The sequence below is a fragment of the Scardinius erythrophthalmus genome, assembly GCF_964197995.2.
Source record: "Scardinius erythrophthalmus genome assembly, chromosome: 5".
Classification (NCBI taxonomy): domain Eukaryota; kingdom Metazoa; phylum Chordata; class Actinopteri; order Cypriniformes; family Leuciscidae; genus Scardinius; species Scardinius erythrophthalmus.
In genome coordinates, this window is record NC_138225.1 from 43598528 (window position 1) to 43659475 (window position 60948).

At 38.5% G+C, this 60948-nt stretch overlaps 3 protein-coding genes across 3 annotated transcripts; all 3 read left to right on the forward strand.

Annotated features, from left to right (window-relative positions):
* Positions 1-895: 895 nt before the first annotated feature.
* On the forward strand, positions 896-21269 carry tmc2a (transmembrane channel-like 2a; the record flags this gene model as incomplete). Its single annotated transcript, XM_081365698.1, has 20 exons — positions 896-935; positions 1096-1134; positions 1432-1792; positions 4517-4666; positions 5906-5996; positions 6355-6436; positions 6605-6711; positions 6886-6984; positions 7481-7623; positions 14328-14475; positions 14726-14914; positions 17094-17273; positions 17364-17522; positions 17674-17802; positions 17886-17953; positions 18755-18994; positions 19581-19706; positions 19783-19861; positions 20013-20127; positions 21061-21269. The coding sequence occupies 20 exons, from the start codon at positions 896-898 to the stop codon at positions 21267-21269; spliced, it is 2754 nt and encodes a 917-aa protein (XP_081221824.1).
* A 3564-nt stretch (positions 21270-24833) lies between these two features.
* Positions 24834-37349, forward strand: LOC308690974 (annexin A1-like). Its single transcript, XM_081365779.1, has 13 exons — positions 24834-24861; positions 25000-25081; positions 25214-25325; positions 29605-29699; positions 30482-30595; positions 30851-30941; positions 31024-31103; positions 31195-31251; positions 35375-35468; positions 35569-35664; positions 35962-36020; positions 36776-36898; positions 37157-37349. The coding sequence occupies exons 2-13, from the start codon at positions 25028-25030 to the stop codon at positions 37211-37213; spliced, it is 1032 nt and encodes a 343-aa protein (XP_081221905.1). The 5' UTR covers positions 24834-24861; positions 25000-25027; the 3' UTR covers positions 37214-37349.
* A 357-nt stretch (positions 37350-37706) lies between these two features.
* Positions 37707-41723, forward strand: LOC308690973 (annexin A1-like). Its single transcript, XM_081365778.1, has 14 exons — positions 37707-37927; positions 38037-38067; positions 38279-38342; positions 38446-38560; positions 38986-39080; positions 39344-39457; positions 39577-39667; positions 39744-39823; positions 39923-39979; positions 40087-40180; positions 40280-40375; positions 40663-40721; positions 41264-41386; positions 41514-41723. Exons 1-14 carry the CDS (start codon positions 37765-37767, stop codon positions 41568-41570), a joined length of 1239 nt encoding a protein of 412 aa, XP_081221904.1. The 5' UTR covers positions 37707-37764; the 3' UTR covers positions 41571-41723.
* The last annotated feature ends 19225 nt before the right edge of the window (positions 41724-60948 follow it).

Here is a 60948-nt window from a genome sequence, read left to right on the forward strand (position 1 = left end):
GTATGTTTTTGCAGCTTCACACTAATGAACATGTAATGACTCGCACGTGAAAACTGAGATGCAGTGTCATCTACCAGGTGTCATATGTGCAGACGAGGCAGGAGATCACATATATCTGTTTGTCTGCTTAGAGTTTCACCGTGTGCTTGAGTGTCTGTATATTTAAGTGTGTTTACTATACGTCTACATGCAGTACTAACTGGTCAAGATACCTTCTACTATCAAAATCTTTACAGGCTGAACCTCTCTATACTGTGACAACTGCTGACAGTTAATAATAATAATAATTCTTGTTGCAGATTCTCAAACACAGCAATTTTAAAGAATGTGCATGCTAAAACGAAAGTGCAAAACTTAACATAGTGTGAAATGTGTTTAATTGTCTTTGAAGGAAAACCTAAACCTTCATTAAATCTTTAAGGAAGCTCTTCTTGTGACAGCAGCGTTAGGTGTCATGTGTCCCAATGAGTGAGAGTGCATCAAACAGTTTAAATGGATGTGGCGCACCGTCCTGCGGGTCATCCAGAATACTTTTTGATTGTTCCTTTAAACATTGATGGAATTTAAACGCTTCTGAAAGGCTAGATTTGTTTTACTTCATGTAAGTTCTCAGATCATTTTAAAATTGAGCTGTGTTTGTGCTTTGTATAAATTCCTTTGTCTTAAATATATTTTTTTCTCTCTAAAAGATTTAATCTGAACTCAAATCGACCAGACAACTGTTCCAGCTCATTTAAAATACTAATATCAATCGCACAGGTGAGGTCACATGGCGTTGCTATGGCAATAGGGAGTCAGTTACTCGAGAGCAGCTGCACACCTGTGCGGTAATTTGTTAGACCACAGATGCAAGGGAAGTAATTCAGAGGCTAATAGAGATTAGAAGGGCAGTAAAATGCCAAAGAAAAGTGATACAGCAAGAAAACTGGAAGATGGTGAGTTGTACCTTTTATTTCCAATGTATAATAGTTTAATAGTTACATTAAACCCTAATGACCAATATTTTAGTAATATGTATTATTTTTTAATTTTTTTTAAATCTGTTGACATTCTGCACTTAGGAAGCTACTCATATTTTTTTTTTTTTTTTGGTAGTGGGAATAGATATTGATGGAGAAGTGGAGAGTGCTGAAGGTAAGAAAAAATATTACACTGAATTTTTTTTTCCTTATTTTCGCCTTCCTTTTTCTTTTTTAAGATTGTTGGTGTATAAGGCTAACATAATCAAAATTTCTGTTGCTCATAACCTAGAAACTACTCAGCAACTAGAAATTTCTACAAGTGACTAGTGACAGCAAGTTTTGAAGGGACAAACCTCACTATTTTTCTTTCAGAATTTGCAACAATCTGTGTTTATCTTTTGTTACTCAGCAAGCATGTATTGTTTTTATACATTTTCATGACAATCCAATTGGGTTCTCTTTTTCTCAGAGGACAAAAAAGCAAAAGGCAAAGGTGCTAAAAAAAACACAGCCGGTAAACGGGGCAAAGCAGTCACCGGTGAGGATGGTGAGGATGAAGATGAGGATGATGAACCCCCCAGAGGTCGTCGAGCAGCCAAGAAAAAGAAAGCTGCACAGGCAGATGAGGAAGACAGCGATGATGATATTCCACAGAGGAGATGTGCTGGGAACAGGAGAAGAGGAAAAGTGCGAGAAAGTGGGGGAGATGGGGAAAACAAGAAGTCCGGCAGAAAAAGCAAGAAAGGTGGAAACAAAAAACAGGGGAAAGGAAAAGACAAGGACAATGACAAAGACAGTGACAAAGATGAAAAGAAGAAAAAGAACAGTAGGTATGCTGACACAAGTGGTTACGCGAGAGAACTGGATAATTAAATGATAATTAATTGACTTCATTAACTGCTCACGAGTCACAACACCTACGCCAAGAGATCACTGAATATAAGACAAAACTCTTTAATTCCAGTAATAGATAGGCCAACTTAAACTTTCTCTTTTACAGTCCATTCCCAAAGTTCTAGTGAAATGTTGTTATTTTTAAGGTGTAATTCACATGCCATATTTCCGTATTATTTATAAAAGTGGTAAGTGTTGTTAGAAAACATATGGTCAACTATCCGAGCCTCTCCCTATAACCGCGACAGTATCATTTTAACTATTTAAAGCCATTGCATTTTTAATACTATGTCTCCCCATACACTCTAGACACACACGTGTACTAGTTAGAGCTCATGCCATTAATCTCCATTATCGACTTCTAACCATATACGCCCGATATTTTGGTTTGTCTTTTGGGTGTAGGAACATTTACAAAGTGTGTGTGTGTGTGTGTGTGTGTGTGTGTGTGTGTGTGTGTGTGGTGGGATGGTGGGATGGTGGGGTGGTGGGGGGGAGGGGGTTAGATTTTAACTAATCTAAATTTTTGTCTTGTTTTTTCTAAAAAATATATTTTGCAATTTACTTTTCATATGTCCTTGTTACAGAGTAATTACATGAATAAGTAGTAAAAGATTTCTTTATGGTCACACTTTATTTGAAGGTGCCCTTGTTAGAGTGTAATTATACAGGTAAGTATGCAGTAATATTAATTAACAACATGTACTTACTATACAGTGCGTGCAGAATTATTAGGCACATTGATTTTCTGATCATATTTTTTTTCCAGGCACATTTGACCAATTCCAAACCACATTAATCGTAATAACTACTATTAATTTTGTATTTAATCATTTATAAGTGATATATAATTGTTCATGAAGGCTGGAAATGAAAAACGCCTTATATTCAGGTGTGCATAATTATTAGGCACGTTTTCTTTTACAAATAAAATAAGCCAAAAAAGAGATTTAACTCAGACTTAAAAGTCAAAAATTATTAAATCCCCATGGGAAGGATGCAATACTAATGCAATACTAGAAATTGCAGTTAAGGCATGACCATTGGAAAGTGAAATAGTGGGGGTCATTTTTTAGGATTCTTTACCTAACCTAAGTCTCTGAGATCCTGACACCTTGCACTTCTGGAGACTCCAGGTAGGTTGCCGTTCTGGAAAATGGTGGCGCTGGAGACTTAAGGGTTCCTGATGGTTTCACACTTAATTCTTCACCTTAATTCTTAATTATTTTGCAGTTAACATGTGTCTTTTCTTCTCCACCTGTTTTTGTCTGACCCTGCTGACCCAATGAGTATTTCTATTTCCAATGGTCATGCCTTAACTGCAATTTCTAGTATTTCTAGTACTTCCGATCGGGCGAAAAACCTAGGACTAGTAGGTACTCGCAAAAGTAGGTTTTTAACATGTTCGCGAATATTTAATGAACGGTTTGATTGACAGCAATGGTTCTTGAGGCAAAGTTGTTCAGGATGAGGAGATCTATCAAATGATATGCATATTGTGTGGATGAGTGTAACATCACGTGATTACAGAGCCATAGAACTCGTTAGCGCAACTAGTGGCCGATTTCTTTCAAAATTCTTACAGACCTCTAGGGCCATGAATTGAACATGTCCATCGAGTTTCGTTCCGATCGGCCTCTGTTAACCTTGTCTAATAGGTGTTCAACTTCATTGGCCGATGGCGAGATACGCCAATGTCCTCATAGATATACATGGCACCTTGGACCAAGACACTACATACCAATTTTCAAGTCAATCGGACTAACGGTCAGGTGGTTATAGCCTGTTTTATGTTTTTTTCATGTTATAGCGCCACCATGTGGCCAATCGCCGTGGGTTTTTTACTGTGACCTCAGATTGACCTCATACACATGTGTATCGATAATTATTGATAATCAGACTCCAGAGAACATTTCTGCACTGGTTTAGTTCCGATCAGACGAAAACCCTAGGACTAGTTCGCAAAAGTAGTTTTTTGATTCAAAATGGCAAAATGGCAAATTGAATTAAAAAAAATTCAAAATGACGGAAAATCTATCATGGCGGAAATGAAATCGGAGATATACGTTTTGTTCGTCAGGAGTCCAGCTTTCCATTGATATAAGACACTTGAGTCTACGACATACGGTCTAGGAGTTATGAGCAGTTTCACACTTTTGGTCGTTATAGCGCCACCTATGGGCCAATCGGGGTCATACTCTCTGAACCTCTCCTCGATTTTTTGTACTACCATTTAGCCAAGTTTCAAGACTCCAGCATTTGCGGTTTGGGCTGCACGAAGCGTTTTACAGCAGAAGAAAAATAATAAAAATCCTTACAATTACAATAGGATTTCAGCACTTCGTGCTTGAACCCCTAATTAAGGGTTACCAATCTATACTATCTTTATAATTTACAGGCTGGAATACACTACATAACTTTTAAAAACACTATCATACACTTGCAGATTTTGTAATGGTTATACACTAAACAACTGAGGCATCACACACTACCAGACTTTCAGCACAACAAACGAATCATCCAGACTGAAAATGTGGGCAAAAATCTGTACACAATTCATGTTGTGTATTCCAGCCTTAAACAACAGTTTTGAAGTTCATGCAAGACAAAACTAATTTTTATGAATGAAGCACTTGATCACGTCATGTTCTATGTCTTAGTGGTGATGATTCCAAATCAGATGAAGAAGAGGAGTCCATGTCTGAAGGAGAAATGGCCAAACTGATGGAGGAGGTGGAGGAGAAGAAGAAGCTGATAGCAAACATCAGGAACAAACCCTGGCGAATGAAAAGACGACTTAAAGTCCTCAAGTACTGAGAAATCTTAAATGTAATGCAAAAAAATGTTATAATGAATCAAATAAGCTTCAAGATGTGACTAAATTCTTGATACAGCGAGGCCTTATTGTTTTTATAAAACAATTAATATATTTAGGGGATTTTATGGTACTAACTTATATCAATGGAATAATTATGATCCATTTATTACATGTTAACCACTTTTTGAGCATATATATTTTCCAAAACATGTTTTGCTCTAAAACTATGGGAAAATCAAAGCCATAAATCTAAACAAGTTGTGCTCCAAGAAATGAGCATTCAGTAAGATTTTGTTTGGGAACAGAACCAAACGTTTCCACTAGATTAAATTTGTCTCCCATTCATTTGCAATTTTTAATTTTTGACCCCGAGAAGTACACGTGTGACTTTTTTTCTTCTTTTTTTAGGACCATTTAACCTTTTTGAATAATGTCCATGATTTTTGTCTGGGTCTGTGTGTTCACATAGCAAGAGCCAAAACCTTTACCAAGTTTCATACCATTCCAATAAAGTAAAAAAAATGACCATAGTTAATTGGTTTGTTAAGTTAATTCTTCCACTAAAAGATATAGTTACTGATGTAACTTAAAGGGATACTCACCGAAATGAAAAATAAATAAATAAACAAACTCCAAAGAATTTGCATTTACTAACTCATGTTCCCCAGAAGAAAGAAAGTCACACATTTTTAAAATAACATGAAGGTAAATGATGATGGAATTTTCAATTTGGGGTGGAGTATCCCTTTAAGTTTAGTAGATTAGGTGGGTTTATTTCTTTATTAGGCCATGACATCCACATCATATCTGTCTCTATTGTGTATTTTAGCTTAAATGTAGCTTTAAAAATAGATAGTCCTTGAAGCTTATTGATTAATACAGTGATCCAGTTAAGTGTCAATGTTATGTTATGTTTCATTATGTTTTTGTTAATGTTCCTTTGTTTCCTGTGCAGTATTAGTTTCTGTAGTTACTAAGTTCTCCTTGTTTGTCGCCTTCATTACTGATTTCGTTCACCTGTGTTCCCTTGTTAAGTGTAAGTACTCCCTGTTTTGTTCATTTCATTTCATGTTCATTTCAGTTTATGTGGTTTGCATTTTCTCCTACAAATTCTGAGATTCCTTCATTGTGCGATTTCTGTGAACCACCGTTCTGTTACAGTAAAGTAAAGTTTACTGTTAAAGTTTAATCTCCTCCTTTTAACAATCCCGCATTCTCCTTGTGTTTGTAGGGAGGCTCAGCAGTTTGTGGATAAATTTGAAGGTGCATTGGGCAAAGGAAAAGGCAGGAAGCTGTATGCCTACAAAGTGATGATGATGAAGGTAGGAATATGAACATCTTCACTTTATGCATCACTATGACTGTTGCTGAAAATAAAACATTCCTATTTTAAGAGAGATCAGACCAGAATGTCAGATAGAGATTTTGGAGTGGACTTTTTACTCTAGAGCCAGTAAGAAAACACCTAGCAATGCCCTAGTAATCACCCAGAACTCCCTAGCAACAACAAAGCAATGGGTTAAAACAAAACCAGAATACCTTAGCAACCACATTGCAAAACTCACGGTGGCAACGTGTATTCTGTAGGCAAACGCCAATAACATTTTCTTGAAAAACATAAATATCTAGTTACCTGCAGCCTCCTAACAATCCCTGTTTGCTTTGTGCCTCATCATACAGAAATGGATAAAGTTTCAAAGAGATTTTGAAAATTTTAGGACATCGTGCATCCCATGGGAGCGGAAAATAAAGGAAGTTGAGAGTAAGTACTAATGATTACTGATAATAGAAAATTATTTCTTTGACCGAATTAGAAATTGAGCCATATTCATTTATTTGAATTTTTCTTGCAAGTAAAAAAGAAAAAGAAAAAGGTACTCAACTAAAAGTTCTTTATTCTGAGCCTTGGCGATGTTTCATCCATTTGCAGGTCACTTTGGCTCCTCAGTTGCTTCATACTTTATTTTCCTCCGTTGGATGTACGGTATGAACTTGGTCCTCTTTGGCTTGACTTTTGGCCTGGTTGTGATACCAGAGGTCAGTGTTTTATCAATTATGTTGTGTTTTACCTACATAAGTATACAATGATGCTCTTTTGCTTTAAATTTGGCTTACCGGAGATCAATAAAGTATCTTTCTAATATTTCTATCTACAAAAAAAATGGCTGCTGTCCTTCACAAATGATTTAAACATATGGAATTATCCGCAAGGTTCTCATGGGACTTCCATATGGGTCCATTCCTCGGAAAACTGTGCCGAGACCAGAGCAAGCCACTGCTATGGACTATGCTGTTCTCACGGATTTCAATGTAAGATCATGATACATGTATACAATGGGGTCCGAAAGTTTGAGACCACTAGTGAAAAGGTCTATTTTGCATTTTAAACAAAATTTCCAGAAAACATTTAGAGTGAAAGTTGAAAATAAAAATGAATTTCAGAACGGCTTAGTATTTTATGTCACCCTTTGGATAGCAGCAACAATAACTCCACAAGGTCATGTAAAACCTAATGATCATGTTCTCCAGCATGATTTGAGAATTAATATCTTGTGCTACAACGGAATCTAAAAAATTTCATTAATTTTGCATCATTTAAATTTTTCTGTTTATTTACAGGTTTAAATTAGATTTAAAAACCCCAGATTATTAAAACAGTCTCAGATTTTTGACCCCCCCTGTACATATTTTCTCTGAAAACTGTGTCATGGAATTAGACAGTTACGCAGTGTTTGTCACATTTCTTATTACCATAATATAAATGTATGGTTATCAGTAACACTTTTTGATGCCTTCTCTTTGACAGGGTTACTGCAAGTACTCAGTACTTTTCTATGGCTACTATAATAACCAGAGAACCATTGGCTTCCTGAAGTTTCGTCTCCCTCTGTCCTACCTCTTGGTGGGCATTGGGTCCTTCGGGTATAGTCTCATGGTTGTGATCCGAACGTGAGTCCCTCTTTCATTCATTGCTAGATGTTGTAGCAATGACATGAAATGTTCATGAGAAGTACATGACTGTGAATGTGTATGCCTATACCCCAAAAAAATTCTTTAAAAAGTATTATTGTTCTTTGTAGATGGCAAAAGGTTGTACAGAATCTAGTGAATTGTCTTTTATTGTACATTTAAAATGGTTAAAAAAGATTGTGTTGTCAGATTAGACAGCAAATGCTGAAAAAAAAACCCCTCCAATTTAAAGGTAAAGTGTTTAATTTTAGTACTAGTGGAATTGTAAAAGAAACAGTCTGTTATGCTGCTTGATACTGCAAACGCCTCGGTTACGACTGTAACCTCGGTTCCCTGAAGAGGGAACGAGCGTTGCGTCGAGAATGACGCTATGGGGAACGCTTTGCGTGATGACGTCTTGAAGCACATGTAAAATCAGTCCAATGGTGTGGCGGAACGTCAGAGGCGGGTGACGTCACGTACCAGGAAGCTATAAAAGCCGGCCCGAAACAGAAAACGAAAGCTTCGTAAAAGTCTGAAGTCGAGCTGACAGGCATGAAGGAGATATGGCAAGGCGACGCAACGCTCGTTCCCTCTTCAGGGAACCGAGGTTACAGTCGTAACCGAGGCGTTCCCTTTCAAGGGAACTCCCGTTGCGTCGAGAATGACGCTATGGGGAACGTCTATACCAACGCCTCCATAGCTACGAATGTCTGTCCTGTGTGAAATCTAGAGAGCAGCATTAGGAAGACAAAACATGAGACCCTGGAGCAGAGTCTAGATCCAGAGAGTAAAACCTGACGAAAGTATGCGGTGAGGACCAGCCTGCCGCATCACAGACGTCCTGTAAAGAAACTCCTGAAATAAGGGCCTTAGAGGCCGCCATACTCCTCGTCGAGTGCGACCGGACAGCCAAAGGAGAAGGCTGCCCAGCCGCCTCATAAGCAAGTGAGATAGCCTCGACCACCCACTTGCTCATCCTTTGCTTAGACACTGGACCTCCTTTGTTAGGGGACCCAAAGCACACAAATAATTGATCACTTTTACGCCACAGGGCAGCTCTGTGGACATATGCGTCTAACGCCCGCACAGGGCAAAGCAAATTATTAGCCTCCTGGTCAGCATTTTGAAAGGGAGGAGGACAGAAGGCCTGCAGAACAACAGGTCTGACCACATTAGTGGGGACCTTGGGGATATAACCCGGTCTTGGATGAAGAAACGCTTTAACCATACCCGGAGCAAACTCTAAGCATGACGGAGCAACTGACAATGCTTGAAGATCCCCTATTCTCTTGAGAGAAGAAATAGCAAGGAGAAAAAGAGCTTTCAGAGTTAAAAACTTCTCAGGAACCTCCTCAATGGGCTCAAAGGGGGCCAGGGACAAGCCTTGTAATGCAATGGACAGGTCCCAAGGCGGAACCCTAGAGCGAACTGCAGGCCTCAGCCTCCAAGTGCCACGAAGGAAACGAGATATCAAAGGGTCTTTCCCCACAGACATTCCACCCAAAGGAATGTGGTAAGCACCTATGGCCGCCACATAAACCTTTAAAGTGGACGGGGTCAGACCTGCCGTGAACCGGTCTTGCAGGAACTCCAGCACTGTACCAATTGGGCAGTTAACTGGGTCCAACCGACGGTCACTACACCAAGAAGTGAAGACTCTCCACTTCAGGGCATAAAGTTTCCTCGTGGAGGGAGCTCTGGACTGTAGAATGGTCTCAACAACCTCAGTTGAGAGACCTGACTCTATGAGCTGGGCCCCCTCAGAGGCCAAGCCCACAGGTTCCACAGTTCTGGGCGGGGGTGATATATTGAGCCCCCTGCCTGGGACAGAAGGTCTCTCCTGACGGGTAACTCCAGAGGATGCCCGTCGAGGAGGGAGACCAGATCGGGAAACCATACTCTGCCCGGCCAGCGCGGGGCTATCAGAAGCAGGCAAACCCGGTCCCTGCGAACTCTCTCCAGAACTCCCGGGAGCAGAGCCACTGGGGGAAAGGCGTACAGACGTAGCCTCGGCCACGTCTGAACCATAGCATCCAGTCCCAGAGGAGCTGGATGCGTGAGGGAGAACCAAAGTGGACAGTGAGAAGTCTCTCGAGACGCAAACAGATCCACTTGTGCTTGGCCGAACTCCCTCCATATCAGCTCCACCACCTCGGGGTGGAGCCTCCATTCCCCGGGCCTCGGCCCCTGCCTCGACAGAGTGTCTGCTCCTAAATTCTGGACCCCGGGGATGTAAGCTGCCCTGAGTGACAGTAACTTCCCCTGGGACCACAAGAGGATATGGCGTGCCAAGTTGGATAACGGGCGCGAGCGCAAACCCCCTTGGTGGTTGATATAGGCGACTACCGACGTGTTGTCCGTATGTACTAGCACATGGTGTCCCCTGAGATCTGTGATAAAGCTCCTCAGAGCCCGGAAGACAGCTAACATCTCTAGGCGATTGATATGCCAGGAACGATGATGGTCTTCCCACAGACCTTTAGCTGAGCGACCCTCCAGGATCGCTCCCCAACCCGTGAGGGAAGCATCCGTCGTTAGCAGTTTGCGACGACAAGGAGCTCCCAACACTGGGCCCTGGGACAGGAACCAAGGTTTCTTCCACATAACCAGGGCACGTAAGCATCGCCGCGTGACCCTGATTGTGCGAAATGGGTTGCCCCTCGGGGAAAACCCCCTGGTCCTGAGCCACCACTGCAGGGGCCTCATGTGTAGCAGTCCAAAAGGTATCACGTTGGACGCTGCTGCCATGAGACCCAACAGTCTCTGGAACTGTTTGACAGTGAGTAGCTGGCCTAGCTTTACACTTTTCACAGCTGCAAGGATGGACTCTATACGTGGCGGTGACAGGCGCGCCTGCATCGACACTGAATCCCAAACTACGCCTAAAAAAGTGGTCCTCTGGAGTGGAGAAAGCACACTCTTCTTGGCGTTCAGCCGTAACCCCAACTCTTTCATGTGGGCGAGAACAACATCTCGATGTTGAACCGCCAACTGATGCGACTGAGCTAAAATCAACCAATCATCGATGTAGTTCATGATGCGAATACCTTGGAGGCGCAGCGGCGCCAGAGCTGCATCCATGCATTTGGTGAAAGTGCGGGGTGATAAAGCTAGGCCGAATGGAAGAACACGATATTGGTATGCTTTGCCCCCGAAAGCAAACCTCAGGAACTTCCAATGACACGGACGGATGGAAATATGGAAATATGCGTCCTTGAGGTCTATCGTGACAAACCAGTCCTCGGACCTGATCTGTGGCACGATCTGTCTCAATGTTAACATTTTGAACTTGAGCTGCATGACTGACTCGTTCAGAACTCGAAGATCTAAAATGGGACGCAATCCCCCGTCCTTTTTCGGAACTATGAAATACCGGCTGTAAAATCCGGTTTCCCTGTTGGAGGGAGGTACATATTCTATGGCCCCTTTCTCTAACAGAGTGTTTACTTCCTGTTCCATAACCAGAACCTGCTCGGGGCCCACCACTGTGGGCAGGACCCCCATAAACCGAGGTGGGCGTTTTTTGAATTGTATCTGATACCCTTTTTCCACGGTCTGCAGGACCCAACGAGAAACATTCGACAGTAGCTTCCACGCTGTCAAAGATTCTACTAGAGGTACCAGCCTCTCGAGACTGGTTTCTGGATTTCGTTGTTGTTGAGTAGTCAATTCGTCGCCCTGTAACGGCGCACCGGGAGGGAACGACCGAACAGACTGCTCTAACACCCTCCTCGGAGGGGGCGGGCATCCCGAGGCCACTACGTTTCCGGGTGGTCCTTGAGATATGTGCTCGCCGGAGACCGCTGCGCCCTGTAACACCGGAGGCGGCAGGGTTGGCAGAACGGTCCCCTGAGGGTACCGAAGAGAGACGGGCACCGTAAAAAGAGGTGTTAACCGCTCTGCTTCGGGGGGACTACCCTCATTTGTCCTGAGCCCTCGGACGTCAGGACTTTTTCCCAGCAGCCTTCTTGGCGGTAATGACGGTCCGCAGATCCGTCCTACCCCTCGAAGACTGCTGGGTTTGAGCGCGCCCTCCGTGTCCCCGTGATTTTTGTGGGGGAGCACGGGAGGACACGCTCTGTTTTTGAGTGGCACGATGTTCAGCGCTCTTTTTAGAGGAGTGAGGCTGCTCCCGCTCAGCAGCCTCAAAGAATGAACGGCGGGGGAGAAGTTTTTGAAGCGCAACTGCCTGTTTAGAAGCTTCTTGAGATTTAGCAACCGCACTGTTAACAGCATCGCCAAACAGACCAACAGTGGAGACCGGAGCATCTAAGAGAACATGCTTTTCTTTATCTTTTATGTCACTCAGATTGAGCCACAGATGCCTCTCAGTGGCCACCAGGGCTGCCATAGACCGCCCGATTGATTTAGCGGTCTCCTTGGTGGCCCTGAGAGACAGGTCTGTGGCTCTGCGTAGTTCAGCCACCGTATCTGGACCAATTCCCCCGCCCTCCTCTAAATCACCCAGCAATTCAGCCTGATAGGCCTGCATAATGGACATCGTATGCAGACACGCTGCTGCTTGACCAGCGGCTGCATACGATTTATGAACCAGTGAAGATGTAATTTTCACTGGTTTAGAAGGAAGTGTAGGAGTCTTTAGGGAAGATGCCGTTGCTGGAGAGAGATAGCTCGCAAGCGTCTCTTCCACCTTCGGCATCTCCCCATAACCATGCTCTTTATATTTGTGAATAGAAGAGTAGTGGGATGTGTTTGGTGTAAAAACTCTATATGAAACTGGTTTCCCCCACGATCTCGACACCTCGGTGTGGAGATCGGGGAAAAACGGAAGACTCCTGCGCTGGGGCTGCGCACGAGATGGCAGGAAGCGCTCGTCGAGTTTGCTTTTCGAACGAACGTCCTGCCTATCCTCTGGCCACTCAATAGACAGTCTGTCAACGGCTCTAGTAATCACATCGAGCAGTTCCTCAAACGCGTGAGACTGAGGTGGCGAATCCTCAGACTCAGCTTCAATACTCACAACATCCAACTCCTCAGAGCTGGATAGTTGCAGTACTGGTACCTCTATCGGGGGGGAAGAAACCGCAGCGCGTGCTTCCACACCCTGATGAGAGGCACTGGATCTGTCAGTAAGAGGCTGAGATAAGGCAGAGCCCGTCTCAACATCCACTGACAGATCCATTTGCGAACCCCAGGTCTGAGATCGCCGCCGAGCCTCAGCCGCGGCGGGACCCGAGCCCTGGGGAACGTGGTCGGGATTGAACCGAGCCAAACGGGATCGGAGCGTACGCAATGGAAGCGCACAGCAATGCACACAGTCACCACCCTCGAGTGCTGACTGGGCATGCTCCTCTCCCAAACAAACAACACAAAGAGTGTGTGTGTCACCTCCCGTTAAATAACGCGGGCAGGGATGGACACACACTCGATACTGCTGCTTGCTCGCCATACTGAATAATATATATATATATATATAGACAGACAACACCAAATAACAAGGACAGATTTCAACACAGAGCGCAACTGAAGACTCAGAAAGCTTTCGTTTTCTGTTTCGGGCCGGCTTTTATAGCTTCCTGGTACGTGACGTCACCCGCCTCTGACGTTCCGCCACACCATTGGACTGATTTTACATGTGCTTCAAGACGTCATCACGCAAAGCGTTCCCCATAGCGTCATTCTCGACGCAACGGGAGTTCCCTTGAAAGGGAACTGGTGTTTGTTATCATATTTATTATGGTAATCATAATCACACTGGTTTGAGATAGTTTTACCGTTTACTGCATTTTGTCACTCTTCTAGTTATTTACCTGTTAATGAATCAAAGGTCTTGCAAAGTCACAGAAAATGGCTGCAAAACATTTCAATTTTGATTGAATAATTGTAGTTTCTGAATTTTCTGAATGTTTATCTGTATATCAACAATCTGATTTATATGTGCATTTTACACATGCATTCAAAACAAAATTTCTGCAGATGCAAAGATCGACATTTAGCTTTACTATAACAGGGAGAAGCTTAGTCTTGTCAAAGAAATATACAAGAATGTTTCCCACGTCAGAAACAAAAAATAAGGCAATTGTGAGAGATGCAATTATGAATAGTAGCAATTTTGAGATATAAAGTTGCAATTATGAGAAATAGTCAAAATTGTGTGATATGAATGTTTGAACTATAGTCAGTATTGTTAGCAGTAAAGTCACAATCATGACATATGCTTTGTGAGATGTAAAATAAATACAGATGTAGTTGTGAGAAATAAATTTAGCTGCACAAAGTAATGGCCCAAATATAAGAAAAAAGTTAGGACAAAAAGTTGTAATTGAGGAACTACATTTTTTTTTTTTTTTACATTTCCTCACCCTCATGTCATGTCATGGTTGCTTTCTATGAACTTACTGAAATTAATGCTAATCTTCCTTTCCACCGCTTCAAATTGAGAAACGGCACCATTTTTTATTGATCCTTTCATGTATTGTAATATTTTTAGTGAACATAGGCAGTCAACCCTCTGGGGAATGGAAGACATATTTATCATTAAAAAAAACCCCACTTCACCTAAATACAAAACATTTTCTCCAGATAGCCTAAAAGAAAGTTCACCACACTACACAGTATCATTCTATGAGTATTACCAACATGATTGTTGTTTGACTGCAATTGGAAATTGCGCTTCTGTTATCCTGCCGGCGAGATTGGATTCTTTACAAGTGTTGAACAAAGTCCACTCTCGCTGTTAGGATGGCTAAAAACGCAGATGTGGGGGGAGGGGATGGAGAAGACAGTGAGTTCACCTTTGCCTGGAAGATGTTCACCAGCTGGGATTATCTTATTGGGAACGCGGAGACAGCCGACAATAAATTCGCCTCCATCACCACCAGCTTCAAAGTATGTGCTTTTGTGTATATGTGGAAGTTCTGGGTAGGTGTTGATGTGTGTGTGTGCTGACCACTGCATTTTTTTGTTTCATGGTCTGGTTGTCTTTTCAGAGATCTGAGGTGGTCAACTCTCTGTAAGACCAAATAATCTGGCCAGATCAAGTGATATGGTTTAAATAAATGTTCATTTATCCCTCTGTAGCTCCAAAATGGTCTTGCATGAGATTTTCTCAGTTTGGAACCTCTAATGTGTTCTGCAGGAGTCTATTGTGGATGAGCAGGAGAACCAAAAGGATGAGAACATTCATCTGAGGAGATTCTTACGTGTCTTAGCCAACTTTCTCATCACCTGTACACTTGGTGGAAGTGGCTATCTCATCTACTTTGTGGTCAAACGAGCCCAAGAGTTTGCGAACATGGACAACCTCTCATGGTACGAGAAGAATGAGGTAAATATAAGCACAAAATCACACTCAATATCTTGTCTTAAGTACACTAACAAGATACAGGGGTTGGTCAATGAAACTGAAACACTGACCAATGTTGTGTTTCACGCCTGTATATGTGAGACTTGGTGGCCAATCTTTACTGATATTACATTCTATCAGTATGAGCACAGTGTGAAGCTTGAATTAGCAAAGCAATAGCACATCTGGACATAAAAAAAATGTCAATCCACAACATAATGGCAATCCACAACATAACTTTGTGGGCGGGTCTTGGGCGCTGTTGCTATTATACCGGCGGGATAAATGACTCTTGTGCCCGACGCAAATCTAAAATGGGTTGGTCTGAAGTAGCTTCATTATTCATAGGTGTGGTTTGGGCGTAACTTAAAATAAACCAATCAGAGCGACATCTCACATTCCCTTTAAGAGCAGGCGCGCTTGTTCCATGGCAGATTGCTATTATAACAGCGGATTTGCCAGGCGCACACCTGGAGCGGTTCACAGCCGAGGAGACCAACGTTCTCATCAGGGCCGTAAAAGACAGAGAAGTGACATTGTATGGGAATGGGAGAAACCCACCCAAATTAGCTTCGGTTAAACAGGCGTATAAAAATTTGGGTAAATGTGTAAGCTAGATTTATGCGTATTTTTTCACATCTTCATGGACACAACAATGATATCCCTCGTGTGTTAATATTTTTCCTTGTAATAATGTATGGTTTTCTAAAAACGAAAACTGCTGCGTATGTGTGTAGATGAGATAAGCAAAGTGCATGCACATTGTGCACACGCTACATTGATTATGGCCAAGCATGTGCCCTTAAAATAGCATATGAATAACATGCGCAATGCGCCACTGACTTTAGACTAGGTTTTTCCTGGTCAGTGGCAGAATTGTTTTCTAAACCTGCAAAATAGCATCAGGGAACGTTTGCGCCGGAACACGCCTCCTCTTTGTGCTGAACCGCCCCCGGGAGCGCAAATGCATTTCCTAGTTTACCGACGTGCGTCTGTGGAGGGAAAAGTCTGCTGTGCGCGGGTGCAAAATAGGAATGATACATGCGTCAGTGTACAAAGTCAATTGCGTTGGGTGCAAGATAGGGCCCATAGAGCTACAAATTGTTGGCGTGCTTCTCACTGGCTCATCTGTGACCAGGTAAGCAAGTCTTTGTGGTGTATGGAGAGCTATGGTATCCAGGGTAATGTCGGCATACCACCACGTAGGACGAACCACATCCAACAGGAGTAACTGTCGAAGCAAGAAGAAGCTGTCTGAAAGGGATGTCCAGATACTAACACGGATTGTATCCAAAAAAAACATAAAACCACAGCTGCCCAACTCACTGTCAAATTAAATGTGCACCTCGACTCGACCCTCGACAGTTTCCATCAAAACTGTTTGACGGGAGCTCCACAGAGTCAATATTCATGGTCGAGCTACTATAGCCAAACCTTTGGTCACTCGTGCCAATTCCAAATGTCAGTTTTAATGGTGCCAACAGTGCAAATCTTGGGCTGTGGACAATGTGAACCATGTATTGGTCTCTGGTGAGTCCGTGAGAGTTACGGTGTGGAGAAGTCCTAAAGAGGCTTAACACCCGGACTGTTGCTGCCCATAGTGAAGCACGGGGTGGATCATTGATGGTTTGGGCTGCAGTATCATGGCATTCTCTACTGTGCTTGATAGGTGCGTCACTGCCAAGGACTACCGAACCATTCTGGAGGACCATGTGCACTTAATGGTTCAAACATTGTACCCTGAAGTTGGTGCCATGTATCAGCATGATAATGCACCAAGCAAGACTTGTGATACACACAGAAAGACTTGTGGCAATAATTTGATGAACATGAAAGTGAAGTTGAATATCTCCCATGGACTGCACAGCCACCAGATCTAAATATTTTTGAGCCACTTTGGGGTATTTTGGAGGAGCAAGTCAGAAAACGTTTTTCTCCACCAGCATCACATAGTGACATGGCCACTGTTCTGGAAGAGGAATGGATCAAAATCCCTCTGACCACTGCAGGACTTGTATCTGTCATTCCAAAGATGAACTGATGGTGTATTGGCTACAAAAGGAGGCCCTACATGATACCAATACATTTTTAAAACCAGGTGTTTAAGTTTCATTGTCCAACCCCTGTAGATGATGTAATAACAATAACATTTGTATCTCAGATGGAGATCATCATGTCTCTGCTGGGACTGGTGGGTCCGATGCTCTTTGAGACTATCGCAGAGCTGGAAGAATACCATCCACGTATCGCTCTCAAGTGGCAGCTGGGACGTATATTTGCACTCTTCCTTGGCAACCTCTACACATTTTTGCTTGCTCTGTTCGATGAGGTCAATTCAAAAGTAGGTTTTCTGATGATAACCCTTTTTATTTCCAGTTTTTAGCTGGGAATCAGTGATTTTTAAGTGAACAAAACCTTTTCTTTCTTCAAGCTTGCAGAAGAGGATTCTATAAAAAATGCCAGCATTTGGTTCGTTAAGGACTATTATGCCAACTTCTCGGCCAACAACCCAAATTACACAGGCACCCCACCTCCTCTTGATCCTTCTGATGGCATCAGAGGCCCTTGCTGGGAAACTGCAGTGGGATTAGTAAAGTGTCCATCTAATTCCTCCAGCAGAAATCATATATAAATTACTGTATATTGTGATTAATTGATGAAATATTCTGATCTAAACATTTGTTTGCACATTTCTTGTGGCTTTATATTTGTACATCAAACCATTCCCACCCCACCATTAGGAGTTTGTGAAGCTGACCGTATCAGATATACAGGTGACTTATCTGACCATCTTCATTGGTGACTTCCTGAGAGCGCTGATTGTACGTTTCCTGAACTACTGCTGGTGCTGGGATCTGGAGGCTGGCTGGGTGAGTCCGTTATATAGGTTCATGACCAGCAACCTAAACTGCCATTTTAGGTTTTGATAACTAACAGCCTTTTTCATTTTCAGCCTTCCTATGGTGAATTTGATATAAGCGGCAATGTGCTGGGATTGGTATTTAACCAAGGAATGATCTGGTAGGACCAAATGCACAAACAGCACAATAACAACATAAAAAAATATAAGCAATGGCCCAAATAAAAAAATAAAATAAAAATCTTCTGGATTAGTGCACAGCCTTGTGTAGTTATACCGTTATTGAGGCTGACTGATATTACAATGCATAAAAAGTTGGTTACACTTTATGGTTTCCTTGTTACAGTGTAACTATACATTCAAGTACTGAGTAATATTAATTAACAACATGTACTTACCATATAATTAGGGTTAGTGTTTGGTTTACGGTTAGTTGCATGTAATTATGCATAATTTACTCTTATTACTACAGTAAGTACATGTAACATTTTTAACAAGGACACTGTAAAATAAAGTGTTACCAAAAAGTTTTCCTGAGAAATCACACCTGTTTCTTTGAGATCTAGTCCCTGTAAACAGCTAAATGAATCAGGTGTGTATAATAAACCAGGGGTGTTCAATCCTGCTCCTGGAGGGCCACCTGCAGAGTTCAGCTTCCGCTCCAAATGAAACACCAGAACCAGCTAATCAAGGTCTTACTAGGCATACTAAATTTACAGGCAGGTGTGTTGAGGCAAGTTTGAGCTAATCTCTGTAGGACAGTGGCCCTCCAGGAGCAGGATTGAACACCCCTGATGTTGACTGTAGGCTGCACACTAGGTTCTAAAATGCTTTGAAGCTTTTCATCTTTTTGAGACAATTTAGACATTTCAATTACTACATTGGACATATTCCAAAACAATATTTAGCCACAAACTCTTTTGTACCTGTAGATATCAATTTATTTGTCTGTTGTTTGTCAGGATGGGGGCGTTCTATGCTCCTGGTCTGGTGGGCATCAATGTTCTGCGGCTCCTGAGCTCCATGTACTACCAGTGCTGGGCTGTAATGGCCTGTAACGCCCCACACGAGAGGGTCTTTAAAGCTTCTAAATCCAATAACTTCTACATGGGCCTGTTACTGCTCATTCTCTTTCTGAGTCTCCTGCCTGTGGTTTACACCATCATGACTTTGCCTCCCTCCTTTGACTGTGGACCCTTCAGGTATGCACACACACACACACACACACACACACACACACACACACACACACACACATACACATACACATGCACTCACACACATGTACTCACACACACACACACACACACACACACACACACACACAAACACACACAAGCACACACACACACACACACACACACACACACACACACACACACACACACACACACACACACACACACACACACACACGTTTGGTTTCCATGTTTTATGGGGACATTCCATAAGTCAATGATTTTCATACTGTAAAAAAACATATTTTATCCCCAATCCTAAACCTACCCATCTCAGAAAACTTTCTGCATTTTTACATTTTCAAAAAACATCATTTTGTATGATATATCAGCTGTTTTCCTCATGGGGACTATAAAATGTCCTAAGGATAAAAAGGACTTCGGGTATTGCAGTCTTTGTGGGGACATTTTGTCTGAAATTTTTACCAGGACACCCACCACACACAAACATAAGCTCATATGCACACAAACACATAAATGCATAATACCCCAAATGAATTTTTATTATCAAATTTGCTCATGCTCATTGTTTCATTTCCTGTTACCACAGTGGGAAGGCAAAAATGATTGACGTCGTTATGGAGACCATTGATATGGATCTACCTGCGTTTATGGGGACGATCTTAGGCTACCTAGCAAACCCTGGACTCATTATAGCAGCAATACTTCTCATGGTGTAAGGAAATTATTAAAAACCATGATCACATAAAACAATAAAAAATCCTTATATTTGTATTTTTTATTTCTTACAGTCTGGCCATTTACTATCTGAATTCAGTGTCACAGGCCTACCAGAATGCCAACAATGAGCTAAAAAAGAAAATGCAGATGGTTAGTAGTGTTTATGTTCAGAGATACACAACAATCCATGCTAAGATTTGTTAGATGGCACCAGTTGGTAAAAAAAAAAAAAAAAAAAAAAAAAAAAAATTAAAGTGTGCTTTAAAACTAGCCAGTGTGCATTTCTAACGTTCATTTTTAGGCAAGAGATGAGGATAAGAACAGACGGAATAACAAAGACAGCACTAACCAGGTGATGAAGGACCTGGAGGATCTACTTCCCAAAAGCTCTCCTGCCCATCCGGAGAAACATGCAGGTGTGCATTGCATAGAATGTTATGTTACTGACAATCATACAAAAGCAATTGGTGCTCTTTAAAAAAAAAAGGTTCCAAAAGGGAGGTTTTCACAGTGATGCCATAGAAAGAAAAATATAACATTCTGGTTCCCCAAAGAACCTTTCAGTGAACAGTTCATAAAGATATATTCATATTTAATATTTGTTTATAAACAGCCCAAGCATACATGTAGGCCTATAGAATGGTGCATAGAACACCAGGAGGGGAGGGGGATGGGGGGTGACTGTAAATAATAAATCAGCTCCATAGCAGATTGGGTGATCAAGGGCTTAGGGCATTCAATTTAAACATGTCAAACATGGGCACTGCAACGTAAGCATAGTGTACATTCAAGTGAATGAGACGGAGGGAAGTTAGCGAGGGAAGGGCATAAAAAAATTGGACTTAAACGCAGCCAAGGAACAGGAGAGCACAATCAGGTAAGCGAGGACTAGACAGGAGCTAAACAAAGGGTGTGGTAACAGAAACAAAGAGGCAGGACCAGGGGAGAACATGAGCAACATAAACAAAGGCACAGCCATATGTTCAAGCATAAGATTAACATAGAGACATTGAACAAAGACAAGACGGGCAGAACCTTGACGCTGTTTTCTACTGTAATAAAGAACCTTTTGTTTTGTGCAATGGAAAGGTTCTATGAATGTTAAAGGTTCTTCACGGAACCATCAATGCCAATAAATAACCTTTATTTTTAAAAAGTGTACCATATTATCAGATAACATTTGCTGTAAAATCTTACAGACACCAAACTTTTTAACGGTAGCGTAATTCTATGTAAGTCATATGTATTTGAATAGTTTTAAACAGAATTACAGGCTTTATCCAAAAATACGGTAAACCTTTCAGTGAAACAATGTCACCCTTCATTCCATTTGTTTCTTTCTGCCGTAGAAAAAAAGCATGACCAGGGTGGAAAATCTCCAAAAGTGAAACCAGGCTCAGCAGGAAATGACGTGCGTCTGCAGAAAGATGTGTCACTCGCGTCAGCCAATCCTAATGCCCGGGGGCCTGTGACTCGAGCACCAGGCCCCAGGGGACCTGGACCTCTACCTGGCCAACCAGGGGCAGGCAGGGGTCAAGGGCCACCCCCTAGACGCTAATGTGTGATCTATTCATTATTGTGTGCCCTCCCTGTCTACACATTCTACAATTAATGTAAGCATCGGTTGTTTTCTCCAGAGAAAGAATATTTAAAAATTATTACATTATTTGGACACGTCTGCAGAAATGTTTAAATGGTTAATATCTTTGTAAATTGCACGCATCATATACATACAGTGGCCCCAAAAGGAATTTGGACACTCAGTCACATCTAAAAATGTTAGAATGCAATTAGCATCTTCAGACTGATCCCAGAACTTTTCTTAAAACTAACTTCTTCCCTACGTTTACTGACATTTATTTATTTTTGTTATTTTTTTGCAGTGACTATTAAACAACTGAGTGATTATAAAGATAAAGTCAGTTTATCAGGTGTTGTTCATCATATTAACTTTAAGCATATTCCACTAACATTGAACATCCAAAAGTGTCCTAATACTTTTTGTCTTCATTTTGAACAGGATATCGGTTGTTTTATCATCAAAAAAGCTTGTAAAGTGTGTTCTAATATTTTTTCTTTTAAAATATAGCTTGCTTTGATGTTTTGTTGTCTAATGCTTTGCATCCATGCATTTTTAATTGTGTTTTAAGTGTGTAAATACTCTTTGGAGCTGCTGTATGTGAGATGTTATAAATCATACCACTATATACCTGTTGAAAAACTGAACTACAGTTACAATGCATTTGTTATCTATTCTGTGTTGTGTTTTATAATAATTCGAAGATCTGTGAAGATTTCAATCATTTCTTTACTTTAGTGTCACTTCATGAAGATTGGGTTATGATCACTAAGATAAATAAATGACTAATAATGAATTAAAGCGTTTAAACTGGTTCTGAACGTTTCTGTATTTTTTTTATTTTGTGTGAATGTGTGATACAAACCCAGAACCCAGTTATACAACTTTTCTTTTTCAAACCTCATAAGCTTTTTATGTCACGTAAAACGACTCTGTAGTCTGACAGAACTCAGGTCAGGAGTTGCTTGATCTTAAAGAGATCACCCAAAAAGGAAACTTCTGTCATCATTTACTTAAATTTTTGTAGCTCTTTTTTTTTTCAGTCCTGTTCCCCATTGTACATACTATGTTCTAATTAGTAATTGCAATAACTGGGTAATAACTAGGTACTAACCCTGAACCTACCCCTAAACCTAACCTTAACCCATGTAGTTACCTATACTAACCCAGTACTTTTGTAAAGGCCACCCGTCGGACCAATGACGGAATCCAACGGTGTGGGTGAAGGTATAATGCGTGTATGTCTTTTCAGCGTTCTTCACTTAATTTGTAGAATTTAGTTTCGATTTTACTTTAGCTCTGTGCTTAATCTGACTCCAATTTCAAATGATTATCAAATTTAGATTGTGTTTCTTATTAGAATATAACCATAAACCTTGATTATGGTTTAATTTAGATCTTTGATTATTCTGGGTATCCCATACTTTCAATTATTCGTTCACAATGCCAGAACAAATCTGCCACTTACCCTTAAATACCCAGACCAGAACAAAAGGTTGTAAATATTTACTACATAAACACCTGGTTCAGGGGAAGAGGAGAGGATTCTCAGATATTATGAAGAGACAACACCCAAAAGGAGAAAAGAATCCTCATAAGTTATCAATCTTTCTCATAATACCAATTGCAATGAAATTTTACCAGTCGCACTGAGATATTTAAAGGGTAACTAAACCCTAAAACAACTTTTTTTAGTTAATGATCTGTAAGACTGGGGCTTTATTAATGCTGTTCATTGATTCAAGTATTTTTTTTTTAATTCTACAAGTGTTTTAATTCTACAAAATATGGTGTAAAAACGTCTGAGTGCTGCCCTCTTCAGGTTGAACGGTGGCTACTGCAGTTGAATTTTCTTATTGAAAGTCGTGGAAAGTTGAGGGTTCCGGCTAACCACGCCCTTGCCTACAGAGAGACACGTCTCAGATGGACAAAGGCGATCAAGGCGATGTCATGTGCTCTTTCTTTGAGATCTTCTCTCCAGGGTGTTTTATTACTTTATTGCAGGGGGTTTCATCTCAGCTTTTGTCTTAGCAGAAAAATCAAGTCTTGCACTTTCTTAGGTAAGTACACTGTAAGTACACATTAGTGATTGTACTGTAAAATTAACCCTCTATGCCATGGTGTTGCCCTCAGGCAACAAACTACCTTTTTGGACCTCACACCGCCCCTTTATATATATATATATATATATATATATATATATATATATATATATATATATATATATATATATATATATATATATATATATATATATATATATATTTTTTTTTTTTTTTTTTTTTTTTTGATATATAATATCACCTGACATGTTCAATGAAATGAGGGGCTGAAGTGGGTGTGACCTTTTGTTTGGGGGTGGCACAGTCCTTTAATGACGCAGTCACATGATACACGGTGCAACCAATTAGTAAGATAAATATAACTTTTTAACATGTTTAAGTTTAAATAACTTTATATTAAAAAAAATATATGCATGTGCATCAAGAAGTATGTTTGATTGTTTAAAGATTTATTTTGGTTTTATTCATTTACTTTTTCATATACTTGGTTTTATTCATATACTTTTTTTTTTTTGTTGCCTTAGGGAAACACTGTGCAGTTAAACTACTTTTGTTCAGGCAATATCATAGGGTTAGGACCATATGGTGCATTCAAGTTCTCTTGGGACGTTTGTTTTTATAAGTTCGGAAAACTCAAAGAATGCACATTATATGTGTCATTTATGTTTTATTGTTGTTGTTGTTGTTGTTGTTATTGTTATTTTTATTATTATTATTATACTGCCACAGAGAATGATGGGAATTGTAGTTTGGTCACTCATGCCTATCAGCTCATAAACTGGCTAAATGAGTAGTGTTTTCTGGCAAACTTTATCTCACTTATTGATTAACAATACACACAATGCGTACAATCTACATTGTACTGTCAGCATTCAGAAATGCATTTATCGTGATTGAAAACTATTTGCTTCCGCCATTGCTTCCCACTCGTAATTACGACTTTGTGGTGGCGTCTCACATTTTATGATGGATATATTATTAGGGACCCCCAAGCTCCCAAAAAATAAAAAGTCATCCCATATAGGGTTTGTGCAAACCGAAATTTTGAAGAATATTCACTGTGCTCTTTCCCATTTGCCTTCCACATAAGTTATGGGGGTTTTGAACAACATTAGAGTGAGTAAAAGCTAACAGAATTTTCATTTTTGGATGAACTATCACTTATGCTCCTATAATTGTGAACAAATAATATGATTAAAATAGAAGAAAATGAAAACTAATAGTATAAACTAAAGTATGTGCACAGTCTTGTGCAAAATCTAGTGAACAATGTTTCATGTACATGTTTTATGTTTAGGCTTTGTATTGCATGTCAGTTTATCTTACACAATCCACAAATTCAGTTTGAGGTGAGTGCAGCAAATATATTAAATGACTACAGAGTAGTACAGACAGGTACAACCAGAACAACCTGGTCTAACTCCTCCACGCAGCCAAAAGAATAAAAGGCACGATTATGTTCCTGAAATAACCCATTTCAGTCCAGCTCTCACTTCACAGTGGAACAGGTGAGATATCATTGTAAATGTGTTTAACAGTCCTTTTGAATAACTTATCTTAAAAAAGCTCTTTGAAGACATTTGACAATGGATCAATGATTTAAAAATATTATAACTGTTCAAGTGCAACCTTGCATTTCTTTTTAGCTTCTTATAGGTACAAAGGTTTTAAAGGATGGCATTCTTCAAACAATTTCTCCAGAAAATTACTAATGATGATAGTAGCAAGGTAAGTTCAGAATATATACATAATCAATGTTTTGTATGCCAACACACATTAAATACATCTCAACTTCATTACTTATATTAATAATTAGTCCATGATCTGATATTTTAGCATTTGCTATATGTTTTATCACAGGGTTCTAAAGGAGCTCCTATGGAGACAGCATACTTTGGAACAGTCAAGGCTGATCCAAACTTTAATGCTGAAAATGATGCTGCAAAATTGAAGACAGCCATTGAAACCAAAGGTAAATACACTCAAAGTTGGTATTTGAATACCAGGAATTTTCTGAAGGAAGTTTACTTAAAGCTGCAGTCCATAGTTTTTCCTCTTTGTCGCCATCTCTGTTCGAAATCTGGAATTGTAGTTATTCACGGAATTATCAACTTTATGTGGTTTGTGTTTTGGCACGGCACAGCACGGATGAATCCAATGTTTTGAGGAGAATGTGCGGCTGTCAGTCATCTTCATTTATATAGCGCTTTTAACAATGTAGATTGTTTCAAAGCAGCTTTAAAGAGATAAACGTAGGCTATAATTTTAGGTAACAGAGAATGTTTTGGCTTTATAGCGGTTCTTTAATAAAGTTATTTTCCAGCTAAAGTTAGTTTTGATTGATTCGCTTCCGTCGCAACGATCATTTGTTATTAAATTAGGGGCCGCCAAGAATACACCATTCCCTCTACACAGACTTTAAACGCGAACCTGTGAGGAACGCTGATGGCGTTCACATGCGCATTAAGAATTGGTAGTTATGTGCGTTTGAATATATGTGTGCAGGTTTGTTATTCCCTACAAACCAAGCCTAAACAAATTACTGGTGTTTCCTTATAGTTTTGATTCAGAATTTTATTTTATTTTATCAATTCGGGGTAGATACGCAAATTGAGTTTTCCCGACAACGCTTTATCTGTAGAGTGGGAAAGGGATCCTCCATACGGAGAGACTAGTTGGCACTTCAGCACTGCGTTGTCATCGGGTCCAGGCGAAGGTCCTTTGTCAGATCTGGATACGGCCTGGATCCGGCAGGCTGCGGAAAGACCTCGGGATAAACAAAGACACTAAAATTAGCGTAGATGCCATTCTTCCTATGATGTAACGAGTACATCAGGATTTATGGGAAGTGTTCCCGGTTCCATCTGACCTAATCTATGCAGCCTAACACTGAATTATAGAAGTCTATAATGTATTATGTGAATGCTATGTCAAAGAGATGTGTCTTTAATCTAGCTTTGAACTGACAGAGTGTGTTTGCTTCCCGGACAATGTTAGGAAGATTGTTCCAAAGTTTTGGTGCTAAATAGGAAAAGGATCTACCGCCAGCAGTCGATTTTGATATTCTAGGTATTATCAACTGGTCGGAATTTTGAGATCGCAATAGACGTGAAGGACTATAATGCGTTAAGAGCTCGCTCAAGTACTGCGGAGCTAAACCATTTAGTGCTTTGTAAGTCATCAGCAATATTTTAAAATCGATGCAATGTTTAATAGGGAGCCAATGCAGTTTTGACAGAACTGGGCTAATATGGTCATACTTCCTGGTTCTGGTAAGAACTCGAGCTGCTGCGTTTTGAACTAGCTGTAGTTTGTTTATTAAGCGTGCAGGGCAACCACCCAGTAGGGCATTACAATAATCTAGCCTTGAGGTCATGAAAGCATGAACTAATTGTTCCGCATTTGTCAATGAGAGCATATGACGTAATTTAGATATATTTTTAAGATGGAAAAATGCAGTTTTACAGATACTAGACACGTGACTTTCAAATGAAAGATTGGTATCAAAGAGCACACCCAGGTTCCTAACCGACGACAAAGACTTAACATAGCAGTCATCAAGTGTTAGACAGTATTCTAGGTTATTACGTGAGGAAGTTTTTTGTCCAATAATTAGGTCCTAGTACTGAGCCTTGTGGTACGCCATACTGAACTTGTGATTGATGAGACACCGCGCCGGTGTGGATACTGTCATTCGCAATCACAGATTCTACTTTTTGGTAGTATGACCAACAAAATATCATCTGAACAAGTTACAACTAAGTAAGTAACTGTTCTGACCAACTAAGGTGAAAAAAGCATTGCAGTAAATCGATTTGATTAAATCTAATGATCTAACTATCATATCACATCAAACCGTGCAAATACTTTGTTCTCAAATTGTTAATGTTAACAACATCAGCATTGCGTGACTACATTTAATGCCCTTCTGATTTTTATCCTTGGTTTCACATGGGCCCGGTTGCAGTCTCTTTTTTTCCGTAGCCACTCCGAAGTCCAGGGTGAATCTCCAGTTGTTACTGGTGATTGTCGTTTGAACCTTTCTGGATCCGCCATCAAATTGATAAGTTTAATTATATCAAGGGCTGTGAGAAAAGGCTATAAATCTCCACCTACAACATCCTCACACGCAACATAGCCTACTAGCCGAGACTCCTTCTTTATGTGTACAGATGTGACGTAATGACGAAAAGACATGCTCGAATTTCCTGCGGAAATCCACCAGTACCACTGGAATTAAAAACATTATTAAAAGCTTACCATTTTGAATCGAGCTAAGGCAAGCAGATAGTTTTGAACACTGGCTGGTTAGGCCTATGTATTTGCTCAAAAATTGATTTTGGATCATTTTTAACCCAAACAAGTTACGGACTGCAGCTTTAAAGGTTTGATTTTTCTCAGGTGATTTTATGTGTATTTAGAATTACACATTGCATTGTGTTTTAGGGTTAAAGGTCCATGAACTTAATGGATAATGTCCTGGCAGAAAATTATATGTACCTTTTCTGGTTTTCTACAGATTTTCTTTTTTTGTGTGTGTGTGTATTATTATAATAAATTCAACGTTAAACATGTACAATGATCTCATGTCCCTGATACCAGCTATAGGAATGTGTGTTTCGACAAAGGAATGAAAAACATTGTTCATTTTCAGCTAGATATATTTTATGTATATGTATTCAAGTGTTATGTTGTTTATTTTAGAAAAGGTGTGGAGGACACACCCATGCAATACCTGAAAAACGTTCTTAGAATGCATTCATACAAATACATAGTTGAAAAGCAAAGAGCCACATGGCTACATGACACTAATTCATGTGCACTGGGACAAAACAGGCTGCATGACAAAAATAAATGTTTATGTTCCAAGGAATTATTTTGTATGACTCTGTATTAATCTATAATTATTCAGAATGTTCATATGTTTTTGGTGTTCCGCTTTCATTTTCACAAAATATGTTTTTCTCTATTTTTTGTTTACTTAGTGTATATCAACACAATCAGATACAAAAATAACCTATACAGTCAAGTGAAGTATCACTTATTTTATACGAAAAATGTTGCATTCAACTCAAAATCAAATTAAATTTGATTTTTTTAGAACATTTAGTGACCATGTCCAATTAATTGAAATGTTTGTGTTGTTTTGTTTTGTTTTTTAATAGAAACAACAACACCAGATTAAATATCGAATTCAGTCTTGAAACTCTTAATGGAGCAGGCTAATGCAATCTGCTATCAATCACATCATTTACTAGCACAGCCTATTCTAATTCTGCAGCCAATGAGCTTGTCTGCTCAACATTTAAATAGTCTGGTTTGGTTTTTGCTGTAAGCTGGTCCTGAAACATGCTATCAGAGTTCCAATGAAACCCCCACACTTCCCTCAGCTCCACCTGTCTAGATCTGCTACTGGATTTATGTATGCCTGTAGAGTGGTGCTGGGATGATTTCAAAAGGAAGACTAATTCGACTAATTTTTCTTATTATTATTTTATGAGTAAAATAAGGTCTGTGGTAAACATACTTGAACATTTGTTCTACAATGAAAACTAGACACACTCACAGTCCAAAATGCTCTTGTCTTTTTTTATTCTTTTTTTATATATATATATATAAATAATATAATATTTGCTTTTGGGTGTTCTCTGGGTTTCAATCCTAAGAAAACTGTAGGAATATTGGAATAAAACCCTCGGATAAAGACAACTTCTTTATTCACTTTTTTTTTCACCTTTAGCAAGCTGCTATGGTAACCAGCAATTTAACTGTTGAGCAAGCAAGCTGATTGGCTGAAGATGCGACATGAACCAATCAGTTTGTGTCAAGTAGTTAACACTGTAAATATCATCAGCACCCATCATCTAGAGTTTCATGACAGAAATAGGCATTCAAATATAACGGCAGCATTAATCATTCAACAATATGCCAAACTCTTGACTATTAACAATAACAGCTTCAAAAGTTACGTTTTCGATAAGGGGTGTGTAATTTACATCAAGTTTTGTTTACCACTGACCTTAAACTCACAAACTCATAAAAAAATCAAATAAAATAAAAATCACTATTTATAAATCCCCATTTCAAGGGAACCAGTGGTGAATTAGTCTTCTGGGTTTTGATGTCATCCCTGCACGTCTCTATTCATGCAGCAATAATCAACAGCCCAACAGTGTGCAGATCTAGTCCACCAAGATCAAATGCATTGACAAAGCTGCTCATTTTTGATTTTGGTCTGTCCTCTCATGAAGGTGTGGATGAAGCCACCATTGTGGAGGTTCTAGCAAAGAGGAGCAATGCACAAAGACAACAGGTCAAAGCAGCTTATCAGCAGAGCACAGGAAAAGTAAGCATTTTCACATCCTCCATTTACATTTGTCTTTGGCCTATTTTTCTGTAAAGATGGTCTGGCATGTAAATGTGAGATTGGAGGAATGGATGGAGGCATATGTAACATGCTGAGGTTGTCCTTTCATAGTTCTCAGTTATTTTTAATTGAAATATGAACTTTAATTTAGCACATCATAAACTGCATTAAACACGATTCATGTTCTGTGCCAGTTTTTTTATGATATATGATTGTGCCAGAACAGTTGTTTAAAAGGTAATAAGCCAATTTAGATAAAATTTACAACATTTTACCAGCAGGTGGCACTTGCACCAACCTTTTATGGTAATCTTAGGTCTTTTTTTTTTTCAGTGCATGAAATACAGCATTTTACAAATAAATAAATAAATAAATAGATAGGCTGGCAGGCAGTATGTCTGACCTTGGAACACTGAGTATTGTATTCTGTATGACCCAAGGAATCTAAAGAGACCAGACTCATGACTTTGCCAAATTATTAAATTAAAGTTTTCAGGAAACTGTGCAGTTTATGTTAAAGGCTAGGCATTTTTATTCTCATTTCATTTTTTTTTTTTTTTTTTAATTTAATTTTACATTTAAAAAAAGTCAACCAATCATTTTTTAGAGTGGGCATAAAAATACAAGGCCCAGGATACAATTTAACATTCAAAATATCTTTTGTGTGCCTTGATCTTAACCTTGGTCTAGACTGTAAAAGAAAATTGTAATGTTTTATGTAAATAACTTTTATATATATTTCTTTTATTTTTATGATTCAGCCTCTGGCAGATGCACTGAAAAAAGCTCTGAAGTCGGATTTTGAGGAGGTGGTCCTTGCTTTGCTGATGACACCGCCTGAGTATGATGCTTTTGAAATGAAAAGAGCCATGACGGTACAACTTACTAGTCTTATTGAAATATATCTAATTTAAAAATGTAGATTTTATTCAAAGACTTAATGTACTACATACCAATACTTAAATCTAAATAGAGCCATGAAGGTACAATGTTATATTTTTTTTCTTCAATAATTCTTATTCTGTAAAAAAAAAAAAAAAAAAAGTAAAACTATTTAAAAATGTTGTCTCATAATATTTCCATATGTTTTAAAAAGCATATGTTTCTATTAAAATGTAACTGATAATCAGGGTCTTGGGACAAACGAGGCTGTCTTAAGTGAAATTCTTGGGACCAGATCAAACAAGGAGATCACAGCAATGAAAAATACTTTCAAAGAAGGTGACAACACAGATCCAAATACATGCAAGTATTTTATGAATGCAGATGTGTATGTAGCTGTGAACCTCTTTCTATTGTATAGTCTATGGAAAGACGCTGGAGGAAGATGTTAAAAGTGAATTTAGTGGACATCTCGAAGCTGCCCTGCTTGCTCTTTGCAAGGTACAAAAATAACAGTGTTTAATGTATTTATGTTACACGATAAGAAAGCTAAATCTGTTATATGTGCTAAATTAATATCTCATAACTTCAGGCCACCAGGAGTGAAGACTATAAAATTGATGATGGGCTTGCAAAGAGTGATGCAAAGGTACTGTGGCTGATTCCACTGCAACATTGTAACAACTCTGATCACATGAACTGATTTATTTGTATATGCTAATTTGTCTGGGTATAAATCATTTCCATGTAACCTGTTCTGAATTTGGATTGGTTGGTAGGCATCTGGAAGTATCTCATTCATTGTTGCTATACACTATAGTGTATTCCTCTTAAGAGGCTACAAGTTAGTGTCATTTGAATTAGGCAACATCAAACAACACAACACAGTTATGAGTGATATTACTTCGTAATATTTTAATTTTAAATAGGGTTTTTTTTTTTTTTTTTTTTTTTTTACTTTTATACAAGAAGTTAATATTGACACTTAGATTTCAAAAAGTGCACTACGGAACTTTGGCCTCTCTATTGCCATCTGTGATTAAAACATAAAATTACAAGTTACAGGTACTAGCAAATGTGTTGCTTTCACATCGTATGTGCTTCGGCAATTGAATTCTATATGATTGAAACATTGTAGCATAATTGCATTTTCTCCTTATAATCAATCCTAAATTTTACACAGTGTACAATATGTACAATATGTTTTGTGTTTTTTACTTACATTTTTTTTTGCTTCATATCAAATGTTGTGTTGTGATTCATTTTGAAGCTGGTTGGTTCAGTTTAAGGCTATGAACTCTACAGATTGTTTTATTGCCAATCAAGATTAATGTGAAAAAGCATCTGGAACTACTTAAAAAGAGGGTGATTATTAATGTATTTAGATTTATTCATTTAGCACGTATCCAAAGCATCTCTTGATAACAAAAGCAATGGATACAGAGGAGACAATAATTTTAGCAGTGTTATAATACTGACTTTCGATAGTAAACCAGAATAGTTATTTATTACTGTTAAATAATAGCCTTTATTAAGCCTTAGGTAGAGTTAATGGATAAGTGAAGTGCATTTGGACAAGAAGGGGTGTAAACTACTTTTTAAGTAGTGTAAACTAATTTTTCTTGTTTACTGTACTTAAGTATTTTGAGGTATTTGCACTATACTCAACTGAATACTTTACATTACATTTTGGAAGGGGAAAAGGTACTTTTTACTCCTTACAATTTTATTTTGCTTGAAAAGTACGTTTTGTTTTTGAAGACTATTTTCTTATGCACATCAAATATGGTAAACAGAGGCTCATACATGCGTGGTTGACACTAGTGATCGAGTTAGAGGGGTGTCGGGTGGCCTTTCAGGCCCGGCGTCAAGGGGGGCTTGGGGGGGCTTAGCCCCCCTAAGATGATCTCAAGCCCCCCCTTGCGGTGATCTGAATGATGATTATGTGACTGAGCGTTCGTGCAGGGTTCGCCTAAACACTTTATGAATAAGATAACAATAAACGAGAACTGCCTGAGCTGTTCTTTACTTTAAGCTATTAAACGTCTCACACACATGTGAGAGGAAAACCCGAAGACCGCAACACCCCAAGTACGCAATGCATGACCTTAATTGCCTTTCTACACAAGCCCCGAGGGGAAAATGCATTGCACACACACATAGAACAAGCGCCAGCACATCCAGAATTAATGCATCATATACACAATCAAACATAAGGTTTGCTACAATTATTATTATTAGGCTACTTTTATTATCAAATCAATATTACAATTAATTAGCCCCGCAATAATATCATAGCGCATCACTGCATAACCGACGCGCAGCGATGAAGATTTTATATTAGTCCTCATTTTTCACTCAACGTGTTTAACATGAAATAATTCTCATTTTTTTCACGGTGGGCCACAAGAGAAATATTAAGAAAATAAATTAAGGTTAGGCCTATATACGTTATCAGCACATGTTGAGTAGATTCAGCTGTCATCGGTCAGTTTTTAGTTTTCACGCAAGCCCACCTAGGAATTGTAAAAGCCCCCCCAAGTAGTTTGTCCTGGAGCCGGGACTGTGGCCTTTACCTCGGGTACAGCCCTAAAATTTAATTCTAGCAGTTTGATGCTGATTGATTCTGATTGTTCATGTAACCATCAATGCCAATACACAATGGGAATCTTCATGAACTGGCAGTTGTTGAGATGTGGGCAGTGAGGTTTAACTGATTTAAATATTTCATATGCGACCAGTCATTTCTTGGCCGACTTAGCTGCCATTACCATTGTTGAACCCTGCTGTACCTGTGCTGAGTGGAGGGTGAGATACAAGCTGAACAATGCTGTTACAAAACAAACAAAGAAACATTAAACAAAGACAAAACAGACAAGATTGTCAGGTCAGGGCAGGGCAGGAGGGTCTGATGACTCAAAAGGCAGCAGACAGGTCTAAAAAGAGAAACAGTGACATATTCAGGAGAGGAGGACAACAATGTCCCGAAGAGAGGAGGACCCTGTTTCTCTTTTTCAAAAAGACTGTTTCTCTTTTTAGACCTGTCTGCTGCCTTTTGAGTCATCAGCCCCTCCTGACCTGCCCTGACCTGCCCTGACCTGACCTGTCCTGACAATCTTGTCTGTTTTGTCTTTGTTTAATGTTTCCTTGTTTGTCTTGTGCTTGAGCAAATGGCTCTGTCTCTGTTTGTGTTGACCATGTACTCCTCTCATCCCGCCTCCTTGTTTCCCGTTAATACGCCCACTTGTTTAGTCCTTCTCTGGTCATTGGCCTAATTGTGTTCACCTGTTCCTCATGTGCTCTGCAAAGTTTTTTTCTTTGTTCCTGATTAAGTCTAGTCAAGTTCTGGTCTTTATCTTGATCAAGTTCTTCCAAGTATTATTTTGGGTTTCTCTTATTTTTGATTTGATTATTAAGGGGAGAAACTACAGGCAAAAGCAGTGTTTTTTTTTTATTTTTTTTTACGCATCTGTCAATTTTGAGATTTTGGGCTTCTCATAAAGTGTTTTTTCAGACTAGTGGACAAAAAACATCCAAAATACACTTTTAACTGTACATTTTAGAGCACTTTATCTATTTGCATCTGTAGATTTCAATTAAAGTATATATCTTTAAAGGACGTTTTCTCAAAATGAGTTTTTCCTCCTACATTGAGCCATAAATCTACACTTCAGTAACACTTACATACACCAAACCTTACCGTTTTATTCTTATCTATATTATGAAGGTTTTTACATAGGGGTTTGTTCATATATAATTTTACTGATTTTGTACAACATTTTATTCCAAAAAAAATGGTGAAAATTGTATTATTTTTGTCTGTTGACTGTATTTTCTGATTTGTGGAGTGATAAATAGAGATATCCAAAATCCCCTCTGTAATAACCTTTGGCTCTAATATATCAAATAAATGAAACAATATTTTTTAACCTGACTTCATCCATTGTTCAGATTTTTGTTCAGGAAATGTATGCAAATTAGTGCATATTTAATTAGACTATGCCTCATTAGCATATTTAAACACAATTAACATTCTTTTAGCAAGTTTCATTTATTTATATCTAGCCTAGATCTTTTGTTTATTTATTTTGCTAGATCCTATTATTACAGTATTTATTTTCTTTATTTTTCTGTATTCTCATTATCAGTTTTATTTTGCTTTTATTACTTGTTGTCTTGGCCTGTTCAGTCTTGTCTTGTCTCGCGTTGGTTCCTGCCCCGCATCCTGTTGCACCCTGGTCATTGACTCTCCTGGTCTGGCAGCTAGTCTGGTGCTACATCCAGTCTCATTACCAACCGTCAAGCCTCTGATTTCCTGAGCCGCTGCCTTGTCTCCATCTTTAGCCGTCACGTCTTTGCTGTCTCATCTTGGACCTACCTGTTCTCCAGTTGTGTGCCCTGCCCTATTGTTTGGACTGTATTCCTACCTCACCTATCTTGTGCAGTTAATTGTTGTCAATAAATAACACCCCTTGCTTATTCTGCATCTGGGTCCTCCTTCTCAGAATTCCTGACGGTCAAGCTCTTTGCTGAAATTTCTCAGTTGACCTAGATAACCTTTTCTGTTGCCTTGTTGATTTTCTTGTTCAGTGGACAGGAAAACATAAGTTGTTCACACAAGCAGGCTTTACAACAAGGTTAACACATATTGTAAAATAGGACGTAGATGTATGCATTATAGGTTGTAATATCCCGACAGTGTGTAAGGTCATGTAAGTGCCAGTATATTGGTGTGCATGTGCTCTACCCATCTCACTTTATTGTTTTCTCAGGCTCTGTTTGACGCAGGAGAGAATCGGATTGGCACAGTTTGCTCCGTCCTGATTGATGTCCTTACATCCAGGAGTGAATCTCAGCTGTGCAAAAGTAAGTTGAAGACCACTTATAAAAAAGAATATGAAACACTTATGATAGATGACTTTATTTTTTTTAGGCACTATTACTGTTATTCAAAATGTATTTGCAGTTTTCCAGTATTATGGCCAATACAGCAAGAAGGGTTTAGCCAAAGTTCTTGAGAGTGAGCTGCATGGAAACCTTGAAGAATGTCTGATGACACTGGGTAAGGAAACAAGTGCACATTTAAGGTTGTGTGTATTTACGTGTGGGTGTTTGCAAGAGATTCTAGACATGTTAAATGCTTCAGTGGCGAAAGACTATTTAGGAAGCTTGTTTTTCCAGCTCTGCATGTTGTGGGTGGATCCAGACAGTAGTTTCACACAAAACTTTATCACACAAAGATAGGTACAAAGATACAATAGAAACTAAATCAAGCAGTACAATGTCACATATTCGGTTTGTGCACACACAGCAGCCTCTTACAAACAAACCTCACAACATTCTTATTTTTCATGTTTAGTGAAGTCTGCTTGGAACAAACCTGCCTTGTTTGCAGAAAAGCTCCACCTGGCTATGAAGGTAAAGTTGCAAAGGAATGTATGGAACGTATTCCAGCACGTCCATTACTAGCACATGCTACACATGTTTTTGATATCCTCAGCCATTCTTTATTTAGGTATTTTCACATGAATTTAAAGGGGGCAAAAAATGCATTTCAGATCTTTATATAATGTTTCTTTAGGTTAGCTTATGACGTTAGCAAAGTTTTTTTGTGCCAAAAAAGTTCAAATATTTGTAAAGAAATGTATTTTCCATCCTCATTTTCATTCTCTGTTAAAAACAGTAAGTTTCAAAGGGCGTTACATCTCAAACACAAGTAAATGCCCACTGCCTTGACTTACGGGTGCTCCGCTTGTGACGCCATGGACTGTTGTCAGCCAATAAATTGGTGTGTTCGTCACACGTGCTTCATACACTTATGGCGCTCCCAAAAGCGTAAACTCCATGATGCGGCGTCAAAGTTTGACTATACGAAAGGGAACTTTGTTGTTTAATCACTCAGGCACTTTGTTGAAAATAAACTTCATCCATGCATTCATAATACTTTGTTCTTTTGGAAGAGTAGCTACATTATGTCCAGTTTTTGGAAGTGCAGTTTGTTCACAACCAAGGACAGAACAACTTTCTGTATGGCATCTAGAGGAAAACCGTAATGTCATGATTGTACCGATTTCAAATCCTGGTGTTTCAGAAGGGTGGAATACAAAAAAATTAATATTAAGGACATTTTGATTTTCCATTTCATGACCCTTTAACTAATTATGGATTTCTAGGGTTTAGGAACCAACACTGACACACTGACTAGAATCATTGTGAGCCGTTCAGAAATTGACCTGCTGAAAATCATTCAAGAATACAAGAGGATGTATGGCAAAACTCTTCAGGAGGACATTCTGGTAAGTCTCCATAATTTTAAAAAGCTCTAACCAACTAGCTTAAAGTCAACATGAAATAAATAAAAAAATAAGACCAAATTTTTTCTTAATCACATCTGTTCTGGAAAGAAATGGTCACTTTTCAGAATCTATTCCCAATTAATTCAATCAAGCCCCTTTCTACATTTATTTTTTCATTGTATATTACTGCCTGTTTCATCATGCTGTCCTATTAAATACAATAACTGTCCTATTTAAATCCTTTTTCTGGTTTTACAGAAGGAAACAAGAGGAGATTATGAGAAGATTCTGCTGACTCTCTGTGGAACTCAATAATCATCTCTTACATACTGGATTATGTGAACATTCATTAAATGGTCTACTGTATGTCAGCACCAGTTAATCCTCCCCATAGCTGGCTCATGAAAAGTGTTACATTTAAATGTGGAATAAATGTCAATTGTGCACACTGTAAATGTTAGTATGAATTTTTAATATAATATTCCTAGATACAATTCCTAGATATTTTCTCAGTAGTAATCCAACAGTTTATCACAATTAAACTCTTATTAATATTTTATTGTAATAAATCACTTTGTAAATCCTGGCAGTATTTTACACTAGGATGAACATATTGGTTTCTTTACCATGTGAGAACTCAGGGCTGGAGCACTTACTTGACCTTATCTGTGTGTCTACTGTCATAATTAAAGAGACAAATTTCCACAAGTTGATAAAACTAATAAACTAGCATCATCTAATGAACAACATCATTTCCTATGTGTTTTGGATTAGGTTTAGGGATAGACAAACTCGGTCCTGGAGGGCCAGTGTCCCTGCAGAGTTTAGCTTCAACCCTAATCAAAAACACCTGAACCAGCTAATCAATGTCTTCAGGATTACAGGCAGGTGAGTTTTATCAGGGGATGGAGCCAAACTCTGCAGGACAGTGGCCATCCTTGACCGAGTTTGCCCATCCCTGGTTTAGACTACAACTGGAAAAGTACAGCAAACCATTAAATGATAGATTATCACAAGTCTTACAGACAGGTACAACCAGAACAACCTGGTCTAACACCTCTGCCCAGCCCAAAGTTTTTCAGTGGGTGTGTACAAGGAATAAAAATACAGGTTCTGTTCTCAAAATTACCCATTTCAGATCAGCTCTCACAGACTTCACAGAGCAACAAGTGAGTTGTCTTTGTAATGCTTTTAACTGAATGTCCTCTACTAAAGATTATCATTATTAATGTGCAACATGACTTAATTATGCAATGTTTATAATTAAGCAATTGATGATTGATGTAATTTATATGAGAATTTTGATTTACCTATATCTAGGGAATGTTTGCGATGTCTGGTCATAAGCTCATCCTTATGCATTTGCTTTGTTCTTTATAGCTTCTTTAAAGCTCTCAAGATGGCCTTTTTCCAGAAATTATTCCAGCAAGTTAATGATGACACAGTAAGTAAAAGCATTTCCTGTAGGTGATGACTAACCTAGATCTGCCTAAAAAGAAACCCATCATTACTTATTTGTACTTGCATGTTGCTATGTTTTATCTCAGGGTTTTAAAGCTGCTCCTGCTGTTGAGACAGGATACCTTGGAACAGTCAAGGCTGATCCAAACTTCAATGCCCAGAATGATGTTGCAAAATTAAAGAAAGCCATTGAGACCAAAGGTAAAGTAGAGATATCCTGCTAAATACAAAGTATTTGACTGCAAAATGCAAATTTACCATGTTCTCATGCTCCTGATGCAGGTATTGAGAGAAATCAAGTAAAAAATTCAAATGAATGAGACCCTACATATTTTTTGCATTGTTGCATGAATGGAGGACACACCCCACCAATTATGTCATACCAGGAAGAATGCTAATATACTTTTACACAATATACAGCTCTCTTGGGACTTGTATTATTATGCATCTGGCTTTATTGTTCTTCTGTATCTGTGATTTATAGACTTGGTATCAAGTGCAATTATTATTATACCTATTATTATATGTGCATTATATCAAGATCCACCAGTACTCTGTAATATGATCATAAACAGCTTTTAATATGATAAACTGATGTGATTTTGGCCTTTTTCCCTCTCATGAAGGTGTGGATGAAGCCACCATTGTGGAGGTTCTAGCAAAGAGGAGCAATGCACAAAGACAACAGATCAAAGCAGCTTATCAGCAGAGTACAGGAAAAGTAAGCATATTCACATCCTTCAACATCTTTTAGCTAAGAATACAATTAATCTAAATTCAACTAAATTCAATATTCAGCAATTGTTTGAATCCAGTTACTTATTTATGTTTTCCATCAACCCTTGAACTTGACTTATGAAACAATGCAGATGAATGAGCCAAGTCATTTATCTACAGTATATGTCCAAGTCAAATCCATGCTAGAGGAACACAGATGAAATTTTGTTCTGTGCTTATAGCTTTTGTTTTATCATTAATCCTCAGCCTCTGGCAGATGCACTGAAAAAAGCTCTGAAGTCGGATTTTGAGGAGGTGGTCCTTGCTTTGCTGATGACACCGCCTGAGTATGATGCTTTTGAAATGAAAAGAGCCATGACGGTACAACTTACTAGTCTTATTGAAATGTATCTAATTTAAAAATGTAGATTTTATTCAAAGACTTAATGTACTACATACCAATACTTAAATCTAAATACTAAAATTGTATTGATAATCAGGGTCTCGGGACAAATGAGGCTGTCTTAAATGAAATTCTGGGGACCAGATCAAACAAGGAGATCACAGCATTGAAGAATACATTCAAAGAAGGTAACAAGAAAGATAAAAACATGTTTTTCCTCAAGCAGATGTATGTTTATGCTGCTAACCTCTTTCTGTTGTACAGTCTATGGAGAGATGCTGGAGGAAGATATTAAATGTGAAGTTAAAGGACATCTTGAGACTACCCTAGTTGCCCTTTGCAAGGTACAAAACATAGTTCAGTGTAATTGTTGTAACAGCACAAGAAAATAATGTTGTGTATTAGTAATGATATATTACTATATCAATATCTTACAACTTCAGGCTACCAGAAGTGAAGACCGTAACATTGATGATGGAGTGGCTAAGAGTGATGCAAAGGTAAAGATTCTTTACTTGCACTATGTAAATATCTGCAATATGCAATAAGCATTATAAATTGAAACAGTGTAGGTACTGTCTCTGACTTTGCTATGTTGTTGTTTTAGGCTCTGTTTGAGGCAGGAGAGAATAGGATTGGCACTGTTTGCTCTGTTCTGATTGACATCCTCACAAACAGGAGTGAAGCTCAGTTGGGCAAAAGTAAGTCAAGCAATATTACTCTTCTTCAGTGATAGTTGACTTTTAACGCCATTCTGGTGTACTCCAGCCTGAGGCACTAACAGTGTTTAAAATTTACAGTTTTACAATATTATGGCCAGTTGAGCAAAGACGGTTTGGCCGAAGATTTGGAGGGTGAGCTGCATGGAAGCTTTGAAGACTGCTTGATGACCTTGGGTAAATATACAGAAGCCTTCATTTTAGTCTGTGTATTTGGCTTTGTGAAAGAGTAGTTTCTCTTTAAATGTTAAATGCTTCAGTGGCCATCTGTATGAAGGCAGCGCCATAAAAACCTGTTCGAAAGCAGGTTTTTTTTTTCAGCTATGTGTGTTAAGGGTGGTTCCTTTCTCACACTCAAACTTCGCACTCAGATTAGATACAAATATCCAACAGATATTCTAAATTGAAAAAGGTTCTTGCAAAAGCTGTTCTCACTGTCTTTTTTTTTTTTCTTCATGTTATAGTGAAGTCTGCTTGGAACAAACCTGCCTACTTTGCAGAAAAGCTTCAACTGGCTATGAAGGTAAAGCTGCAGAGGAATTCATGGAACTTACATTTGATTAATTTTGTTTCTTTCAGAATCTGGTCTAAAGTGTGTCCATCAGGGCTTCAGACTCTTGGTGGGAAAATTAATTAGTTTGTCCAGCTCTAGATATCACTATAATAAACAAATGTATGCTTTCACAAATTGGTCAGAGCAAGTTTAAAATTAGTATTTTTTTTTTTAAATCTAAGATTGCAAATGGACATACCATGAGCAAGGATTCTACAATAGGCTGTAGGCTAAATGTTAGAATTGACAATAAGGGGGACAATACATTTACGTTTACTTATATTTCCGGAGCTGTATGGACTAGAGACTAATTTCAAACCAAACCAATCTCTGAATCCCATGGCTTTACATTTTTCCAATAAATAAATGCATAAAATAAAATAAAATCTGCCATTTTGAATTTCCTTATCTTTCAAACTCCTCCGAAGATGTTTGTCTAATAATTTGACTCAGATTATTGCTACTTTATGAATAATTGACAAATGTATCTGTAATGTGGTCTTGCTTTGTAGGGACTGGGAACCAACACTGACACACTGACTAGAATCATTGTGAGCCGGTCAGAAATTGACCTGCTGAAAATCATTCAAGAGTACAAGAGGATGTATGGCAAAACCCTTCAGGAGGACATGCTGGTGAGTCTCTGCAATTCATAATGGGTGATCTGAAAAACTTTTGAATAAAATTTCACATTCTTAGATCCATCATATTTAAAACCAGCATGTCTGAATGAAAAGTGGCTTCTGTGTTTGTTTTTTACAGAAGGAAACGAGTGGAGATTATGAAAAGATCCTGCTGGCTCTCTGTGGCACTCAATAAATACATCTGATAGCTCATTACATGGGTGTATGCATGACTTGTGTAAACACTTAATCTCCTCAGGTGTGGCTCTTCAGGAGTATTTCATTAAAACTCTTTTTGCAACTCATTGTGTAATAGATTTCTTAGACCAATACATTCAGTTGAACATTCAAAAAGTCTGTGGTTTAAATGTTTCAGGACACTTTATAGTAACTTTCATGATTAGTTAAGAACAAAATGGATACAATGTGTTAGATTTTGGTGTATTTGGCCAGGCAGTCGTTTGGGTGGCTCGCCAATGTATTAGATTTCTCCAATACATAAAATAAGTAAGCTTGACCAGAGTTCTTGTGGGGAGAAGAATTTATTGAAGGTTTGTAGTGTAGCAGTCCTTCAGCAGCGATGTTAGCATGTCGCCCTTCAACAATCTTAAACCAAAGTTCTGTGTCTGAGACAGAACTTTATACATGAAGACAAAAGGGCTACAAACAAAGGAAAACTGTTAGGACCTCCCACAGGAGATCGATCTATACTACAATCTACCTTGAGCAATGTGGTTTCACACCCATCAGTTTCTATGGGCCATTTGTCTGTGTGGGCCATATGACTGTGGGCCATTTGGTTCACACCTTTACAGACACAGACAGAGTTGATTAAATGCACAGTAACCATGTAAATGCATCTTACTAAAGTTAACTGAAAATACACATAATCTTTCAATCCCTCATCTGATCATTTTTGATCACAAAACAAACTTCATTAATCATATATACAACATGCTGCATACAGGCTCCATTACTTAAAACGACAGGATAAGAGTTCATGGTGAAACTGTGCATCCTCTTGAATGCTTGAGTCCTCTGGAAGATTTTATTTTGGAGTTGTGATCTTTTGGAAGTGGCGGATAGTGTTGTGTTCTGTGAATGTTCAGAAATTTTTAGCTTAGTGGCCAATGCAGTGCAGTCTACACATTGGATGTCTTTGCTCATCCTCTGGCACACTGGAACACCTGCAATCACACAAAAGAGAAAAGGGGAACGTATCTTGCCAAGGAAAATATTTTAAACACATAGTTCATAACTGCCTGAAAAACTGTCCCTATTTAATTGGCAGGAAACTACTGTGTTTATCAGTGGCTGTAGGTTTATGTCTTCGTCCTCAGGCGACAAGCTAGGGCCTAAAAACCATAGTCCCGCCATATCTGGACTCTGATAAACACTACTGCCGTCTATCCCTAATCTCTAGGCAGATGTTTCAAATCCCAATGGCTCATGTCGGTGTTGTGGAAAAATTCATCTTTTCTTTGTATTTTATTTTCAATGATTTAACAAACGAATGCCATGCGTTCTTTGGCTGTATTTTGAGTTTCTTTTATGATATTGATACAGCTGCAGGGTGTGTGTGTGTGAGATTTCAGAGGTAAGGAGATTCCCGTGCTGGGGAGGGGTCAAGGGGGGTCCCTTTTGTTCCTTGTGCTGTTAAGGGTGACAAGAGATAACACTATAAAAATGCTGGCCAACCTCTGCTCTGGGTCTCACTCCGCCTGCAGCTGGACTGTGGATGGACTGGGAACATTCTTGCAAGAATAAATATCTTTTAAGGACAATTTGAATCCTGATGTCTCTTATGCCTGATGCTATTTTGTTAGTTAATTGTTTTTGCCTCAACAAGTTGGTGTCAGAAGTGCGAACCATGAGGTTTCTTCTGGCCCTGAGAAAGCGTATTGACGGACTGATCACCCTAAAGCACAAAAGGCTTTAGTCTTACCTCGCCGAATTGAGAGAGAAGAGCCAAAACTGCTATCAGGGCCAGGAGGAACCCACTGGATTCAGAAAGAACTCGGAGGCAGTAAAAGCATCTAGGGTAAGAGACAGTTAAATTATTTTGATAATTGTGAGTGAACGTGAACCATATTGGCTGAGTTTTGCTTTTTGGTACGAGCGAGAGGTGATTCAGGGGAATCACAATTTTTTTGGGGTAAGGGAAAGAATTGATCTGAGGAATTCGGATCAGTATCTACCTCACTTAGCTCGTTGGTGGACGGAAGGGCCACAGGTGATTCAGGGGAATCACAGATTCAGGGGAATCACACTTATTGATTAATTAGTTTTACTCAAAAGCGCTAGTAACCCAAAAAAATAAATAAATAAATAAATAAAAAAATTAATCGATTTAGGTGGACGGAAGAGCCACGTCAAATCAGAATTAATCGAGCGCTGGAAAGTGCTTATAGGAAGTTTTTGAGTGAAACGTAATTACAAACCACCCGACCGATCTTGGGGTAAGGGAAAGATCGGGTCTGTCGAAGACGTTTGACAGATTCTGTAAGACACGTGTCGAATTGTGAAATCCAGAAAAGAGGAACTCAGCCAAAAATGGGGTCATCTAACAGTAAATTAGATATTTTTTACACACCTATTTTGTGTCGAATGAAAAATTACGGCTAGAAATGCATGCAAGAAATTGTGGAAACGGATAATTGTTTAACAAAAAGGTTGTTGTAGTCGTGTTCAGCATGGTTGTAAAACTGTGAACAGACAGTAGTTTGTTGAACTAAAGAAGATAGGGAAAGATTGTTTTTCCTGATGGAAATTATAAACAGAGAATTGTTGGATTGCAGATAAAAGAGAACAGATGCAGAAGGAACTGGCATGTAGGGGAAGATAGGATGTTTTTCCTGATGGAAACAGTGAATTGTTGGATTGAACAGATACAGAAGGAAGTGGCATATAGGGAAAGAGTGTTAGATAAAATAAGGCATTGAGTATGATTAACAGGGATTAACATGATATAAAGATTAGGAATCATGTACGCAAATGTAAGCAAAATGGGAAAAATTCTATATTTTGGAGATAAAATAATGATTGAAATTACGATGTGAATGCTTTATTGTATTAATGATATGAAAACAAGAGTATTGAAGAATAGATTGCCATATTTTTGAGTTGAGGATAGCTGTCTGTGTAATTTAGAGACTGAGAAGAATTAGGGAATCTTGTGGTTTCTGTGAAACAGTAGAGATAAGTAGGACTGAATAATTATAATACAATCTTGTGATTTATGTTGAATCTGCAAACTAACCATTTGATAGAAGAATAAGCTTTTAAAACCAGTGTTGATGAAATTAATGACACGTTAAAGTTTTAATACTGTATGAAGAGTAACTGAACAGTCCTGATAAATAGTGAGATAAAAGAGAGCAAATACTGTAAGCAGTTCTGCTCATGCTCTGAAGAGATTAGCAGATGATGTTTAGTAAAAGTTTGATTGTGATTGGAAAGATAAACAATAACTTAACTGGCTCCGAACAAAGAAAGTGCCAAAATTACACAAATTTAAAGAAAAGTCTGTGTTAATATGGGTTAGAAAGTAGATCAATGTTAATATGATGAAGATTATAATTTGGCTATTGTAATTGAATTTGCAAACGAGACTGTAATAGAAAAATACAGACAACTGCTTATCAGTGGCTCTGTTTACATTTTCATCACACACACACACTGCTTTGGGGGTGTAAAGTAAGGTGGAGATGTTAGAAAGATCAGAGTGATAAGACTAGGCAGGATAACAGAGAGTGTTTTATTGCGGTCAGCGGGGTCATTCAGTGACTATAAATGCCCACTATATGACTGTAAAAGTAAATGAGGGAGAAATAAAGTTGATAGATGGAACTTTTGAAAGTTGTAAGAAGATTGAAAGATTGAGTGTAAGGAATTCCTTTTGAAAGGAAAGAACTATAAAAAGTACCGGTTGACGTAAAATTACAGATAAGACTAAATGAGTTGTAAAATATTTTAAAGGTACCGGTCACTAAAAGGATGATTGTGTTTTGAATGAAACGCTTTGATAAGGTTTTAGATGATATAGAGAGACGAATCTAACAAATGATTTATAATGATAATAAAAAAAAATGCATCACGAGCAGAGAGCGCAGCCTCAAAAGTTAGTATGAATCATAGAAGCAGATTGATAAAACTCCTAGAGAAAACATCGAAGTCAGGTATTAAATTATGGTAATTGAAAACCTGACAACTAAAATTGAAATGAAATTTGAAAATTTTATCATTTCTTTAAGATAAAATAAGCAGAAGCAGTGTTACAGGATTAACAGTTGCTAAATGTAAAATACATGAGAAAGGCATTTGATTAAACAAAAGCTTGTTAATGTTGATTTCAAAAGATAAACTTGTGATTTGGCTGAAACAAGTTGCTTATCTAAATCTGGCATGTGCTGTGACTGAAACTGCCACAGTTTCAGTGCAACAGAGACTCATTCTGAGTGGAAATTTGTAATGTCTAAATTACAATACATGTAATTTATGGAAAAGATGCCTTAAGATGGGCTACAGTTAAAGAAAAGATGGCAGATAAAGTCTGAAGTTAAAGGTTTATGAGAATGCAGTGTACCAGTCCTGATGCCTCAAGAGTCTCTCTCTCATTCAATGTCAGCTGAAAGCTGTTGTCTGAGCCTGTGTAAAGCACAGTGTTTCAGTTGAACAGATTCATAGATGCGGAAAAGCTAAAACAAATCATGCTACAGGCAGTTCAGATTTGACAAATTTAGAGGACAATTTGTAAATGTTTTAAAACTAAAACTGAATGATTTTAAAGAAGTCTTTAAAATAATAATGCAGACCTTAAATGATAGAAGTGACATTTTTGACAAGTTTATTTAAGGACCGCTTCTTTGTCTGATTTTAGCCTCCACCATAAAACAGGGCCGATGGCTCCGGCTATAGAAGTAACAGTACACTGAATGTACGATTGTGATCTAAATTCATTGACTATAATCTAAGCAGGTTGCTACCTTTAAGATGATTAATGAATTTAAGTGATTAAATACTGTTGTTATTAACCTGTCTCCCTGTGAACACTATTAGGTCCGAATGGCTCTGATGACTCTTGAATGCGCCTTTTCCTAAGCTCCAGAAAACAACTGATTATGTTGAAGAAAACAGTCACAGATTCTGTGATGGGAAAGAGCGGTAACCAAGTGTGTACGAAGTGATTACCCCAGAGACGGGTAAGACCTTTTTTGGCCAAAAGGGCAACCTAAGACAGGGGAAGTCACGCCACAAACACTGGGCATCTCCTGATGGAGGTGTTTTTATGTGAGAAAGGTATTAGAGTTGAGCGGTGACTGTGAGGCCAGCAGTATCAGCAAATCATTGAGAGGCGAGATGAGCTGTAAGAAGTTACGGCCGTCTGACCCAGAAAATGTGAGTTCCTCTATATACCACTCACCAGAAACCGCGTTGATTGTATGGCTTGTTTTTCTGACAAGTGTCTGCAACTATGCCAAGGGCCAACACCCTGAAGAAAAGACAATTATAGGTCAAGAGCTGATCTGAATGGGCATTCAAGAGCCAGCAGAGACCATTGAACTAATGTGTCAGTTCTGACTCCTGTAGATCATTAGACATGACAAAGGACCATTATAAGATATGGTGGTGGCTAAAGATGAGAACAACTTGTGATGAGTCAAGAGAATTTTCTGGAAAACAAAGGTTAGGCAAATTGAGTATTTAAACTAAAGATAACCTTAGAAAAGATCATAGAAGGATTGAATATGACTATGATTATTTTAGTTACAGTCCTAGGAGGCTGTTGAAAAGATTATTTGCTTATAGTGAGAGAGAAAGAGACTGCTTGGGATGGTACTCTGTCTGTTCTTCTGTTATCGGTCAGCCAAAGAAAAGCTGAAGCAAAATAATGATAATGCACCAAACCAATCCAGCTGACTTTTCTAAAATCAGATGGATAATGAACAGACATGCTTTGAAACTGGTTAAGAGGCCATAAAAACATTAGATAAAAGATACAGGAAAATGTAAGGTTAAAATGTCATTTAAAATTTAAATCTTTTTAGAGAAAAGATATGAATAAGAAATATGAGCAGTTCATAGTCAGGGATGAGTGTGAGTGTTAATTCATGTTTTGTACAGTATGTGTTAGTTTAGGACAACTATTCTGTCTGAATAGTGTGTATAAATTTGTCATTAACCTCTGGAAAGAGTGTTTTAGCATTATAGATGGGTTAAGGCAAATGACAAATTTGAAAGTAGAATGAGGACTGTGAGTCAATCTGATGAGAAGGCAACACAGAACAGGATGAGCTTTAAGTTGATTGATCATCGAGCTCTGTCTATTAATTGTTATTTTGATCATTTATGATGTGCAGTAGATTTGAATTACTTTCTGGACAGATTTAAGTATTGATGTGTAAATTAGAATTGTGAGGTCGTAGATAGCCGTCAGTCATGTGTTGAGACAATGTTATAGATTTGACAGCGACAGCAAAGTGACACTTTGGCTAAGTTAATATCAAATTGTTCAGAGATCCCCTCACATTTATGATTATTGTGAACAAAGGAAGGGAATATTGTTTTGACTGACATTGACACACCACGACCTGACCTGACCAATTGATGACCTGGAGAATGTTCGTAGATGACAGTTGCTTAAGAGACCAAACAATAGGCCTGAAAAGCAAGAAACGCTGTGAAACTAGGGGCCGTTGCCTTAAAACAATTTGATAAGAAGATGAAATTGTGGCTTTAAGTAATATTTTTATTTCAGAGGCAGAGAAAGATGTCTAAAATAAATTTGGCTTAAGGACAACGTTTGAGTTAGCAAACTTTATCCAAACAAATGTTACCAAATAAATATTAACAAATATTGCAGTTTTCCTATAGCTCAAACAGTAGAGCGTTAGCGCTTGTAACGCCAAAGTCAATGGGTCAATTTCCGAGGGAAAGCAAGAACTGATAAGAATGTAAATGTGTACCTTGAAATGTAAGTCGCTTTGGATAAAAGCGCCTGATAAAAGTAAGAGAATTTTATTATGTTAAATTTATGCACGAGATGGGTGTCGTGCATCAAGAGGAGGATGAATATGCTCATGGCGGGAACAAGAGAATGCACAGTAAAACAAGTGGTCAGATGAGTCTTTGAATTTTTTAGTATGGATAATTTGTATTCAGGCCACAAACAAAAGACATTTCGGCCTCACAGGTGGGAAAACAGTAAACCCAGGGGGGGAGGGCTAAACCCATTGTCTTCACAGCAGGCTGAGAGGTTATCTAGCTTTGACCTCATCGGTATATGAGGACAGTAAAAGTCCAGGAGGGGTTAGAAGAACTTTATTTGTCTTAACCAGCTAGATCTGGTTTACTAAGGGGTTCACATTTGCTGAAAGCCATCGCACAGGTGGGAAGATAAATGTTGGGAGGACATTGGGTTTAATTGTGTGCATTGTTTGTATTTTAAGTGTGCTAATAACAAGAATTGATTCGACAGGAAATGCCGGAGCAGATGTGGCAGCACAGCAGACAAAAGAAAACTATGTGACAATAACCTCAACATTTGTTTTTCTTTACAGAAGATGCAGACTTTTGCGCATGGCATGAGCAAAGTGAAGAAACAGTGCCTAACCCTGTGTAATGCCTAACTTAAAATTTTCATTTTGCAGGATGTCAGGATGGATTGAACCAAACAGAACTGATTCTGTATTGTTTTGTTAACATGAGCAACATGGGTTGAATGTTTTTTTTTTCAGGGGAACAAGGACCCTGAGTGCTATTCAATGAGCAAGAAATTATCCGGTGATATGTTTCAGGTTAAAAATTTCACAAGTCACACCAAAGGGACGACAAGACAAGCGGTCACTAACAAAATCACTTAAAGTCTCCATTCGCAGGTGACAGCAGACAGTAAATTACTCATTCCAGTGGGGGTGCGATCGTGATCTAAGGGAAAATCTTGTAAGGATTTGCAAATGATTGAAGGGTGTTAGACCTGGGTCCAAGCATCTGACCTTAACCACACCAACCAACGTCAGCAACCCCACACGCCAACGCAAAGAATAAAGTGGGGGGGGGGGGATCATTGATATGTGCTAGAAATTATCTCCCCTGCCAACGTTGGAAAATCATATTGGTGAAGATGGAACGTCCATGAGGCAACGAGATGATCAACATATCTGGAGAAAATGTTGACCAATTAATGGTTGAAGAAAAGTTTTTGTGATTTTATTTGATTGACAAATTAGGGCTTAGTATTGATATAAATCTAATAATTTGACTTGTGCAAAGAAAAATGTGTTTTCAGGTAGAAGATCTATTAATTAATGTTAAGTATGGTGATAAGAAAAAAAAAAGACGATATGTAATGGAAAAGTCAGGGATAATTTCGAACAACGAATGATCAAATTATAAAACTTTTCGGGTTAGATTTTATCAAATAGATTTTAATTAAATATAGCTTTAGAAGTAAAACCATTTCCTGACAAAATATTGTGATTATTTGAAAAAAGCTACATATACAAATACAGTGTTATGATTGTATGTGTTATTCTGATAATTTTGTTATTAATGGGTACAGTCTATCCTAGGGATGAACAAAATATGCAGATGGTACGAGTGACGGAAGTTGCAATTATAATCATTTACGTTTTTCCTACTATGCTTTGAGCTATGTCTGAGATGACTGAGGGTCTGGTTCTCAACCAGGAAAATGCAATAACAATGTTTGTTCATTTTTAGCCCGGTTTCAGACAAAATGCTTATTTATTTGTTACAAGCTTTTTACTTAAAAAAAAAAATAATAAAAAATCTTATTTCTTTCAAAGTTCAAGTAGAGTGATCAGGTATACGAAAAAATCAGACATGAAGGGTATAACTGTTCTTGAATTAAGACTTGAATTAATTCTATTCTTAAAGATTTAATAGTATAATGGGTTTGATTAGAAAACAAGCGTGAATTTTTCTATGTTGTTTATCAGAGAATGATAAAGAGGAGGAATTTGTTGTGGAAAAATTCATCTTTTCTTTGTATTTTATTTTCAATGATTTAACAAACGAATGCCATGCGTTCTTTGGCTGTATTTTGAGTTTCTTTTATGATATTGATACAGCTGCAGGGTGTGTGTGTGTGAGATTTCAGAGGTAAGGAGATTCCCGTGCTGGGGAGGGGTCAAGGGGGGTCCCTTTTGTTCCTTGTGCTGTTAAGGGTGACAAGAGATAACACTATAAAAATGCTGGCCAACCTCTGCTCTGGGTCTCACTCCGCCTGCAGCTGGACTGTGGATGGACTGGGAACATTCTTGCAAGAATAAATATCTTTTAAGGACAATTTGAATCCTGATGTCTCTTATGCCTGATGCTATTTTGTTAGTTACTTGTTTTTGCCTCAACATCGGTCCACTCATCTTTTCTCTGCACCTTAACTGGTACATCAGTTACCATGAGATCATGAAGGCTTTCCCTCCTGGATTCTAATGGTGAAAATTTATTCTTGGCATTGTGTCCTACCAGGCTGAGTCTTTCATCAGTTTGTCCAAGGCTGTCAGATGTTAGGTTTTCATTGGACATGGGCCGGCCTGTGACATGTTCAAAAGGGCATAGTCCAATTTCCTTGTGGTCATCCTTACTGCATTGCTTGTCATTATGCAGTTTTGTTTTAGCTTCTGATTGCATTTGTTTTCTGGATGCTTCATTTTGAATCAGTTTACATGGCAAAACTTGCTGAAGTTGTCTTAATGCCGCTGTATGTGCACCTCTCTCCTTTACGGCTTGTATAACAGCACCTTCTACTAGGACATCATCTTTGGCTTCAGTTGTTGAGACTTCTGTGTATGCTTTTACCTTTGTGGTGGTGTCTTCATTTGTCCTTTTTGCATACACATGGATTCCATCAGTTGTCTGATGAGATGTCACTAGTTGGTGCTGCAGAGAGAGGCTCTTCAGTTTCCCTGCGGCTCAACAGCATTTAGCAGAACCTGTTTTTGTTTGGCTGTCAACTGCTGAAACCTTCTCAACAGGTTGTCCTCGTCATCGCTTTGATGTTTTAAACTCAGCTTGCAATCACGAACCCAATGTCCTTCTTCGTTGCAATACCTGCATCTTCCTTGAGTTTTTGACTGTCTATTGTCTTCATTTTCTTGATGCTCACTCCACATTGTCCTGTTGTTGTATGACATTGTCTTCGATCGCAATGCTCTGAGTTTGACTTCATGTGTTCTTTCAATCTTTGCAGACCACTCAACAATCTGATTAAAAGATTTTCCAACACTGTCCCAGTCGTCATGTTGGATTTTGAGGGCTTTTGAAACTTCAGGTTTCAGTCCATTAACAAAGCAGTTTTCAGAGGCATGCTAGTGTTCTTGTCAAGATCCTCGCTGTCATTTAAACCAGCATGTTCCAACCAAATTTGTGTGAAGCGTTCTTCAAACTCTGCAACACTTTCTCCAGTCTTCTGCATGCATGAGGTAATTCTAGCCCAATTAACCTCTGCTGGTTTCAGTTCAAACAAGAATCTTCGTAGAGCTTCCCATCCAGCCTCAATGTTTTCTTGAGACTCGCCTACCCTGTTTTCAACACTTTCAGTTAGCCTCTTCTGGTCATTGTCCCTTAAGTTCACATTAACAATCATCACACCATCTACTGGATGTAAATTGTAGATTTTCTGTAACCGTTGAAGAAATTGCCAAGCTTTCCTTGGTTGCTTGTACACGTCTGGTAATTCTTTTGACCATTTGTCAACTTGCTCTGGAGAAGCTGGTTTGTATGTTCTATGTGGAACATATTTCTTAATTGTTCTTTTTACGATGCGGGTTCGTCTTTCGCCTTCCTCCTCATACTCCTCCTCATTGTCAACTTCAATTTCAGTCCTTCTGTTCTTGACAATTACAGGAGCGAGTCTAACCTTTTTGTTTTTCTTGGTGACATGAGCATATGTCCCAGATTCAACATCACTGTCATCAGGGCTCCCAGTCGAGCTGCTGTCACTTTCTTCTAGCAGATAATGACGTTGTTGATCCTCAATCTTCTTGAGGTCTTTAAATGGGTAGAGTGACTCTTTCTCTATCTTGCTGCTAGATTTCATGGGATTTTTTCGTCCAGAACCGTCTTTTGATCCCAGTTGTGTGGATAGCAACTTTAACAGCTTGTCATTATCATTTAAGAGTCTTTCTTTGTCCTTCTTCTCATTCTGCAATTGTTCAGCCAGTGCTCGAACCTTTGCTTTCTCTGCATTGTACTCACGCTGTGATTTGTCAATCTCACACTTCTGTCGATGCTGTAGAATTTGTTTTACCAAAATCACAGACAAGCCATCTCTGTTGGTGTTTGTCCTTAATCGCTGCATCTTTCCATAAGCCCATTTAATGTCCGGCAAGGCCCATAGTCCACTCTCTGAGTGCTTGATGCCGTACTTCTGGCACATGTCATCATGGCACTTCTTTAGTCCCAGCCTTTTGCCCAAATATGCATTCAGATTGTCCATCATCTGATCAATGGTAACATTTGGAGGTTCTGTTCCATATCTTTCTGTTGTTGGCCTCAGTGCAGGGCCATTACCATTTTTTAGTGCAGACTCAGCCATGGCAAGTACAGGAGAAGTGCCCTCAGAGGTGTGGAAACAAAACAAAAGGTGTTAGAGCCGTTAAAGGTGCTTATTCGGATTTAAATTCTCAGCAGCCTGAGAACTGACCATTTCAGTTACATAGACAAATCATAAATTTACTAACTCATCTTAGTTTTCAATCCTACATTAAAAACAAAACATTCACTTTCAGACTAAGTTTTCTTGTTTCATTTCTGAAAAACTCCCGACTGATAAGACTTGTTCATTTCTTTTCATCTAAGAAGGCTGAATTAACTTGGTTCAAATTTGTCCCTTAGACAATATACTTTCAATCTTTCTGCATCTTTCATCAGAAGGCAAATACACTTCTAGTTCCTAACACAATTAGAATGTTTAATTCAAAACTAAAATATTGGCTACTGAATTAGCACCCAGTCAAGAATTACCAATTCTTGCAGCAACATCAGTCCCAAACATTTTAATCTTATATTGGCTACTGAATTAGCACCCAGTCAAGAATTCCCAATCCAATTCTTGCAGCAACATCAGTCCCAACTTTATCTACAGTTTCTACAATCTCTGGACGAACGGACTAAATTGTTTCTTTAACAATTCCTACAGACACCAAAGAGAAAGGACCAAGCCTCTGCTTCTACAATCTTTTGATGAACGGACTAAATTGTTTCTTTAACAATTCCTACAGACTCCAGAGAAAGGACCAAACTTATACTTTATTTCAATAGCTCCTACAATCCCATGAGAACGGACCAAACCTCTTTCTTAAATGATTCTTAGAGACTCAAGAGAACAGGGCCAAGCTATACAACTTATTTCTATAGCTCCTACAGTTTCAAGAGAATTAACTTAATCATTTAAAAGGTTCCTACAGACTCATGAAAAAGGACCAAGCCTAAAATTCTCAACAATACACAGTATGTGTGACTACACTACAAATCTTTACTGGTCTACTATTATTCTTTTCAGAAGATGTTCTTTTAGACAGCTGATAAGTTTCACTCACCAAATTACCGGATCCAGTTGATTCAAATAAATTGTGTCCACAGATGCAATCTTTTGAACTTCAGATACTCGAAAACTATTCCGTTTACTTCTTGTTGCAGCTGGTGAGTTCTTGGTTTACTCCTTGTTGCAGTTGGTGAGTTCTCTTCTTGTCAGTGTCTCCTGGCTGGCTCGCCAAATTGTTAGATTTTGGTGTATTTGGCCAGGCAGTCGTTTGGGTGGCTCGCCAATGTATTAGATTTCTCCAATACATAAAATAAGTAAGCTTGACCAGAGTTCTTGTGGGGAGAAGAATTTGTTGAAGGTTTGTAGTGTAGCAGTCCTTCAGCAGCGATGTTAGCATGTCGCCCTTCAACAATCTTAACCCAAAGTTCTGTGTCTGAGACAGAACTTTATACATGAAGACAAAAGGGCTACAAACAAAGGAAAACTGTTAGGACCTCCCACAGGAGATCGATCTATACTACAATCTACCTTGAGCAATGTGGTTTCACACCCATCAGTTTCTATGGGCCATTTGTCTGTGTGGGCCATATGACTGTGGGCCATTTGGTTCACACCTTTACAGACACAGACAGAGTTGATTAAATGCACAGTAACCATGTAAATGCATCTTACTAAAGTTAACTGAAAATACACATAATCTTTCAATCCCTCATCTGATCATTTTTGATCACAAAACAAACTTCATTAATCATATATACAACATGCTGCATACAGGCTCCATTACTTAAAACGACAGGATAAGAGTTCATGGTGAAACTGTGCATCCTCTTGAATGCTTGAGTCCTCTGGAAGATTTTATTTTGGAGTTGTGATCTTTTGGAAGTGGCGGATAGTGTTGTGTTCTGTGAATGTTCAGAAATTTTTAGCTTAGTGGCCAATGCAGTGCAGTCTACACATTGGATGTCTTTGCTCATCCTCTGGCACACTGGAACACCTGCAATCACACAAAAGAGAAAAGGGGAACGTATCTTGCCAAGGAAAATATTTTAAACACATAGTTCATAACTGCCTGAAAAACTGTCCCTATTTAATTGGCAGGAAACTACTGTGTTTATCAGTGGCTGTAGGTTTATGTCTTCGTCCTCAGGCGACAAGCTAGGGCCTAAAAACCATAGTCCCGCCATATCTGGACTCTGATAAACACTACTGCCGTCTATCCCTAATCTCTAGGCAGATGTTTCAAATCCCAATGGCTCATGTCGGTGTTGTGGAAAAATTCATCTTTTCTTTGTATTTTATTTTCAATGATTTAACAAACGAATGCCATGCGTTCTTTGGCTGTATTTTGAGTTTCTTTTATGATATTGATACAGCTGCAGGGTGTGTGTGTGTGAGATTTCAGAGGTAAGGAGATTCCCGTGCTGGGGAGGGGTCAAGGGGGGTCCCTTTTGTTCCTTGTGCTGTTAAGGGTGACAAGAGATAACACTATAAAAATGCTGGCCAACCTCTGCTCTGGGTCTCACTCCGCCTGCAGCTGGACTGTGGATGGACTGGGAACATTCTTGCAAGAATAAATATCTTTTAAGGACAATTTGAATCCTGATGTCTCTTATGCCTGATGCTATTTTGTTAGTTAATTGTTTTTGCCTCAACAAGTTGGTGTCAGAAGTGCGAACCATGAGGTTTCTTCTGGCCCTGAGAAAGCGTATTGACGGACTGATCACCCTAAAGCACAAAAGGCTTTAGTCTTACCTCGCCGAATTGAGAGAGAAGAGCCAAAACTGCTATCAGGGCCAGGAGGAACCCACTGGATTCAGAAAGAACTCGGAGGCAGTAAAAGCATCTAGGGTAAGAGACAGTTAAATTATTTTGATAATTGTGAGTGAACGTGAACCATATTGGCTGAGTTTTGCTTTTTGGTACGAGCGAGAGGTGATTCAGGGGAATCACAATTTTTTTGGGGTAAGGGAAAGAATTGATCTGAGGAATTCGGATCAGTATCTACCTCACTTAGCTCGTTGGTGGACGGAAGGGCCACAGGTGATTCAGGGGAATCACAGATTCAGGGGAATCACACTTATTGATTAATTAGTTTTACTCAAAAGCGCTAGTAACCCAAAAAAATAAATAAATAAATAAATAAAAAAATTAATCGATTTAGGTGGACGGAAGAGCCACGTCAAATCAGAATTAATCGAGCGCTGGAAAGTGCTTATAGGAAGTTTTTGAGTGAAACGTAATTACAAACCACCCGACCGATCTTGGGGTAAGGGAAAGATCGGGTCTGTCGAAGACGTTTGACAGATTCTGTAAGACACGTGTCGAATTGTGAAATCCAGAAAAGAGGAACTCAGCCAAAAATGGGGTCATCTAACAGTAAATTAGATATTTTTTACACACCTATTTTGTGTCGAATGAAAAATTACGGCTAGAAATGCATGCAAGAAATTGTGGAAACGGATAATTGTTTAACAAAAAGGTTGTTGTAGTCGTGTTCAGCATGGTTGTAAAACTGTGAACAGACAGTAGTTTGTTGAACTAAAGAAGATAGGGAAAGATTGTTTTTCCTGATGGAAATTATAAACAGAGAATTGTTGGATTGCAGATAAAAGAGAACAGATGCAGAAGGAACTGGCATGTAGGGGAAGATAGGATGTTTTTCCTGATGGAAACAGTGAATTGTTGGATTGAACAGATACAGAAGGAAGTGGCATATAGGGAAAGAGTGTTAGATAAAATAAGGCATTGAGTATGATTAACAGGGATTAACATGATATAAAGATTAGGAATCATGTACGCAAATGTAAGCAAAATGGGAAAAATTCTATATTTTGGAGATAAAATAATGATTGAAATTACGATGTGAATGCTTTATTGTATTAATGATATGAAAACAAGAGTATTGAAGAATAGATTGCCATATTTTTGAGTTGAGGATAGCTGTCTGTGTAATTTAGAGACTGAGAAGAATTAGGGAATCTTGTGGTTTCTGTGAAACAGTAGAGATAAGTAGGACTGAATAATTATAATACAATCTTGTGATTTATGTTGAATCTGCAAACTAACCATTTGATAGAAGAATAAGCTTTTAAAACCAGTGTTGATGAAATTAATGACACGTTAAAGTTTTAATACTGTATGAAGAGTAACTGAACAGTCCTGATAAATAGTGAGATAAAAGAGAGCAAATACTGTAAGCAGTTCTGCTCATGCTCTGAAGAGATTAGCAGATGATGTTTAGTAAAAGTTTGATTGTGATTGGAAAGATAAACAATAACTTAACTGGCTCCGAACAAAGAAAGTGCCAAAATTACACAAATTTAAAGAAAAGTCTGTGTTAATATGGGTTAGAAAGTAGATCAATGTTAATATGATGAAGATTATAATTTGGCTATTGTAATTGAATTTGCAAACGAGACTGTAATAGAAAAATACAGACAACTGCTTATCAGTGGCTCTGTTTACATTTTCATCACACACACACACTGCTTTGGGGGTGTAAAGTAAGGTGGAGATGTTAGAAAGATCAGAGTGATAAGACTAGGCAGGATAACAGAGAGTGTTTTATTGCGGTCAGCGGGGTCATTCAGTGACTATAAATGCCCACTATATGACTGTAAAAGTAAATGAGGGAGAAATAAAGTTGATAGATGGAACTTTTGAAAGTTGTAAGAAGATTGAAAGATTGAGTGTAAGGAATTCCTTTTGAAAGGAAAGAACTATAAAAAGTACCGGTTGACGTAAAATTACAGATAAGACTAAATGAGTTGTAAAATATTTTAAAGGTACCGGTCACTAAAAGGATGATTGTGTTTTGAATGAAACGCTTTGATAAGGTTTTAGATGATATAGAGAGACGAATCTAACAAATGATTTATAATGATAATAAAAAAAAATGCATCACGAGCAGAGAGCGCAGCCTCAAAAGTTAGTATGAATCATAGAAGCAGATTGATAAAACTCCTAGAGAAAACATCGAAGTCAGGTATTAAATTATGGTAATTGAAAACCTGACAACTAAAATTGAAATGAAATTTGAAAATTTTATCATTTCTTTAAGATAAAATAAGCAGAAGCAGTGTTACAGGATTAACAGTTGCTAAATGTAAAATACATGAGAAAGGCATTTGATTAAACAAAAGCTTGTTAATGTTGATTTCAAAAGATAAACTTGTGATTTGGCTGAAACAAGTTGCTTATCTAAATCTGGCATGTGCTGTGACTGAAACTGCCACAGTTTCAGTGCAACAGAGACTCATTCTGAGTGGAAATTTGTAATGTCTAAATTACAATACATGTAATTTATGGAAAAGATGCCTTAAGATGGGCTACAGTTAAAGAAAAGATGGCAGATAAAGTCTGAAGTTAAAGGTTTATGAGAATGCAGTGTACCAGTCCTGATGCCTCAAGAGTCTCTCTCTCATTCAATGTCAGCTGAAAGCTGTTGTCTGAGCCTGTGTAAAGCACAGTGTTTCAGTTGAACAGATTCATAGATGCGGAAAAGCTAAAACAAATCATGCTACAGGCAGTTCAGATTTGACAAATTTAGAGGACAATTTGTAAATGTTTTAAAACTAAAACTGAATGATTTTAAAGAAGTCTTTAAAATAATAATGCAGACCTTAAATGATAGAAGTGACATTTTTGACAAGTTTATTTAAGGACCGCTTCTTTGTCTGATTTTAGCCTCCACCATAAAACAGGGCCGATGGCTCCGGCTATAGAAGTAACAGTACACTGAATGTACGATTGTGATCTAAATTCATTGACTATAATCTAAGCAGGTTGCTACCTTTAAGATGATTAATGAATTTAAGTGATTAAATACTGTTGTTATTAACCTGTCTCCCTGTGAACACTATTAGGTCCGAATGGCTCTGATGACTCTTGAATGCGCCTTTTCCTAAGCTCCAGAAAACAACTGATTATGTTGAAGAAAACAGTCACAGATTCTGTGATGGGAAAGAGCGGTAACCAAGTGTGTACGAAGTGATTACCCCAGAGACGGGTAAGACCTTTTTTGGCCAAAAGGGCAACCTAAGACAGGGGAAGTCACGCCACAAACACTGGGCATCTCCTGATGGAGGTGTTTTTATGTGAGAAAGGTATTAGAGTTGAGCGGTGACTGTGAGGCCAGCAGTATCAGCAAATCATTGAGAGGCGAGATGAGCTGTAAGAAGTTACGGCCGTCTGACCCAGAAAATGTGAGTTCCTCTATATACCACTCACCAGAAACCGCGTTGATTGTATGGCTTGTTTTTCTGACAAGTGTCTGCAACTATGCCAAGGGCCAACACCCTGAAGAAAAGACAATTATAGGTCAAGAGCTGATCTGAATGGGCATTCAAGAGCCAGCAGAGACCATTGAACTAATGTGTCAGTTCTGACTCCTGTAGATCATTAGACATGACAAAGGACCATTATAAGATATGGTGGTGGCTAAAGATGAGAACAACTTGTGATGAGTCAAGAGAATTTTCTGGAAAACAAAGGTTAGGCAAATTGAGTATTTAAACTAAAGATAACCTTAGAAAAGATCATAGAAGGATTGAATATGACTATGATTATTTTAGTTACAGTCCTAGGAGGCTGTTGAAAAGATTATTTGCTTATAGTGAGAGAGAAAGAGACTGCTTGGGATGGTACTCTGTCTGTTCTTCTGTTATCGGTCAGCCAAAGAAAAGCTGAAGCAAAATAATGATAATGCACCAAACCAATCCAGCTGACTTTTCTAAAATCAGATGGATAATGAACAGACATGCTTTGAAACTGGTTAAGAGGCCATAAAAACATTAGATAAAAGATACAGGAAAATGTAAGGTTAAAATGTCATTTAAAATTTAAATCTTTTTAGAGAAAAGATATGAATAAGAAATATGAGCAGTTCATAGTCAGGGATGAGTGTGAGTGTTAATTCATGTTTTGTACAGTATGTGTTAGTTTAGGACAACTATTCTGTCTGAATAGTGTGTATAAATTTGTCATTAACCTCTGGAAAGAGTGTTTTAGCATTATAGATGGGTTAAGGCAAATGACAAATTTGAAAGTAGAATGAGGACTGTGAGTCAATCTGATGAGAAGGCAACACAGAACAGGATGAGCTTTAAGTTGATTGATCATCGAGCTCTGTCTATTAATTGTTATTTTGATCATTTATGATGTGCAGTAGATTTGAATTACTTTCTGGACAGATTTAAGTATTGATGTGTAAATTAGAATTGTGAGGTCGTAGATAGCCGTCAGTCATGTGTTGAGACAATGTTATAGATTTGACAGCGACAGCAAAGTGACACTTTGGCTAAGTTAATATCAAATTGTTCAGAGATCCCCTCACATTTATGATTATTGTGAACAAAGGAAGGGAATATTGTTTTGACTGACATTGACACACCACGACCTGACCTGACCAATTGATGACCTGGAGAATGTTCGTAGATGACAGTTGCTTAAGAGACCAAACAATAGGCCTGAAAAGCAAGAAACGCTGTGAAACTAGGGGCCGTTGCCTTAAAACAATTTGATAAGAAGATGAAATTGTGGCTTTAAGTAATATTTTTATTTCAGAGGCAGAGAAAGATGTCTAAAATAAATTTGGCTTAAGGACAACGTTTGAGTTAGCAAACTTTATCCAAACAAATGTTACCAAATAAATATTAACAAATATTGCAGTTTTCCTATAGCTCAAACAGTAGAGCGTTAGCGCTTGTAACGCCAAAGTCAATGGGTCAATTTCCGAGGGAAAGCAAGAACTGATAAGAATGTAAATGTGTACCTTGAAATGTAAGTCGCTTTGGATAAAAGCGCCTGATAAAAGTAAGAGAATTTTATTATGTTAAATTTATGCACGAGATGGGTGTCGTGCATCAAGAGGAGGATGAATATGCTCATGGCGGGAACAAGAGAATGCACAGTAAAACAAGTGGTCAGATGAGTCTTTGAATTTTTTAGTATGGATAATTTGTATTCAGGCCACAAACAAAAGACATTTCGGCCTCACAGGTGGGAAAACAGTAAACCCAGGGGGGGAGGGCTAAACCCATTGTCTTCACAGCAGGCTGAGAGGTTA

Excerpts from the sequence above, each read along its gene's own strand:
- LOC308690974 (XM_081365779.1), top strand. The coding sequence starts at position 25,028 with ATGGCATTCTTCAAACAATTTCTCCAGAAAATTACTAATGATGATAGT. Across the intron at positions 25,082-25,213 it reads CTAATGATGATAGTAGCAAG|GGTTCTAAAGGAGCTCCTAT; the intron begins GTAAGTTCAGAA and ends GTTTTATCACAG. Across the intron at positions 35,469-35,568 it reads TGAATCTCAGCTGTGCAAAA|TTTTCCAGTATTATGGCCAA; the intron begins GTAAGTTGAAGA and ends ATGTATTTGCAG.
- LOC308690973 (XM_081365778.1), top strand. The coding sequence starts at position 37,765 with ATGTCTTCAGGATTACAGGCAGGTGAGTTTTATCAGGGGATGGAGCCA. Across the intron at positions 38,068-38,278 it reads CAGACTTCACAGAGCAACAA|CTTCTTTAAAGCTCTCAAGA; the intron begins GTGAGTTGTCTT and ends TGTTCTTTATAG. Across the intron at positions 40,181-40,279 it reads TGAAGCTCAGTTGGGCAAAA|TTTTACAATATTATGGCCAG; the intron begins GTAAGTCAAGCA and ends TAAAATTTACAG.